Source organism: Sarcophilus harrisii, chromosome 4 (genome assembly GCF_902635505.1).
Source record: "Sarcophilus harrisii chromosome 4, mSarHar1.11, whole genome shotgun sequence".
In the NCBI taxonomy this organism is placed as follows: Eukaryota; Metazoa; Chordata; class Mammalia; order Dasyuromorphia; family Dasyuridae; genus Sarcophilus; species Sarcophilus harrisii.
The window spans coordinates 392433897-392505985 of NC_045429.1; the positions used below are offsets into that span (position 1 = coordinate 392433897).

Below are 72089 nucleotides of genomic sequence, written 5' to 3' on the forward strand. Positions count from 1 at the left end.
ACTTTGGAAAGGGGTCTTCAGCCAAAATCATTAGAAAAGAATCCTATCCATGCTGGGGTAGTCCAAATGTCCTGAAGGGGAAAATATGCCTTTGCTCCAGAAATCCAACCTACTGTTACACAAAGTAAGTAAAAGGTCTCAATTCATTAACCATCTTCTTTGTCCTTCCTTTAGAAGAAATGTTCATCAGAGTAAAAGTATGAGATTTGACTTGGTTTGACCATTTTTCACTTATGCACACTGATCAATAACTTCACCACAAGCCAAAATTTTCTCTTCTTGGGTTCCAAATATAAGTTCATACTTTCTAGATCTGAAAGAGCCATTAGTGATCTTATCTAACACTATCAATTTACAAATGAAGAGCCTACTACCTATAGCTCCTAAGGTAGAACTAGGATTTGTCTAGAATTTGTTTTTTGATTCCCAACCCAATATGACTTCAACTGCATTGAACTGTCTTCCACATTCTTCCCTCCCTTACCTAAGCTCAAGTGACTAGTAAGTCATTTAATCTGTCTGAGCCAGCCAGCACAGTGGCTCGCACATTAAAATAAAGCAAAAACATTGAGCAAATGCCTACAACATGTAAGCAAATACAATAAGTAAGCAAATGCTTAGTTAGATGTAGAGCTAGAGAGGCTTTAGAGGAATTCTACTCTCCTAATGCTACTTGTAGATGAAGAAACTGAGGTCCATAAAGATCTAATAACTTCCCCAAGATCATGCAAGTAGAAAGTGGCAGGTGTGGGATATGAATCCATGTCCTCTGGCTCCAGATCTAGCACTCTTTCTACTTCGAAATGCTGTCAATCTGTTTAGCGTTTGATTGAGCCTCAGTTTCCTCATCAATGAAATATCTCCCACACAGGATCATTGTGAGGAGAGCACTTGGTGAACTCTAAATCACTCTATGAATTAGAAGCATCGTAGCAAAGAAGACCAGGCTTGGAGTTAGGAAAACCTACTTTGGGACCAGGTCAATCTCTCACTGCCCCAGGTAACTTTCTGATACTAAATTCCCGCTGAGTTGCCAATCTGGATCAGGGGAGGGAGATTGCACATTGCAAGTTCTCTACACTCCAGCTTCTTAAACTGTGGTTCATGACCCCATATGGGGTCTCATAACTGAATGTAGGAATGAAATTATGATTCATTATCAGTAAATGTTTGATTTGTATACCTAGTTTGTATAGCTCTATTGAGATCACAGAAAAATTTCTAGAGTGAAAAGGGGTCGAGTGGGAAAAATTTAAGAAGCCCTGCTACTTCGATGAAATTTCATGTTTCTATGAAAATAAAATAAATTTAATATGAACTACTATGAATACAAATCCATTAGCATTAAAGACTAGGTACTCTCAGAGGAGTGAATAATTAGAGGCACCTTCCCATGTGGAAATTACTATTTCCTTTTCAATCTTTTTTTCACACACTAAAGAAAGCATTAAAATGAATGTGGAATAGGAAGCACCTTCAAAAACAAAGAATAAACAAAAATCTTGATGAGACTCCTGTCAAGGGACAAAGCCAAATTGATTAGAAAGTTAGAGAGGAGAATCAGATTAAGCTTCTGCCATCTGCTGGTTTAATTCTTTCTCCGTGCATTTGCTTCCCAAAGTTTCTAGTTTTCACTGTTTATGCCACTGTTGCTGCTCATGAAGCTTAGAAACAAGGAGGCCATGAATTATGTCTCTATTTGTACTAATCCCACAGGGTCATCTAAGTCATAGTGTTGAGCCACAAAAGCTCCCCTGTTTGAACAAAAGTGCCAAGAAAAAATGTCCAGAAAAGGAGAATAAAATCTTTTTTGTCCCTCAAGAAGACAGGAATTCATAACCTCAACCCCAACCCCCAAAGGTAACATAATAAATAACACGGCTTTTTCTTCCTTCCTTCCTTTCTTGTTTGTCTTTCTTTTCCAATGATCACTTTTGATTTAGAAATGGCACAGGGGTCAATGGGTAGACTGGCCAATGAAGGCATGCTTCGTAGGAGCATGTGGAATATGCTCTGCTTAATGAATATCCATCAAATGGTTGGGGAGGGGCTCCCTTCTGGAAATGTGTGATAATGTTTAATAAAAGGACCTATTCCCTGCTTCAATTTAGGATTTGTTTGTACTTCAGTCATTCATTGCTATATTTTCTCAGTAAACACTCGTTTATAAAAGCTAAGTGGTTATTAATGATATTATGAAGATAACAACTGGTCAAAATTATATTGAGTGTGGAACTGTTAGATAGTGTAATGAATGGAGTACCAGCCCTGGAGTCGGGAAGACCTGAGTTCAAATCCTGCCTCAGACACTTAACACTTACTAGCTATGTGATCCCGGACAAGTCGCTTAACCCAATTGCCACTCAAAAAAAAAATTGGCTGTTAATCACTGGTTAGATGATATTGATGAGATAACTGATATTAATAAACCTTATGGGGACTCATGAGATACTACACTGGAGAAAACTCTACTAAGAATACTTTGAAGGAAAGTAAAAAAGGATTAACCTCTCTCTTGGACCTAATTAGCTAATGAGAGCAGGTTTGGGGACAATAGTTTCATTGATTTCCTTCTAAACAAAATTTTACTGATAAATTCTGGTTTTAAATCACTTTGATTTTAAAATAATCCTTCTTTTCTCCCCTTTCTAGAGAACCATACATTGTAACAAACAGGAAAAAAAAAAAAAAAGAAAGAAAACAACAGTCCAGAAAGACCTCCCTGCACATTAACTGAATCTAGCAATGTATGCATTATTCTACAGTCACAATCCTTCACCCCTGCAAAGAAGAAACATATATTTTCTCACATTTTATTTGGAGTCATAAATGGCCATTAAAATTACATGACATTCAGTTTCTTCCTTTTTTCTCTCTTCCCATTTACATTGTGGCATCCATTATGTATATTATCCTGGATCTGCTTACTTTATTTTGTACCAGTTCATATAAGTTCACATTCTTCTCTGTATTCTTCATATTAACATAGTATTTTTTAAAAGCTTAATATATCTCAAATAAATGTTGTTCAAGCCTATCTTTATATCAGGACCTCTAAATAATAGTGCATGATGAAAAGTATGTCATTATAAATTAGGATACAATAAAATTCAACTCAACACTTATTAAGTACATACAAGGTACCAAACACTGTTCTGGGTGCTAGGGATAAAAAGACAAAATCCAAACAACTGCTACCCTAGAGGAATTTATACCCTGTTGGGGGCAGGAGTAATAACATTTAGACAGATTAGTAAACATTATGTTTCAGGACAGAAAGATGCAACACATACACACACACCCAAAAAATACACAAATGTGAAGTCTTAACAGTTTTTCCTGAGACATTCCTAACTATCTGACTCAAAACCAGAAAGACAAGAGTCGTTTTTCTCCGCCCTTCAATAAAAAGCACACAACATTTCTCAGCTCTACAAAAAGCTCTGAGCTTATTATCCAGGATGTCAACTGATTTAAAATATCATCTTGCATTTGTCTTGGCCACATTAATGAGATCTGTTTTACCAATACATTTATATTTATTATGACTCGGGGCAGATTATAGTTGTTAAAGTTTGTCCTGAGGACATGAAAACACTCCTTTGTCATTAATACATTTTGTAATATAAACCATGATGTCAGGTCAATGTAAAGGGTAAAAACTTTCCTAAAGTATGCACACATCATTTTTTAAAGCAATTGAGCCTAATGGAATAACAAAGGTCATCATAACAAACCATTACAGCCTTGGTCTTGGCAACTCTGACCACAGAAGAACCTCCAAGAAGCGGTCATCATTTCTCCCATGTTATGGCATCCAGACGACAGGCATGGCTTGCAAATGAGTCATATGGGCTCAGGAGCGCAGTAGCGATGGGAAGGCTGGATGATCAACCATCGGATTGTTTACCGAGAGCTTTCCCAGCTGATGTTAACCAGAGCTGCTAGAAAAGAAGAGCACTCCAGCTGTCCCAGGCTCACAGACTAACAAGCTTACTTAATTGCTGGGTCAGTAATCTGGAACACCCCCACCACCATCCAATTAGACTCTATCTCAAGCTTTATCAGGTGTAAAAATATTCATCAGAAATGACATTGACAATGATTATTTGGCACTGGCCTCTGGTCTTTTACTTAAAACAGCAATTCTTAGAGGAAAGGAGGAGCTGGGAATTGGGGAAATTGACTTGGAAGCTTATCAAAACCTGAAATTATTCATGCCGACACAAGGACTGGGATAGAAGAAGGAAGGGAGGACTGACGGGAAAAGAGTATGAACTGTTTGATTTTCATAGGAGATTTTTAAAAAATGAATAACAGGCTCAGAGATGTTGTAAAGACAAATAAATATTGACTATGGAAGGCAAAGGATAGGAAGACTTTGCAGTCAGAATAATTGAAAGTGAGGAAAATTGGGTAAGAATATCTCGTCCTTCAAAAGGGTGAAAGCAAAAGAAGTTGAGGATCCATTTCCTTATTGAGAAACCACTCACCCCTCCTTGAGCCAAGCCAGTAGGCTAAATTGCAACTTTCCAAAAGGATTTATCCCAAAGGCAGGTCCCCAACCTTGGTTTCAGTAGAACAAATCAGTGGCTGAGTTTGGCAGAACATCCAAAATTCTTGGCATTCCAGTGTCTGCGGCTCTAACCACTTCGTTATCTTATAGGTCTACCATCTAGAATGATGAAATACAATGCTATAATCCTAAAAGATTCACTGATATTGTTCAGTCGTTTTTCAATTATATCCAACTTTTCATGACCCCATTTGGGGTTTTCTCATCAGACATTGGAACTGCTTTTATTTTATAGATGAGGAACCTGAGGTCAACAGGGTTAAGTGACTAGACCAGGGTCACATAGCTAATAAGTATCTGAGACAGGATTTAAATTTAGGATGTTGAGTCTTCCTGACTCCAGACCTGATATTTTATCCACTTCATCCCCTAGCTTCTCTGAAAGGTACATATTTTTTTATCATATTATTCTCAAAGGAATCTTTGGTGTTGAGTCAGATTTTTACCTTCATTCTACCTTAGATACCTTGGAAGCTGACTGATGTCATTTAAGTCATTACTTGGGAAAAGTTTCAATGTCATATCATGAGATGCAGATCAAGTGCTAAGGCACTGTTCTCAACACTCTAAGATTACAATGAAAAGAAAACCTGTATATAATCATTGTAGATTTTTTTTATATTTTATATTGAATTTTAAAATATTCAAAGCAAGTCACATGCAGCATCTTATCTAATCCTTTGAAAATATCCTATGAGATAACTCCTATATGCTCTCCATTTTACATTTGAGAAGACTGAAGTTTAGAGAGATGGGATAACTAGGTGATATGGGATACTTAAACTTCCCTCAACTTCAGCTTCTCCATATGTATAAAGGGGGATAATCATATCACTTACCTCACAGGATTATTGTGAGGATTAAATGAGAGAACTCATATGGAGGAATTCCTTAAAACATTATATGAACGCTAGCTGTACATATTAAGTGACTTGCTTATGATCACAAAATTTATGTATCAGAGGTAGAATTCAAATCCATGTCTCACCTGATTTTAAGTCCACATTTCTTTCCATTGTACCTTAATGCTTCATTTGTGTTGACATTAATATCTCCCCTGTTAAATTGTAAGTTCCTTGAGGGCAGGGACTAATTTTTGCTCTTTTTGTATCCCTAGAATTTAGCACAGTTCATGGCACATGGTAATTACTTAATACATAATTATTGAATTTCTGGATTCTACTTAATCAAGGACAGTTTAGGAGATAAGGAGGCAGGCAAGTTTGAAAGAGGATTTCATGAACTAGATGAATCTAGCAACCTGAAAGAATGAGCATGGAAAGTTGTTTTGATATTGATGGAATATTGGTCCTTTAAAACCAAATCACCCAATCTGAATGGCTCTCCAGCATTTATCTAAATTAAGTATTTCATAAAATATGTGCCAAGAGATCTTCTCATGTATTATTTCGAGGCAAAGTTTGGGGAATAGGAAGGAATAAGGATAGGACCTGGAATAATGACTTTCATCTATCACTAATGTGATTCAGGGGAAAGAAGGATGAATTGAATTAGAGGACCTTGGTTGAAATACTTGTTTTACCATGTATTGCTTAGGAAAGTCTTTTCACACATACACACACACACGTACTTGATGCTGCTTCTTAAATTGTGGGTCTCGATTCCATATAGGATCTCATAACTGAATGTGTCACAAAATAATGATTTTTCATCAGTAAATATTTGATTTGCATATCTGTCTTATATACCAATATACCAAGCGTCAAGTAAAAATTTCTTGGGCAAAAAGGGATCACAAGTGGAAAAAGTTTAAGAAGTCCTGTTTTGGGACTTAGTTTCTTTCTCAATAACCTCCAAGGACCCTCATAGCTCTAAATCTACAAATTCCACAAATTCTTACCAATCCTGACCACCATTCTTTGTCCCTGAAGAAAAGATTAATAGATAGATAAGCAAAATAGGAGAAGAAATGAAAAAGAAGAAGCTGAGGAAAGATAGGCCCTTTGAATTAGAAGGAGAAAGAAAAAGTTCATGAAAGAGAGTATACCAAAATACAAAGAAAAGTTGAAGAATCTGGATGGTACTTTGCACATAGTAGGTACTCAAATATTTGTTAAATAAACAACAGAACAGGAATAAAATTCTGTCTTACTCCCAGACCCATTTATGGGTTTAATTTTGTAGTGATCTGTAAAATCTCTAAATTTGTTTCTTCCCTATTATTACTAGATCAGTTCTGTTGGAGAAGATTCATGAGAGACAAAAAAGATCTGGAAACTTTCAATGACCTAATGAGACAAGATCCCAGACTTCTGGCCCATGATCTAGTTTTTTTTTTTTTCTTTTTTCCCCTAACTCCCCTAACTTTAATAAGTATTTGCAGAACAAAAATAAAAAAAAAAAAAAAACTTTAAAATTAGAGAGTGAGAAGAAGGAAAGTTGAGACTAGGGTTGATTTCTAACTTTCTTTTTTAAAAAAACTCTTGTTCTGAATATATCATTATATTTCTCTAACATTCTTTATGTTTTGCTTCTGGGCATATATTTTCCCTTTTCTACAACTTCTGACCATTCTTCATGTGTACTTGTACAGTTGTGCTTTATCTACTGTTCAGAGGGGTCTTGTAAAAAATAAATATATTTTGTTATTCTGAACTTGATGAATACAAACAAGTACAGACTTTTCTAAATACAAAGAGATAAAGAGGACTTTATACGAAACAGTGAGTCTCTATTATACACAAGTTGATGTTTTAAAGTATATAATAAATTCAATATATTAGTTCCAAAGCTGTCATGCTTATCTGTATCTCCTTATTATACACAATTTAATGTTTTAAAGTATATAATAAATTCAATATATTAGTTCCAAAGTTGTCCTGCTTATCTGTATTTCCTTCTAAATTTCTTTCTATTCTTTTCTGTATATTTTCAAAAATAATACTTTTAAATTTTTAATTAATTTTTTAAATTATTTAAAAGTAAAAAAGAGCATCCATTTTTATTTTAATTAATTATAATTGATTTTTTCTCCTTTTCCTTTTGTAACTTATTAAACTTTTTTTTTTTTTTACTTTTGGTCCTCCTCTCTCATAATTCTCCCTTCCTAAATTAAAAAATTCTTCCAAAGGGACTTTGAAACTTCCAAAACTCCTTCTGAAAGCAGAAAAATGTGGGGATTTTTTTCCCCTGTGAAACTATTGCAGTTTTTATCTGGTGAAGAAGATGAAGAGGATTCTGTTAAGAGACTTTATTTGGTTCCCTAAATAAACTAAATCATTTGGGACTATGTTTTCAGAAGTGAAGTTACATGCCGTTACAATGAGTGAGATAACTCTGGTTGTGACCTTTCTCACAGATAAAATAACAAATAATGTCTGTTTAAATATTTTTCAATATTATCAATTCCAGTCAATAATAAATTTGTCATTGTCATTTGTTAATAAACTGTAATTTCAGTAAAAAACAATCCTTCCTAATACAGAAACTCTATCATCTCTAAATTGAAATTTACAACATATACTTCCCAAAGTAGCAATCATTAGATGTGGTCTGTTATTGAATTTAGTTGCCCCATCAATATATAAACAGCATGAGGTAACTAGACAGTGTAGTGAGCAGAACATGGAACCTGGAGTCAGAAAGTCCTGAATTCAAATGTAGACTCAGATATTTATTAACTATGTGACCCTGTGCAAGCCACTTAGCCTCTATCTTCCTCAGTTTCCTCATTTGTAAAATAGAGGTAATAATAGCAGCTACCTCCCAGTGTTGTTATGAGGAGGAAATAATTTAATAGTTGCAAAAACATATCACAAATCTTAAAATGCTACATATATGCCAATAAAACAGAATATTCTATTTACACTGGTAATCCCTTCAAACACAGACTAAGGGCTTCATTAAATATTGCCATATCTCTTCCCCACTTGTCAGAATATTCAATCCAATTACTTCTCCTGCTCTTCATTTTGCCATTGAGACACTGACCCTTCATCAGTGTTATTCTTTCTACCAATGCTCATTAAAAGTGGGTTCTATATAAATGTTAGAACAAAATTTAGAACAAAAATAATTACTCCACTTGATATTTTTAAGCAAAATGTTCATTTGGAGCAAGTTTTTGAGACACCACACTCATCATATTGAGTATACTATCAGGCCGAATTGATGTATTGATTAGTTTTGCTGAATTGTTTTTCTCTCTTCTTTTTATTTTATATTATTTGTTACTAGATCTCTGAATAGAAAAAAAAAAGGAAGGATCTAGTTGAAATATAGGCAGAAGGAACATTTATTTAGAACTGGAAGGGACATAGGTCAAATAGGCTAAGTCCCTCATTTGAATAATGTGGAACCCAAGGCCCAGGGAGATGATGATAGAGGTAGAAGTGGCAAGAACCAGGATTTGAACCAGTATTCCCTTCATCCAAATCCAGCCTTCCTTCCACTACATTAAGCTATTCCACCTTGATAAACAAAATAAATCAAAAAAATCAGTTTTTTTTTAAAAGAAGGAAGTTTCTATGACATAACCTTGTAAATAATTTTTACGTGTCATTTGACTCCCCGTGATTTTTATTAGTTTGTCACCAACACTACTCTTGCCACAACTACTCCGACTTTCTCATGGTTCTTTGACCATGTTTGCTTTCAGTTCATGTCTCTGTATGTATGTGTGTGAGCTACCAGTTGTATATATTTTTTCTTACTGGTCTAGTCTATGATTCATAGCCAATGGAATTGGGGTAATGATTTATTCCCTCTGGCTAGCTCCCTCCTTCCTACCCTCACTTTTCCCTCTTGTCCTCACTTCTAACCCTCATTTCTTCCCCTCCCTGTCTTCCTTTCTCCCTCACCTCTTGCCATCTCTTTTTAGCCCTTCTTTCCCTTTAGTAAAGACACTAGGGTTTGGCTTCTCAAAGTACTCCTAAGCCTAGAGGGTCCAAAAGCTTGGTAGCTTCACTGCCAAACTTCCCAATTCCTGACTGATGGCTATGGAGGGGATGAGAACATTTGTTTCAACAGTCATGAAGACAATAAAACAGGTATTCTGTAGTGCTTAGAGCTTGGTCTTGTACTGAATATTCCAGGGTCATTCATTGCATCCCTGGCCATTACCATTGTCTTGATTTTTATCTTGACACTGACTCAGGAAGAGAGAATGGGGCTGATGACTTCCTGCCACTCTGCATCTCTTAAATCCAAATTACTGGCAAGACAACCCTTCACTCCCTGATTTCCTTGGTCCTTTTTGGAAAGGAAAGATGAGCAACAAAAACAGCCCTAAAGGGTATGATAGATTCTTTTCAATCTCATAAAAATATTTTCTGTCATGCGCTTTCATCCATTGATCAAATCAATCTACACTTCCCAAATTGATCAAGGATTTGCATCTTTGATTTAAGTCTGAACCTACTATGTTAAAGTGGAGTCAGATAATATTGTCCCCCAACCTTCACACCAGACACTCCTGTGCTGTGGTGGATGGGTAGAAAAGTAGATGGAGGCACTACCTGGCAGAGACTGAAATCTCATAAGTGTTCAAAAACCAAATGCCCCACTTGCCTCAATACCTCCAACATCTTTCTCGAAACATAAACACCTAACATCTCACCCACTCCAATCACATCTCAATGAGACTTGTAAGTCTTGTCCTCTTGAGCAAATAAATGGTAAAAATATCTCTTTAAGGTATATTTCCTTATGAGTTAATGAATCAAAAACAATGATTTGAGCTGGCTTCATCTCATTTTCAGTCATCAAAGCAGAACTCTTTTTGGATTTTTCTTTTCCAAAATTTTAATTATAGATCTGTAGTTGACATGACTACTCTAGGGAACATCCATATGAAAGGGACTCCAAGGATGTGAATGCTTTGCTTTGGTGTGTTGTATTAATCTATTCCCTGCTATAAGAACATCTGAGAAATCTCTTTACTACTTTTTCCTGATGCTATATTTCAAATAGAATTGGGAGGGAGGGTGGCATTCAATACCTGGAACAAATAGCACATCAACACTGCCTCTGGAATTAAACAATTCATTAGAAATGAAAAATAGGGGCAGCTAGGTGGTGCAGTGGATAGAGAACCAGCCCTGAAGTCAGGAAGACCTGAGTTCAAATCTGACCTCAGACGCTTAACACTTTCTAGTTGTGTGACCCTGGGAAAGTCACTTAATCCCAACTGAAAAAAAAGAAATGAAAAATAAATGTTATGGGTTTTAAATAGTTTATGGGCTAAAAAACAAATTGGCAGAAATTCTGAGATTCTGGGGGCAATTGGAGAATCATTCTTCACATAGCATCTAAATACGAGCATCAAGGGAAGGAGGCTTATAGAACATGTATTGCTGAAGAGAACTAGGGTCCCCAACTTAGTAGAACCAGGGTGACAAGGAATATAAATAAGAATATAGGACACAATGATTCCTGAAGTTCCTCTCAGCATATGGATAGCAGAGGGAGGATGGTATTAGGATAGGGCTACAAGAACCTTGCCCCCAGGTAAAAATTTAAAAGGTACCAACAATACTTATATTCCTCTAAGGAAGAAAGGGATAACCTTATGGCAGATTGGAACTGTAGTAAGGTGATATCATAGTATTCGCAGAACTTTTTGGAAGTAGGATCCCACTAGAAATCAGAAGAGTGACTCTGTCATCCTCTGGCTCATTTTCAGTGGGTTCTCTTGGCAGTAGAACAGAATGTGGAAGTCTTCATTGGGAGAACCAAACTCTCATCAGATTTAGGGGAGAGGAGGCTCACTGTAGCCTCTGTTCATGATAACTCATGCCTTCAAGAATGACCATAATGGGATGAGGAAAGGGAGACAGGGATCATGGATATGCAGACCATCTGCCAGTTGTCTTACTGTTATCATACTCCTCCCCACACACGACAGGGCTGGGGGTAGGCCCAGATCCCTGTTCTCCCTAAGGGAGGCTGATGGATTGAATAAATGAGTTTGGAGGCTAGTGAGCATCATGGAAGGATTGAGAGGAAACTCTTCTAACTTGATTGTTTTTCCCAAGTCATGAGACTAATTCTGATCCTTGGGAAGCATCAGTGTGCCCAAGTGAGACTTGGCCAAATTTCAACAACCTGACTAAAATATCACTAAAAGACTTGGAAAAACTGGATTCTAGTCTCTATTCTAACATTAACTATGGGTGTCTGTTTCATTTTCTATGAAATTGAAGGAATTGCACAAAGTAGTCTCTCAGACTTGTTTCAATTCTAACAGTCTGAAATTTGGGCTTCATTTGACTCCACCTCAGCTTAGCCTCAATTTCAGAAAGAAGTTGTCTTGTGACCATAGGAAAATAAGTTCCCTTATGTGGTATGTCAGTTCCCTTGTCTGTAAAACCAGAGGAAATAGTATGGTGTAAAAGATAGAATACTGACTTGGAGTAAAGAAAAACTATTTGAATCCCTCCCTCTCTCACTTGCCAACTATATCATCCTGAGAAAGTTTCAATTACCTATCTATAAAACCAGGAGGTTGGAATATATGGCCTCTGATAGATGGCACTGAATTCTAAATCTATGATCCTATGTTTTAGGGAGTTGGATTAAATGATCCAATTATCTAATTATCAAGTAAAATAATTATAAGCCTAATATTGTCATGATATTTTGAGGATTTGGGGTTTGGTTCCAAGTTTTTTAGAACCCTCCTCAGAAGCATCTCGTGAGTTTTTTGCAGGGGTTATCACTCTATCCCTTGGATGTCAAGAGTGGGGGGAAGAAACCTAGTTATCAATAATAATTAGTTAAAATTGGATTCTATCAGAAACTGTGCTTCTTCCCCAAGGAAGGTCTTTTGGCATGTTGGGTTCTCCCTTCTTCCTTTGGGTGGTATTTGCTCTTCTTCCCTAGTGAAGACCCCTTTCACACCAATGGCTCACGTATAAAATTCCTAGCTATGACTCTGCCATTCAACCCTAATGTCAAGGATAGAGAATTACAAAACGCAATCACAATCTATCACTTGGATATTAGCTGGTTGACATGGTGTTATTACTACTTCCCCAACTTCTGTAATGCAATACATATATCCCACTCAGAAAATAGGAGGCTCTTTATGATAAGACCTCATAGCAGGGGTAAAAATATTAACTCTGGTTTCAGTAGGTCCTGTGATGTGACAGAGAAGAGCATAAATGGTATGTATGTATACACACATACATACACACACATACACAATTTGTATATGAGGCTAGATTCCCATAATTAATGTTCATAATTGACATTGACATTAATGTCATAGGCTAATTGATTGATCCAGGAGAGCATTATGATGAGGTAAAGGAGAATCTGAGCTTATGTTTACTTCAACAAATTCACTAAATGTATAGAAACTGTTTGAGGGGTTCTAGAAGGAGGAGATAATTCTTTTATAATAGACTTTTAAGGATTGCTTAATTTAAATAAGAACATCACATATACATTTGCTAAAATTAGGGGAGGAACAAATTAAAATGAAAAATTAGAAATGCTTAGAGAATTGTGTAATAATACTTATTAAAAATATATTCAATTGACCTAATATTTTAAGTCATAAATATATGCAACAATTGTTTTTTAAAAAGTTTATTTTCCTGAATAAGGGAAATATTTGACTACAGTCACTTCCCCTCCCCTTTTCCTTTTATTTTTCTGATGTTCAGGACTTTTCTTTTGCTGCATTGGTTTAAGGGCTGCTTCTTTCACCTCTAGTTGCTGACTCTCCTCTTCTAGAAACCAATCCCTGCATTCTTCCCAAGGCAATAGAACCATTTCCTGTGTCTCATGTAAAGATGTGCAGATATGTATAGATAAAAATAATTTTTAAAAAGTTTTCCCAAGCCCCAGGCTTCCACCTCCAAACTTCATGCTTTCTAGTTTTTCAGTCCACAGCATATCTTTGTAGGTACCAGCAATATATCTAAATATTCATTTATACACCACACACACACACACACACACACACACACTCTCTCTCTCTCTCTCTCTAAGAAACTGAGATGGAAAGAGGCTATGACTGACCAAGGATCCCTCAGTCAATAATTGTCTGAAGTGGATTGAAATTCAGCTCCTTTTGACTGCAAGTCTGTCACTCTATTTACTACACTAGCTAGATGCCCTGAGACAAATCATCTTGTGTTCAAGTAAACTATCACAAGAACAATCTCAGCAGTGCCTCCCTATAAGCATTGTCCCTGTGTCTAAGGACACATATCCTTAGATCAAAAAATGGGGCAAGTGGGGATAGGGAATGTAGTTAGGATAAGCACGGTAGAGCAAAGGTAGAGCCTTTGAAATAGCATATCAAGGAAATAATGGTGAAGGCAAACAAATCTGAATGTCAAATGGTACCAGGTGCAAAGACTTAGCACGCTCTATCATGCTCTGGAAGAACCAGAGCTGAACTAAGGAGACACCTTTGGGCATCCCTACTTTAAAAAATTTAGAAATATCAGCTTTTTATCTACTTTTATCAAGAGAAGAATAAAAAGAGCTTCATCTGCCTTCTGCCAAAAAAGGGATCCTTTCCAAAGGGGGATGCATAGGATAGATGCAAACTCCATTCCAGCTACTCAGCTCTGGATATTGATGTAAATTACTTTTAGAAATAAGAAAAAGTCATAGTCACTGCTCTTGAAAAATCCTAGGTTCTAGAAGAAAACTTTTAGAGATATACTTGGTAAAATTGCTTTTGTGGAATACATTGGGGATCATGAGTTAATGTACATAAAGAGCTTTGAGATCTTTAAGTCAGTATGTGAAAACTGGCTATGATCATTCCTATATCATTTTTATCATAAGGAGAAAGATACTGGGAGTATTGTCTATGCATCTAAATCCAATAGGAAATGGAGATCACTTTTCAGATAAACAAAACATTTGTTTTAATTATTTAGGCATTTCAAGCAAAATTAAAAGTCTGAATTAAAGTTATCATGATAATTGCCTCAATTTTCCATTTAACTATCAATGTATAGAAACCCAATAGCAACAAATGTAGCATAGAGGACCTTTGTACTTCTCTCATACCCTCCTATACCTTCACTTAAGAAGTCCATTCTTTTTACTGTCACTTTTTATTGGGCACATTTTTTATTGTAGCCACAATAAAGTGACTAACAGCTAATACTCTATGTATGTGGCACCTACTTTTAAAAAAATAACTTTTGTGCCCACTTTCTATGAGATAAAATATATAATTATGTGTCAGACTCTAATAGTGGTGATGATATTTGACATTTTTTCTCTTTTGTAATAATTTACAAAATAAGTGCTTTGCTTCTATGATCTCATTTGGGCCCGGAATTTGAGGGCAGAGACTGTCTTATTGTTGTCTTTTTTATTACCAACCATTTGTCTAGTATTAATGTTCTGCACATAGCAAATATTTAATAAATAATTGGTGAATTGAGTCAAATTGTTATTTAAACTGTACACAACTCTTTTCAACAATGAGGTGATTCAGGCCAATTTCAATAGATTTGTGATGGAGAGAGTCATCTTCATCCACAGAGAGGGCTATGGGGACTGAACGTGGATCACAACATAGTATTTTCACCTTTTTTGTTGTTGTTTCCTTGTGCTTTTTTTATTTCTCTTTTTTTTCCTTTTTGATCTGATTTTTCTTATGCAGCATGATAAAGATAGAAATATGGATAGAAGAATTGCACATGTTGAACATATATTGGATTAATTGTCTAGTGGAGAGGGTGGAAAGAAGAGAGGGAGAAAAATTTGGAACACAAGGTTTTACAAGGGTGAATGTTTTTTTAATTAATATATTTTTAATACATACTACTTTATGTATCATGTTGGGAGAGAAAAATCAGAGCAATAGGAAAAAACCTTGGGAGAAATTTTTTAAAAAACAGAAAAAAGGAGCATAGCATGTGTTGATTTACATTCAGTCTCCATAGTTCTTTTTCTGGATGCAAATGGCATTTTCTATCCAAAGTCTATAGGAATTTTTTTGGATCACTGAACCATTGAGAAGAGTCAAGTCTTTCATCATTGCACATTCTTGCTGTTAAGCTGTATACAATATATTCCTGGTTCTTCTTGTTCCACTCAGCACCAGTTCATGTAAATCTTTTCATAACTTGTTCAGCCATTTACCAATTGATGGGCATCTACTCGTTTTCCACTTCTTTGCTACCATAAAAAGAATTGCTATAAACATTTTTGCACATATGGGTCTTTTTCTCTCCTTTATGATCTCTTTGACACACAGACCCAGTAATGGCACTGCTGCATCAAAGAGTATGCACAATTTTATAGTCCTTTAGGAATAGTTCCATATTGCTCACCAGAATGGTTGGATCATTTCACAACTCCACCAACAATGCATTAGTGTCCCAGTTTTCCCACATCCCCTCCGTATTTTCATTACCTTTTCCTGTCATTTTAGCCAATTTGAGAGGTATAAGGTGGTACCTCAAAGTTGTTTTAATTTGCATTTCTCTAATTAATAGTGATTTAGAGCATTTTTTCATATGCATATCAATGGCTTTAATTTCATCATTTGAAAACTGTCTGTTCATATCATTTGACTATTTGGGGAATGACTTTTATTCTTATAAATTTGACACAGTTCTTTATATATTTTAGAAATGAGATCTTTATCAGAAACACTGGCTATAAAGAATTTTTTCCAGCTTTGTACTTCCCTTTTAATTTTGTTTCTGTTGGTTTTGCTTGTGCAAAAAATTTTTAATTTAATGTAATCAAAGCTGTCCATTTTGCCTTTTATAATGTTCTCTAGTTCTTCTTTGGTCACAAATTCTTCTCTTCTCCAAAGATCTGATAGGTAAATTATTCCTTGCTCTCCTAATTTCTTTATAGTATCATCCTTAATGCCCAAATTATGTACTCATTTTGGCTTCATTTTGATATGGAGTGTTAGATGTAGGTCTATGCCGAGTTTCTGACATTATTTTCCAGTTTTCCCAGGAATTTTTGTCAAATAATGAGTTCTTATTCCAGAAGCTGGAGTTTGAGGGTTTATCAAATACTTGCTTACTATAGGGCTTTTGATTAATGTGTCATGTGTATCTATTCCACTGATCTATCACTCTATTTCTTAGCCAGTACCAAATGGTTTTGATGACTGCTGCTTTATAATATAGTTTTAGGTTTGGTACTGCTAAGCCACTATCCTTTGTATTTTTTTTCATTAATTCTAAAAAGGTGAATGTTGAAAATTATCTTTGCATGTTATTTTAAAAATAAAAATCTATTATTAAAATTTTTTAATTAAAATTTGTCATGCAATTGGAAAAATATAAATTATTTAAAAAGAAAAAAAAATCAACCGTGTTCACAAGATTAGACTTCTTGCCAGGAAGTGGAAGGAGAATAGGAGGACAAAGTTTTAACAAGGAAAGTAATTTCCGTTTATTCATGGTTTTAAAATTTTAATCAAATTCCTGCTACAAAGAAAGAAAATGAGATATACAGGATACAAAATGACATATAAAGATATACAATTTAAGAATTATAAATCAATCAGTAGAAAAATTAGACATTTCTCTTTATAAACAAAGTAACAAGGTCTCTTCTTGCTGCCTTTAAAAGTTTCTTCAGTAGTTGCTCACTTTAAAATCACATTACCATATTCTATTTCTGTCCCCCAAACTCCAGAGCAGACTGATGACAAGACCTCCCATAGCTGCACAACTAGCTTAAGGAAAGAGCTTGTGAAATTTGCTTACAAACAATCCATACTTTTATGACATTGGTTTAGATCGACTTTAACAGGTTAGACCAATATTCAACCTTCCCATTCTAAAGTAACATTCTAAATTAAGATTCTGAGTTATCACTCCTCTTTTTTCAATTCCTCAGGGACAAAATGACCAAAATCACACATGGACAATCTTCTAGTTCCTTAGACATCCCAAGCTCACCTACCATCCCCTAAAAGGTTCACCATTTATCAGGTCCACAAAAATCTGAGGACATCCTCATTTCTCTGGGCACTGACCAATCAAGTGATGAAGCTTAAAAGCAGTTAAAGCCTTAAAATTACACATCAAAATGTACTTTTAAGTTTATCCTAAATCCTGGGAAAATTTAATAGCTAGTGGTTTTATTTAATTGTCATGTGGTTATCATATAGTCCAGAGATAGCAGAATCCAAGGCAAGGATACATCATTTTAATCCTAACCAACTCTATCTAAAAAGGCAATTATGCCAGGCTCATGTAGGGGTAGCCAATTTGTATCTTTTTAAAAGCTCCAAGTCATCATCATCATCATCATCATCCTCATCATCATCTAGTCACATGGCACCTTAAATTTTCCAAAGTACTTCACATATATTATCTCATTTAAGCTTCAGATTCTATGAGGTAGGTACTCTAGACATTATTATCCCCATTTTACAAAAGGGAAATTAAAGTTCACAATAGTTCACTGACTTACCCATGGTCACACAAGTAAATAAGTAAATGTAAAGGCAGGATATGAACTCAGGTTTTCCTGAGTATGAGAGTTACTCTATTATGTCTCATTGTCTTTCTAAAGAAGATAAGAATTTTAGTGTCCCTTTGGGGAATGTTTTAATTGTTACTCAACTTTTCTGAAATAGAGATTTAAACCAGGTGTTACAGTGAATAGAGAGCTGGGCCTGGAGTCAGGAAGACATCTTCCTAAATTCAAATATGGCCTCAGATACTTACTAACCATGTGACCCTGGGCAAGTCATTTAGCCTTACCTGTTTCCTCATCTGTAAAATGAGTTGGAGAAGGAAACGACAAACCACTCCAGTATCTTTACCAAGAAAACCCCAAATAAAGTCATGAAGAACTGGACATGTTTGAACAACAACAAAATTCACCCTCCAAAGTATTTTTTGTTCTTTTTATCTTGCTATCTTTTTTCTTTCCTTTGTTTCTCTATTTAGTCTCTAGGTTCTCTCATAGTTAGTGGTGATATGAGAGTAGACTGAGGATTGCTGCAGCTCATTCTCCTCTCCTCAATACAAAGACCTAAGAGAGTGCTTTGTTCTTTTTTATTACCCATCTCCATACACCCACCCAGATACTCCCATTTAAAAGAGAATAATTATCAGAAAAGCCCATCTTATCCATTGAGTGACTCTCAGAAATTCTAGCTGCATTAAGAACTTATATCTTCTTTTAGTTCTCTGGGACACTGGAAGTCATACATGGATAAAAGATAACAACTAAAAGATAACAACTGGAGGACACATATCAGAAGAGATTGTGAGTATGTTAATTTCTAAAAACTGTTCTTAAAGGGATTGTTTCCCAGAAAATATGCAAAAAAGGATTTGTCACACAAAGAGATGATACTGTCACTGGTCTAAGAGGTACACTGGATCTCCCACTTTGATTGTTCCTGGATCTTCCAGGACATAATACTGTCCAAAGAGAGGTGACTTGCCATATATCTTTTGGTCAGAGGGATCACATTGTCGATAACTGCAAAAAAAAAAAAAAAAAAAAAAAAAAAAAAAAAAGATTATTTTGAATCACAAATGAAGTGGACATTCCTGAAATCAGTTCACTTAGATAGGTACCATGGATCCTCTTGGCATTCTGGAATGACTGTTTTCTTTGTGGTTAAGTGTAGCTTTTGAATAATACACAATTTTATACAATATTTGTTGAGAAATTACCAAAAAGTTACATGTATATTTATTATGCTATATATTACTATAATAACATATACATTACATATGTTTGTATACATAGACATATATTGCTATTATTATTATCATTATTACCAGTGTTACACTGGGGGAATTCCCCATCATTAAATGATATTATTATTACTCTATCTAAGGGAACAGAGTATTGGGGAGAAAAATTTTAATTGTCATCTGGAAAAATTTAACTATCATGGCTAAGAGAGAAAGGACTAAGAGAATTTCTTTACTGAGAAGCTGACTGAGTTAACTGTCATCTTTGAGAAAGATTGAAGAAATATTTTGAAATAAATGAGTTGATTTTTTATCCTGTGATAAAGATATTCTGAAAAGAAATCTGGAGAGCTTTTAATTTTCATCCTGAGAGCCCTGAATAATAAACTTCTAGTTCTGATGTCTGTTGAGAAGGTAGTAGTTGAAGTTTATGCTTGGAGATATCTCTAGCTATGATTTTTCTCAGTTAATACATTGCTGAAATATTTAAATATTATCTTTCTATTATTTGTTACACTGTTAATAAATTGCTTAGCTAGTACCATCAATGTTTGTCAGAGTCTATAAGAATAAGGTTTTATGTTGAGATGAATAAAAACTTAGGAGAAAAAAAAAGATTTCTTTGATTTGTTTATAAATTGGGTAGATAACTGATTAATTAACAAGAGAAATTGTGCATCTCTATGGGGAAATTTGTGAATTGCCTTACGACTTTAATATTTATAAGAAAATGAGTCAATGGGAGAGAAATTGGTGATTGATTTGGTTGTTGACTAGAATAGTTCACCACACCCCACACAGTCTACGTGAACATTGTTATCTCTAACCCTATTATACACATACTGTTACAATGTCCAAATGTATTGTGTTTTGTATATATTTTTGACAGCCAAGGAAGTAGTCTATCAACTGGTATTCCCCATTGTGTTACATTTACTATTCATATGAATTTGATGTTTACAGAATGTTTTGTTACAGAGACATAAACATTGACTATGGGTAGAAATGTTATACCATCTTCAGCAGTCCTTTCTGCAGAAACTATGACTTTTATTATTGTGTCTTTCAGAGGAAGGGTATATATATATTTGCTGAGGCAATTGGGATTAAGTGACTTCCCAGAGTCACACAGCCAGGAAGTGTTAAGTGTCTGAAGTCAAATTTGAACTCAGGTCCTCCTGATTTTATGGCTGGTGCTCTATCCACTACACTAACTAGCTGCCCTCAGGTAGAAAAATATTAAAGAAATTAACAAATAGCAGGAAGAGATGGGTAAGAATTGGTGAGGTTGTGTTCTAATGAATATATTGTCCATCTAACAGGTGAAATCTCATTGTCTCTAAACCCATTCAAGAGGGTTTAGCAGTCAAATCTTCCCCAATTTGACTCCACTTTACTTTAATAGACCTATCTTTTAGAACTTCCATTCCCTTACACAATGGGTACTTCCAAGCAAAGTAGGCTATTCGTTTTGCTTTGCCCTAATATACTTTACATGTTCTCGATGCTGCAACTTCAAATTATTCCCATGATAGCCGATCTCCATCCAGTCTCCAACTATTTTATTCATTCAATCTTTCCAGTCAATTTCCATCTAAACTACCCATCTTTAAAAACCTATATTAAATATCACTGCCTGCATAAAGCCTTTCACTTCAACTGGAAGCAAATTCTGCCTTCTCTGAATTTCCATATCACTTTACATCAATCAGATGGCACTTATCACTAGTTCCCTTGTATTGTTGTTCCCCAAATTTATCTTCCCTAATGAACTATAAACTGCTTAAATACAGACAGTGCCTTGAACATCTTCGTATCCCCCATAGTTTCTCTTGTACAGTGCCATATGTTTAACAAATAGCCATTGAATGAATAAATTAATGAAATTTAACATTACAAAAACCTAAAGTAGAGAAAGAGAGAGAATGAGAAGGCTCCAGTAAAACTGATATAATAAGAGAAAGGGAAAGAAAGATTGAAAAAGAGATAGCCAGACAGATAAAGATGGAGAGGGATAAGGAGGGAGGTAAACATAAAGAAAGGCAGAGAAAGAAACAGTAAAGGGAGGGGTGAGAAACAAAAAGGGTGAAATTCTTTCCTTCAGTTTTTACTCCAACTCAAACCCAAATCCACTTTCCTAAAGGAAATTGTTTATACATAGCAATAACTCTATTTCACCATAGAGGTTGGGTCAGCAAACCAAACATTCAAACCCTATGACTAAACCTTTTGAGATAGTGGATAGGGAGGGGGAATGAAGAGAGGAAGGAGTGTTACAACAGCTTATTCCTAATTTTTGTCTTCAAATTTAAAAACTTGAATGAGAAGACGAATTAACTATACCCAAAAGCTACCTTATGTGAATAAATTCCATATGCCATGATCAATTAACTCAGCCTACCTAATCTGTTTCATGATAATATCACAGCCTGACAATATTTTTCTGTTATGATCCTGAAGAGTCTATGAGGCTGGGAGCCCTTCTGGTCTGCATCACCTGTCAGTAAGATGGCTAAGCCAGGATATTCTAGGCATCTATCACTTTGGGGCCCACTCCCAGAGATAGAGTCCCTTTTGCTTAAAAGTTTCTGTTTTAGGATTATCACAACAGTCAAATTCTGCTGACTTTGAGATCTCCTTATTGAAGTTTTTTTTAAGAGAATACTACTAGTAGTTAGGAGATCTGAGTTCTAATTCTGACATTTCCACTATATGAATAACAAGAAAAATCACTTCACTAACTAGTTAGCAGAGTGCTGGACCTAGAAACAGTAATGTTTGAATTCAAATCCAGCCTCAGCCCCTTCCTAATTGTATGATTCTAGATAAGTTACATCACCAATGTTGTCCTCAGATTCTTCATTTATAAAATGGGAATAATATACAATAGTATCTACTTCCCAGGGTTGCTGTGAGGATCAAATGAAATGATATTTTAGAAAATGTTTTGCAACCCTTAAAAAACTCTAAATGCTCACTATTCTTTTGGTTTCTACATCTGTGTGATAAGGAGAGTACTCCTTCTAGTCTTGTCCTTTCTGTTGTATAGTTACAAATGAACAAACCAGCAACTTCTCTCCAGTTTGTCATGCTTTACATAGCTTCTTCTAAGGCCTCAGTGGAGAATACTTGCTAGGAAATAGCTTGGCTTTTTAATAAAGTCAGTCATTCATTTAAAAAAAGTTTGGCTTCTTAGAATCTTCAACTCTCCCTTCTCACTGCCAAAAAGTCAATCTGGATTCACCAACTCAACCCCTAATGTCTCCAGCCAACATACTATTAGTCCTATTCTGTATTTTTTTGATTGGCTCTGTAATTTCATTGGTAGAGCACTATACTCAAGAAACTCCTTTTTTCCAGTTCAGATTAGCAAATATTCTGTAACTTAGAACCAAAGAGAATTGGCTATTCTGTATTACTAATGAGAATTGCTGTTCCTGCTGCCTCATCCTCCCAGAAAGCCCTAGTAAATGCTGCTTAGAGCTCTCAGTTTTTCCCATAGAACCTAGTGTACTACAATAAAGGTACTAATTCTGGAAGAAGGATAGTACAGTTTGAAAAAGCACACAGTTGAGAAAAGCTGAGGGATGGTGGGAAAGCTCTACCCAGCTGATCTTTCAGGGCAGCTGAAGCCTTTGCACTCTTTCCCACTGCTTCTACAGAAGTAGCTTAGCTAGGAAGAGGATGGGATCATGTGGGCTTGGGTATCTGCTTCACTGAAGTGGGGAAGGAGCTGAAACTCAACCCATCATGTGCTAGTGTTTACTTTCTCCTGGTCATCCTAGGATCTTCACTAATTCTGCTATTACCTCACCCACAGTCATTCAGCTCCCCTAATCCAGTTTTAGCCTCACTGATGATTTTGCAGCAGAATGACAAAGTGAATAAGAGTAGTAGGCTTAGAGTTAGGAAGACATCTTTCTGAGTTCAAATTTGGCCAGCTGTGTGACCCTGGACAAATCACTTCCTCATCTATAAAATGAACTAGAGAAGGAAAGCAAACCTTTCCAATGTCTTTGCTAAGAAAACCCTAAATGGAGTCACAAAAAGTCAGACATAATTAGAAAATAACAACAAAAAAAATGATCTTTTAGGATTATAGGATTTTATTTCATGACTCTAGATTCTAGATTACATGTTGCTTTTACCTACATTCTCCCATAACAGCACATCTTCATAGCACATCTGTGTAGTAGGAAGAACAAGTAATATTATTATGTCCATTATACAGATGAAAAAATGAAGACTCAGGGAGTTTTTCAATTGCCCAAAGTCACATGACTACTAAAAAGCTAGAACTTAGCCAGATTTTCTGACTCCTGATTCAGAATTCTTCTCACTACATCATGCTATTTCATAAACCAGTAGTCTTACTGGGTATGTGGGTACTGAGAAAGTGTTTCTAAGGCTAGCTTATTATTAAATCATTCATTCATCAACCAGCATCTATTAGGTGCTTACTGTATGCACTCCACTGTAGTGTGTGCTCTAACTCTCCTTTTATACCTGCTAATTCATTAATCCAACATCACCCATTCTTACACATATATTGCTTTATATGATCTTATATATACTATTTATATATGTTATATAGCTCCCATATCAGAACTTGAGAAGAGCTATATCATGTCTTCTCATCCAGGATTTTATTGCTATTAGGTAATTCCCACAACATCAAAGACGCATTGTGGCCTAGTACAAAGCTTCTTAAACTGTGGGTTGTGACCCCATATAGGATTGCATAACTACATATGAGGGTTGTGAAAAGTCTGGCAGCTATAAAAGATCTCTGAACACCAAATGACCAAAAAATTAATTAATAATCAAACACGTGATGCTTGCCCATGTTACATGGAATGACTTTCCTGCAGCCTTGGTTCTGGATACACAACATGAACAATTTTGCACCATGTATACGTGAATGCTGCCAGAAACACTTCAGCTCAGACTTGAGATGGGGTCCAATCGCATGAAAATTCCTGGGCAAAAAGGAGTCTTGAACAGAAAAAAATTTAAGAATCTCTAGCCTAGTAGAAAGTTCATTCAGCGTAGGGTCAGATAAGATTTGTGTTCCATTCTCTCTTCTGACAATTACTAGCTTCGTCACTGTGGACAATTGTGAAACTCTTCTCAGTCTTTTTTCCTGTCTATATGATATTATCTGCATGCATCTATAACACAAGGTGATTGAGATTCAAGTAAGAAAGTTGCACTTTGGAAACCTAAAATCCCTATATAAAAACAGCTAGCCATGGCTATTTCTTACATTCTAATACTTTGCCCACAAGACATCACTTGCTAGCAAACCCCAATTCCTGTTGTCAAGAAGAGAGGCTAGCCAGCTCAGATAGGGGAGTCTGAAAGCATCATTTCCTAAATAACTCAGACATAAAGGGCTCAAGCAAATGGCTCCCTGCTGCAAAAACAGAGAGTCTATTTTCTAACTCTAATGTTGACTTAGCTTCTCCATAATTTATGTGTGCCTACAGGGCCCTTTTCCCCCCCCAATTTATGACCACCTGTCTTAAGGGAGTATATAAATTACACTTATGACAATTTAAATCTCAGGAAGAGATAAGAGCGAGACACCTAGCTTGACTATGCTGTCTCAAGGAGCATTACAGGCAATTAGGCCCAAATTGTTGGAATATATGAACTCTTGTAACAGATCAGCACAAGGGCATCAGCTCCTGGTTGCACATTCTTATTGCATTTACCTTTGTGCCTGGAGTCAATTATCTCCCTCCAACACAAATGGAGGAAGAGCAGAAAATATAGGGAGATTTCACAGAGGGCTCTAGGAGCCATAGAGCTACGAGAATCAAAGTGAACTTTCTCACTCTAGTGAGTGAAGGTGACTGAGTGAAAGTACAAGATCATGCACCATCTGAGAAGAGGAAAGGAGGTAACATTTAAATGGTACAACAGTGAGTCTCCAAAGTGACTTCAGTGATTCATCCATTCCATCAGGAAGAACAATGTGAAGAAGCCAGGCTTTTCTGTTTAAAGGACCCTTGTTGCTAAGACCCTTTAAGAGAGTCACATAATAGAGACATCTAGGTAGTACAATGGATAAAGATTTAGAGAAGGAGAAAGACAAGGATGAAAAGGAGGAGAATGAAGAGAAGAATGTCAAGAAGGATGAAGAGGAGGAGGAGGAAAAGGAGAAGGAGAAGGAAGAGAAGTAGTAGTAGTAGTAGTCAGTGGTGGCAGTAGTAGTAATAGGAGGAAGAGGGAAGAAAAGGAAGAGGAGAAAAAGGAGGAAGAGGAGGAAAAAGAGGAAGAAGAGGAGGGAAAAAGTAACAGTAGTAGTGGTGGTAGTAGTGGTAGTAGTTGTAATGGGAGAAGGAGGAAGTGGAGAAGAAGAAAGAGGAGGAGGACAGAAGAAAGAGGAAAAAAAGGAAGAAGAGGAGAAAGAAGAGAAAGAGGAAGAAGAGAAAAAGAAGGAGGAAAAGAAGAAAGAGGAAAATGAGGGGAGAAGGAAGAGGAGAAAAAGGAAGAGAAGGAGGAGGAGGAGGAGGAAGAAGAGATTGGTTCGATGTTATCCTTTGTTCTTGAAGAAAATCGAAATGACATCAGCATGTTAGAATCAAGCTAATCTGTCTGACTATGACTGATCAGACCAATATGAGTGTGGAATGCTCTGCAACAGATAGGACATAAATAGTCCCTAGGAACATTTGAGGTAACTTCTCTAACTTTGCTTATCTCACTTTTTTTTCTGAGTTATTTCAATTCTGCTGTGCTCATAGAGCACAGCAACTCTCTTAATGAAGGCACACCATGCTGAGTGGTCCTGTGATAGTGTCTCCTATGTCATACAATGGATACTAAAGTTCTTAAGAGAGATTTTGAGAGTGTTCGTGTATCACTTTTTCTGACCACCTTATGAGTGCTTGCCCTGTGTGAGATCTTCTAAGATAATTCAAATGGAAGCAATACAGTTTTCTATGAAGGAAAGGAGAAGGGAGGAGAAGAGAAGAGAGGTGAGACAAGGAGAGGAAAAGAGAGATTTGGAGTCTGAAAACCTGGGCTTAAAATCTGGCTCCACTACTGTATATGTAACCCTGGCCAATTCACTTCTTGTGAGGTACTGTATCTAAAGCTTTTTGTAAACTATAATGTAATATATAAAAGTAGGTTATTGTTATTATTATTATGATTATCTTCAGGTCTGGTTTTCTCATCTAAAAAATTAAAGGATAACCCTAGTTAGTCCCTAGGATCCATTTAAAATCAAAACTCTTGTGATTGTAAGCATTAGGTATTATCTGTCCTGGATACATAGATCTAATATTTATAATATTAATAATATATATGTATGTAATATATAATAATATATAATATTATAATAATAATAATAAATCAGTTTTGTCATACCTTCGTAGGGTTTCCAAAGGTTCTTTCCTATTCATAATGCCAGTGTCTGGATCTACAGTTGTTAAAATGCATCTAAACAAAAGACAGCACACATTAGATTATAGCTGGAAATAAGAGACAGTATCATTTTTTTTCCAATGGATGTATAACACTTACCGGCCACAAGCCATTATTCTCTTCATCTCCACATCACCAATGAGTATTTCATTCCAAGAATCCTAAAAATTAAGCAAAATTCCCATTTATGGCATTATTCCTGAAGTATTTGTCTTGAAAACCCAGTACAAAAATTGCTTCTAAATTATTTAGCACAAAGTCACACAACAAAAATATAATGCAAACACCAGCTACAACTTACTTCTGTATAGTACAATTACATAATTTTTATAATTACAAAGCATTTTCATATACAGTATCTTCATTTATTTTTTGTTTTTTGTTTTTTATTTAATAGCCTTTTATTTACAGTTTATATGCATGGGTAACTTTACAGCATTAACAATTGCCAAACCTCTTGTTCCAATTTTTCACCTCTTACCCCCCACCCCTTCCTCCAGATGGCAGGATGACCAGTAGATGTTAAATATATTAAAATATAAATTAGACAGTATCTTCATTTGATCCTTGAAGCAACTCTATGGGTGCAAATATTATTATGCCCCTTTTACAGACGAGAAAATTGAGGATCAAAAAGGGTAACTAGATGGTGCAGTGGATAGAGCACCAGCCCTGATGTCAGGAGGACTTGGGTTGAAATCTGGCCTCTGACACTTAGCACATTCTAGCTGTGTAACCCTGGACAAGTCACTGAATCCCAATTACCTCAGGAAAAAAAGGGTAACAAATTTTTTAAAAGAATAACAGATTTGTCCATGATTATAGACATAATAAGCAGAGAATTCAGTACTTAGATAATACTTAGAATTTGGGGTTCTTGATTCTTAATTCAAAATTCTTTTCAGAATTAACAAACTGCCTTTCCTGAGAGAATAGAATATATCGATAGTTTTATTGTCCTTGTCCTGCCTTTGTTATATGCACTCTTCCCTACCTAACTGGAATGTCTTCTCCCTCCTTTTACTTCATCTCCTGTATGTCCAAAACCTGACAAAACTCATCTCCTTAGAACTGACTATGCCTATATGGCATAGGTGCTTAATAAATGCTTGTTTCCTATGTGAACGTTGGCAAATCATTTACTTTTTCTGAGCCTCAGTTTTCTCATCTTGGACTAAATGATCTCCTAAAGTTAATTGTAGTATTTTTGTGATAATAAAGAACTGGAAAAAGTTAGATGCCCATCAGTTGGGAAATGATTGAACAAACTGTGCCTCAAAAATTTAATAAAATATTACTGCACTAAAAAATATCATAATGAAGAATTCAAAGAAGAAAGACATACAAACTGATGCAAACTAAAGTGCAAAATAAAAAGAGGTAGGAAAACAATCACTACATAGATGTAAGTAGAAGGAATGACAAAATGAAAATTAAAGCTATGCAATTACAATAATAAAATTTGGACCTGGAGGAGATGTGAAAATTAACCTTCCTCTCTCCATTCTAGATACTATAGGTATGGAATCTTACATCCAATTTCAGATATAGTCTATGTTGTCAATAGTTCTGCTGAACTGCTTTTTTTTCTTTTTAAAAAATTTTTATTACAAGGGAAGGCTTTCTAGGAAAGGAAAAAGAAAGCATAAAAGGAATATTTCAAAAGTAAGATATGTAACATTTTTGTAAGCCTTAAAATGCTGGCTATTATTATAATTATATTCAAACAAAAGACTTCAAAAAATTAAATAAAAAAGAAAAATAGGTATGACGTGAACATGCTGAAAGAATAAAGAAGATAGAAATCAGAAATATAATGGGGAGAAAAAGGACAGCTACATACTACAAAGTCCATTAGCAATGAGTGCTGTATGCACATAGTATGATAGGGAGAGAGCTAGGTGGCTCAGTGCATAAGAGTACCAGGGTCTGAAGTCAAGAAGACTCATCATCCTGAGTTCAAATCTGGTCTCAGACACTTCATAGTGGTATGATGCTAAGCAAGTCACTTAATTCCGTTTGTCTCAATTCCCTCATCTGTAAAATGAACTAGAGTAGGAAATGGCAAACCACTCCAGTATCTTTGCCAAGAAAACTCCAAATGTGGTAACAAAGAGTTGGACATAACTGAAACAAGTGATCCTCAAGTATGATGGGGCAAAGACCATATTCTACAAGTGATTTAAATGTTCACCTGGATTTTTGGCTTTTTATAGATCTTTCTGTTAACAATTTGAAAGCCATGGCTTATTACCATGAGAAAGAATATTTTCTCAAAACATGGCCTTAATTGAGCTAATGTGCATGCTATATATACACTGATGTGTATATTGCTATACTGGGGATGAGGTGGGGTGGGGGGGAGAGGAATCAGAAAAATTATTCCTTTTTTTTACTTCTTATACCAGAATTATGAGAGCAACCATTTAGTAAAGATCTGCCCTATATAGGATTTTACCACATGAGGGCGATGTGTTCACATAAAATCTGAAAGCTGAAGCAAGAAACTAATAAAAATCATAGGCATAGGGACTGGATCTGTTTTTATTCATATAAGAAATATCTGGTAGAGAAAATCCTAACAACTCAAGAAACTATTTTCTTAGCAATTCACTATGTTAAAGGGTTGACTAAAACATTTAATCTACTTACCTGTGGACCTAGCCAGTATAAGTCACATATGGGACTTGAACTGGGTACTCTTGGCTCCATGGCCAGCTTTCAATCTACTGGGCCTGAACTCAAGAAAACCTGAGTTTAAATATGGCCTCAGACACTTACTATCTGTGTGACCCTGGGAAAGTCATTTAACCTTGTTTGTCTCAATTTCCTCACCTGGAGCATGCAATGGCAAACCATTCCAGTTCATTGCCCCAAAACCCCAAATGGGGTCAGGAACACTCAGATATGACTCAATCAGTTGAACAACAAAAATCTATCACCTTAATCTGAATTACTTCCCTTCATTTCTGTGTTATCGCTTGCTATGATAAATATATTTTTTCTGTTATCTGTGATTATCTTTTCTATAACAAGCATTTAGCTGGAGAGGAGCTAATATGATTAAGATCAAGCTGTTATCTTCCCAGACTGGGATAAGATTGCTTCCTATCCAGAGCAACCAGATAAAACCGAAAGCATCATATCACTAGATTTGAAATATCTGATAACTGATAGATAAAATTCTAGTCTCATATTCCTCTCAAAGAAAGGAAAGCAAAGGAATGACCATCTAGTTAGAATAATCTTCCTTTTTTCCATAAAGGCAAAAGAACTAGCCTTTCTTGGGGGAATATTAACCATTTCAGATCTCTATAAATCTGTCACATGTACCCTCAGTCCCTGTGTTCCAACACAACTGTTACACCCAGGTAGAGAAGTTCAACTATTTATAATATAAATTTTTATTTATTATAATTATTATTTTTATATAAATATAATCCAATAAATATATATTAAGTATTTATGATTGAGGCAGCTAGGTGGCTCAGTGGATAGAGCACCAGCCCTGAAGTCAGGAGGATCTGAGTTCAAATGTGACCTCAGATACTTAACACTTCCTAGCTTTGTGACCCTGGGCAAGTCACTTGACCCCAATTGCTTCAGAAAAAAAAGTATTTATGATTTATAAAAACTTAGTTTCTAAGTACAAAAATAACTAGAATATAAGCTAAACTATAAGTGCCATAACGGAGGTGCAGAGAGTAATCATTTTCACTTCTGGCTAGAGTAATCAGCTCCCTCAAAAGAGGGAACAAATAAGAACTAAGCCTAGAAGAACTTCAACTGGGAAAGTCAGGTGGGTGGGGTGGTATATTAAGGTAGCAATAGCAAAAACAAAAAATATAAATAAACACAGTTTTGCTGCACAGTATGGCTTATATAAAAAACAATAAGGTAGATGAACCAAGAAGATAAAATTGAGATCTGAGGGCCATTTTGCAGAAAGTCTTGAAAACTCAGAGAACAAGTACTAATTGCATTCTTACACAAGCAACAAATAAGCCCTGCTATATAAATGTGACCACACGGGGGCAAAGTTGCTATAGAAACTGAATTGAAGAAGCTGATGAGAAGACAGGTGATTTGTTAGGCTAAAGATTCTGGATTAAATTTTTTTTTTCTTCCTGCTGAGGTAAGTGGAGTTAAGTGACTTGCCCAGGGTCATACACTTAGAAAGTGTTAAGTGTCAAATTTGAACTCAGGTTCTCCTGACTCCAGGGTGGGTGCTCTATCCACTGTGACATCTAGCTACCCCTTGGGTTTTATCTTTTTTTTTCAATATATTTTATTTATTTTTGGTGGGATTTTTTGTTTGTTTTATTTTGTTTTTAATGGCTTTTTATTTACAAGTTATATGCATGGGTAATTTTACAGCACTGACAATTGCCAAACCTTTGGTTCCAATTTTTCCCCTCCTTTCCCCCATCCCCTCCCCGCCGGTGGCAGGCTAACCAATACATGTTAAATATGTTAAAGTATAAATTAAATACAATATAAGAATACATGTCCTAACAGTTATTTTGCTATACAAAAAGAATCAAACTTTGAAATAGTGTACAATTAGCCTGTGAAGGAAATCAAAAATGCAGGCACACAAAAATAGAGGGATTGGGGATTCTATGTAATGGTTCATAGTCATCTCCCAGAGTTCTTTCCCTGGGTGTATCTGGTTAAATTCATTACTGCTCTGTGGGAGCTGATTTGGTTCATCTCATTGTTGAAGATGGCCATGTCCATCAGAATTGATCATCATATAGTATTGTTGTTGAAGTGTATAATGATCTCCTGGTCCTGCTCATTTCACTTAGCATCAGTTCATGTAAGTCTCTCCAGGCCTTTCTGAAATCATCCCTTAGGTTTTATCTTGAAGATCATGGGGAATGGATGCAAGATACAATGAAAAGAGCAATAAACTTGAAGTGCTGAATTTGGAGTCATTGGTCCTGAGTTTTAATCTCAGCCCAAGCCAATGAGCTCTATATTTTACTACCTGTGTGAGCTCAGGCAAATTACAGAACTGTTCTAATGCTCAAAAGTAAAATGAAGTAGTTGGACAAGATTGCTTCTATGGTTCCTTCTAGTTCTATAATCTTATAATAGTTCTCCAAAAATTATATTGTCAGTTTTCATTTAAGATTACAAGTTTAGTGACTCCGAAACATAGTTTTGAAGCTAGAAAGAACTTCTGAGTCTACAAAGTCTAATACTCCCAAAGTAGTTAAGTGACTTTTCCAAGATCACACAGGATATAAGTAATTAAAGGCAGAATTTGAAACCAACTCCTCTGACTCTAAATTCACTATTCTTTCTCCTCCAGCATATTGCTTATCCCTATATTCTTAGATTCGACACATCTAAATCTCAGTGAAATTCAGGTTTCGAGAGCAAACAAATATTCAGGTATGAAGTCTGATAGATTAAGCAGAACACTGTGATAGGGAAAAGATGCCATTGGGGAAGACAGCACTAGAAAAGAGGAGTTCTTCTAGATTTCAGATACCATACCTAGAATGAGATTAGATTGTGTCTCCCTAATTCCATGCAGAACTAAGATATTTGTGACCAGATCATTATCCTTTGGCCCCATGGCCCAGACTTTAGTTGGAAGTCTATAACAGGGAAGGGAAGGGAAGTAGGAAACAAAAATTTCTATAAGTGACTAAGCACTGCACTAAATTTTTTACATGTTACATCATTTACAAAACTCTAGGAGGTATTATTGTTATTTCCATCATACAGTTGAGAAAACTGAGAGATTAAATGATTTATCCATGGTTACATACCTAGTAAATGTTTGAAGCTAAATAACTCAAGACATTCTGATTCTAGGTCATCATTCTATCCAATGAGACACCTAGTTGTCACCAGCACCAAGGGAAATGAGTATAAAACCATAGGGTTTTTCCTGGCAAGGTGTGCATAGAACCTAGGATGTTGCACCCAATAGATGATTCAGCTTTTATTATTCATTTGTCTAATTAAGTATATCGTTTTAAATCATTTTCTGAGTGAAGGTGACTAAATAAAACAAGAAAAAGAAAGCTAAAGGGGGTGGGGAAGGGGAGGGCAAGAGGAGTTCATCGTATAAATAGGTGAGAGTATGAGCCAGAGATTAAGTAATTGTATATTGGATAGAAACAGAGGGAAGGGAAGAGGTGGCTGGGTAGTAATAATAAGAAAGAAAAACAAAAATCAGCTATGAAGGAGAAACTGATATTACCTGACAAGCTATCAAACCCAGATGACTCCGAGTATAATGGTGTCACAAACAAAAATATAAAAATAAGCAGAGAAAACTACTCTGAGTTAAGGAAATGTGCATTAACTATAAGCCATATGTTATAAGAATACATCAAAATGATTCTCTTAACTGCATTCTAATACAAAGCAACAAGTATGCATTTAAATGATGCTCTACTGCATAAATTACACCTCAAGGGAGCAAACTTGACATGAAAATCAATGAATTCAGTTTAATCAGGTTGTATTTCAGGTGCTGATAGGACATCAGATGAGATGGCTAGCAGGCAGATGCTACAAATAAAGATTTTGGAGTTAATGTGCATTGAAGGAACAGTAGAGAACTTAGAAGGAAAGACCAAGGGTAAAACCTTGAACAATACCTACACTAGAGCAGTATAAGGAAAAAATAAGCAATTTAAAGTATAATGGATTTTTAACTAAAACTGGGTTTGAATTTTGGCTCTGCCTCTCCCTACCTGAGTGAGCTCATTTAACATCTCCAGGCCTCCTCGGTTTCTCATTTGTAAAATGAGGTGTTAGATAACATGGCCTCTTGCTCTAGATTCATGAGTTCCAAATCACTTAATCTCTCTTGTCTCCAGTTTACTTACCACTAAAAACAGGAAGATGGACTAGATGATCAGTAAGGTCTTTCCCAAATTCCTTCTGATGCTTTATTCCTCCTGAACCTTTTCTTCATTCTCACTGGGACCTCCAACCCATCCACCTTTCAGTATTCTCCTGTCCCCAGTTTACTTTCCCTCTTTTTCATTTTCACCTTTATGGTTAACCAGTTTAACGTGAACTTATCTTTTATTCTTGGATCCCTTGAATTCCTAGTCTTATTATATTCCTGTGTGACCAAACCCCAATCCTATCTTATCTATCTGCCCATTAGATTCTGCTCCTACTCTTGTGCAACTAAGTGGAAATAGGAAAAATTCCACAACTGATCTAACTGGTTCCACTACACATTTATATTATTAATCTCAATTTGGATCTCATGGCAACAAAGCAATCTTTTGCTCCTATCCAAATAATTCTGAATATCAATCCTCATAGGCAAATATAAACATTCTTTTCTCTCTGCAAGCTTTCCATATCACTCCTTGCCCCTAGTCTCATTTCATACTTTAGCAAGAAAATAGAGAGGATGCTATGTAGCAGAGTGGATAGAAGGCTTGGAATGAGGAGGACCTGAGTTCAAAGCTGATCTCAGACATTTGGCTCTAGCTGTGTGATCCTGAGTAAGTCATTTAAGTTGCCATTGTCATCCCCCCCAAAAAAGAAAATAAAGCTGTGAGCACCATCTTACCCCTTTTCTACATAAAAAGCCCACCTTTAAACTATCTCTTATTTTCTTCTTTATTCCAGGCTCTGATAAAGAGATGAAACTTCTTCTTCCTAAGGACAACATCCTTTGCATGTAGTCTTAATTCCATCTCTTCTATTCCTCCCCAGTAGAATGTTTTATAATTACTCCCTCAGAGGCTTGCTCTAGTTGGCTCAAAAAGACTTGTAAAGAAACCAATGTCAAATTTGTAGATGGCACTTACCTCAGAAACTGGGCAATTATTATAAATCAGGGCTAGGTTTGTTATTTTGTTGATTATCTAGACTTCAAAAACTTAATAATGTAGATTAAACTTCAAATTGTGGGTATATATTTTTTCCAGTAAACATTTCCTAAAACACCCTTAAATTGCTCTATCAACATTGCTTGAGCTCAGGGAAAGGATTCATCAATAGAATGAAGGCCTAGTGACAGGAACAACAACAATAATAATTGGTATTTATATAATGCTTTAAGTTTTGTAAAGTCTTATATCCATTATCTCAGTTGAGTATTGCAACCTCTGCATCCTTCCTTCTCTAATGGTTAATTCTCCTTATCTGCCGGTTCCTTCCTTCATGCCTACAAACATGTACTTTGACTCTTCCATTCTTAAAAAATCTTCACTATCCCTGATCATTTTCTCAACCTATTATTCTATATCTATACTTCCCTTCAGAGCCTTCTCCTTACAAAAAAAAAATGTCTATACATTTTGCCTCTATTTCTCAACTCTTGGTTCTCAACATTTTGCAATATGGTGTCTATCTCATCATTCAGCTGAAATTGCTCTCCAAAATTACCAATGATTTCTTTATTTTGAGTTTCCAGAGACCTTTGCTTAATATCTTTCAAAAACTTTATGCAGCATCTGATATTGCCTACCACCCTCTCCTTCTAGATACTTTTTCATTTCTGGGTTTTCATGACACTGTTCTATTTTGACTTTGCTCCTAACTTCCTGACCCCTTCATCTCAATCTCTTTTATTGACTCATCATCGATACCACATTCCTAGCTATAGGTCTACCCTGAGATTATGCCCTGGATTCTCTTGTCTTCTTTCTCTAATTTTCCATTTGGTGACTTTATTTGTTCCCATGAGTTTAATTATCATCTCTTTAGATTTCTTCAAAATCTATGTATCTAGCACTAATCTTTTTCCTGAGATCTAATCACACATGTTCATGTGCTCACTGGACATTTCAAATAATTTATCCTATAGGCATCTCAAGCTCAACATATCCAAAGGTGAATTAATTATATTTCTTCAAAAACATATGCCCTTCTGAACTTTCTCATTTCTGTCAATGGAACCACTATCCTTCACTCACCTGTTATTGTCAAATGTCATTCCAGTTTCTTCCCTGTATCTATTGCAATGGTTATTTTATATGTCTGGAATGCACTAATTCTTCAATTCTGCCTCTTTGATATCTTTACTTCCTTCAAAACTGCTCATGTCATCTACCTGAAGTTTTTCCTGATCTCTCCCAGCTGACAATGTCATTCTCTCCATATACACACTCACATAAAAACTTTGTATTTATGTTGTATATACTTTGTACACATTTTATATAAGAAATCCAGAACTTAGCACAATGTTTGGCACTTAAAAAATGCTTATGAGTTGACCAACTTGCTATCTACCTTGATAGAATGTAAGTCTCTTACAGGCAAGGACTATTTAATTTTGGTCATTCTATCACTAGCACATAATAGGCACTTAATAAATGTTTTTTGATTGATTGATCAATTCTATCCCTAAAGCTTAAAATCCCTTACAAGAAGAACTAGCAAAGGTGACAAAGAAGGAAGAGACAGAGAACAGAAAGAAAAGGGGGAGTTTCAGTGAGGAAGGAGAGGAAGGAAAAGCCAGTGTCAAATACTTTGTTTTTGTTTGTCTTTTGTATTTGAAAAGAACCAATCAAGTTAATAGTCAATCAAGTAAAATCAAATACTATAGGTAAGACAAATAGATGAGTATTGAGGGCCTTTGGACTTATTAAAAGGGTGTAGTAGACAGAATGCTAGATTTGAAGTCAGAGTTGAATTTAAATCCCTGTCTCTAACACTTATTAGCTTTGCGGGCCACAAGCAGGCCACTTCTCTTCGTCTCATTTTCCTCATATATAAAATAGATATAAAAATACCATAAAACTTAAATAAGAAAATGTATGTTAAAATCTTTGATGGAACAATGATAAATTTGAACCCAAATGCACATATATACACATATACAAACACACACACACACACACATACACACTATTGATTTATAAACATAAAACCAGAATGAATCAATCACCGTGTTGTATTAATGCCCAACATGAAACAGAAAACTCCAAATTAGTGTTCTACAAGAGTGCTTAATTCCCATTCATATATCTATCTAATTTAGACAAAATGTGATTGAATGAGAAATGTTATTATCTAATATTTACAGAAAAGGATTTCTAATAGGCCAAGATATGGGGTGAGAGAGAATGTACAAAAGTAAAGAAGAAATTTTGTTTTGGCGAGAAAATAATAGAAGTAACATTACTGTGAACTTTCAACTATCCATGGGCTACCTACACTTTTATTTGACCAGTAAGGATGTGGGAAGAAAACCCACAAAAGTAGTCTCTACATATTATGGAGATAACCATAGAATTATGACATGATTTAGTCAAGGGGGTTGGAGGTTGAGAGGAAATAGAATTATCTTTTTTGAAATTGAATTATCACTGTATTACCTAAGTCACTTAATCCCAATTGCCTTACAAAAAAAAAGAAAGAAAGAAAGAAAGAAAGAAATTGAAATGAAAGCCTCATCTTCTTCTGTTAGTATGGATAGCTAGGAATTGATGGCATGACTAAATGAAGATGAGAAAGAGAGACAAAAACAGGAGGAGGGGGCAAAAATTGGAAATTGAGGGGATGCTCATCAATTGGTGAATGGCTGAATAAATTTTTGTATGTGATTATGATGGAATGCTATTGTTCCATAAGAAATGATGAACAGGATGCTCTCAGAAAAACCTGAAAAGTCCTCCCTGAGCTCATGCAAAGTGAAATGTACTATGTACACAGTAGCAACAATATTATAAAATGATCAGCTACTATGCCAAAAACGAGAAATCTGTGGATATTGAATGTAGATCAAAGCCTAGTATTTTCACCTTTTTGTTGCTGTTGTTTGTTTGCTTGGCTTTTTTTTCTCATTTTTTTTCACTTTTAATCTGATTTTTCTTGCACAGCATGACAAATATGGAAATATGTTTAGAAGAACTGCACATGTTTAACCTACATCAGATTGCTTGCTGTCTTGGGGAGGGAGTGGGGAAAGAGAGGGAGAAAAATTTGGAACACAAGGTTTTGCAAAGATGAATGCTGAAAACTATCTTTGCATGTATTTAGAAAAATAAAACAGTATAATAAAATAAATAAATAAATAAGATGATTAGCTGTGAATGACTGAGCTATTCTCAGCAATACAAGAATCCAAGGCAATTCTGAAGGACTTAATGATAAAAATGCTTTCCACACCCATAGAAAGAACTGATTTTGTCTGAATGCAGATTAAAACATACTTCTTTTTTTTTACTTTATTTTTCTTGAGGAGAGAATCTATATTTTCTTCTGCAACATGGATTTTTTAAAAGATTTTCTGTTTGCTTTTTGCTTTGATTTTTTGTTGTTGTTTTGTTTTGTTTTTTGGTGAGGCAATTGGAGTTAAATAACTTGCTCAGGGTTACACAGATAGTAAATGTTAAGTGTCTAAAGCCGGATTTTAACTAAAATCTTACTGACTTCAGGGCTGGTGTTCTATCTACTATGCCATCTACTGCCCCAACAACATGACTTTTATTGAAATGTTTTGCATAATTTCACATGAGCCTTTCTCAATGCAAGGGTTGGGGAGGGAGGAAGAGAGAGAATCTGGAACTTAAAGTTTTAAAAAACAAATGTAAAAAATTATTTTACATGTAACTGGAGAAAATAAAATATTAAAAGAGAGTCTATATAAATTGTATATGACATATGTATAAGTGTATATATATGTATGTGTGATTATTTAGACTGTATATATAAACAGATAGACTCAATGTAATCACTGTATAATATTTGACTTCCGACCTAATCTGGTTTCTTTATTTCTATACCTATTGCTATCTTGACTAGGCTAAGAATGTAGAGAAAACTGGCTTGGGATTCTTAGTATGTGGCCATAGAGAGGTCACCCCCCCCAACCTCATTTTCTTTTTCTATAATACTTTTATGCCCTACTTCAAATTGTAGTTGTGAAAATCAAAGGAGGTAATATATACAAAGTGTTGCATAAATGTTAAATCACTGTATAAAGGTTAGTCAGTGTTATTATTACTCTTGAATAAAGATAGAGGAAATACAAAAAACAGACACAAACCAATTGTTTCCTGAGACACTAATCCAGAAAGTGGGGGTGGCCAAGTGGGAATGAACAAAGACTAGAGAAGTGGGCACTGTTAGTGAGAACTTTATTTTCATAATCTACTAACACTTAGCAAAACATTCTCCTGGGAATAGACAAAAGATATTCTGTTATACCAATTTTACAAATGAGGGAACTGGGATTTGAGAAACTTGATACTAAAATTTCAGTCTCACTTTCTACTCATAAGAGCTCTCCAGGGAAGAAGCAAGAGGCTATATTACCAGCAAAAGCTTATAAAAGGTTGAGTTTAAGATAGGATCATAGCATCAGATTTCATACTGGAAGAGACTTTAGAAGTCATCTAGTTCAACGTTCTCATTTTACTGATGAGGAAATTGAGACCCAGGTAGGTAATTAAAATCACAGGGGCAATAAGTGGCAAAACCAGGATTCAAATCTAATTCTTCCCCCAAATCCATTCCTTTTTCTACTCCCCCCTATATACCCACAATGTCTACTTAATCTGCTTACAAATTACAACGTCCAAAAACACAGAAGACAGAGAAACTAAACAAATTGGAAAATGGATGTGGTACTGATTGAATTCCCAGGCAGTATCTGACAGCCAAAATCATCAAATACTCTTCCCTCTCATCCATTTATCTTGGGGTACCTATGGTGTGACATGCCACGGAAGAAGAGATCAGAATCCACCATGGTACCAGGCAGAGTTAAAGATACATCATCACCAGGATGAAAAATCCTGAGTCATCCCAGCTCAGGGTATTTATAGTGTAATGCAGTAAAGGGGCTGAAAAAAGAGCTTATCATAGTTGGAAAAACACTGAAATGTACATACCTGGCCCACCACACATTAAGCTATCAAGCTACTTTTGGAAGACACTGCTTTCTTTGACAGCTAGCTCAGAATAAGAGTTCCTATTAACAACAGCTCACATTGTTACATAGCTACATATATATATATATATATATATATATATATATATATATATATATGTTCATTCTATGTATATGTTCTATATTCTATAATACATGTTATATATATGTAACATATATGTTATATAGTTATACAAATATATGCATTCTATATACACAGCTATGTTATATAGCTATACATATATGCATTCTATATATAGCTATATGTTAAATAGTTATATAAATATATATGTACATTCTATGTATAATTTATATAGCTATATAAAAATGTATGCATTCTATGTTTAGCTATATGTTATATAGCTATATAAATATATGTGTGCATTCTACATATAGCTACATATATTGATATATAAAATATGCAAAGATATTACAAGAAGTTCTTCCACAGAGGCAGCGCAATTTTAAATATCCTCATTTTAAAAAGAAAGAAATTTGGGCTCAGAGAGGTTTAAGAGCCTAATAGAGCTTAAAGGTACTTCAAGCTATTTCCAATTGCCTTATTGTACAGATGAAGAAACTAAGGCTCCAAAAAAAAAGTGTCTTGGATATTGTTAATCAACTAGTAAGTGTCAGAGGCAAGATTAGACCCCAGGTGTTTCTAACTTTAGATACCATACTTTCTAATATGACACAATGACTCTTATCTTGCCCATGGCCACATAGATACTAAGTGGAGAAAGCAATACTTCAGACCATACACTCTCACTACAATATGTATTCTTTCTATACAATACTGACTTTCTGTAAAAATGAGAGGTTGAATTACATGACTTCTGAGATCTCTTCCACATGATCTTACAAAGTTAGGAGACTTAACAAGGCAAAACATCATAGTATGGCAGAAAAGCATTTTCCCAACAAGACACCACCTTTGTCCTGGCTTTCCTAGAGGCTACTTTCAGGTTATTTTCTCTTGAACTACTAATTCTGTTACTGTTACAAATTACAACGTCCAAAAACACAGAAGACAGAGAAACTAAACAAATTGGAAAATGTTCAGACTTATAGTGTAGAACCATATATGATACAGCTAGGCATGAGTAGACTGGACTTGGAGTCAGATGAATTTTATTTTAAATACTGCCTCTGAGATTTACTGATTGTGAAACCAAAAGGAAGTCCGAAAATCACTCAGTTTTTGATTCTTCACCCATAAAATGAGTAATACTTGTAATATTATTAGGGAGGTGTCACAATGGAGTCATTGGGCCTGGAATCAGCAAGAACTGAATTCCCATTTGACTGCAAACACTTATTGGCTATATTACCCTGGGCAAACCACTTGACTCCTGTCTGCCTTGGTTTCCTCAGCAGTAAAAATGAGAATCATAGCATTCACCTCCCAGGAGATTTGTGAGAACTGTATGAGATAATATTTATAAAAAGCACTTAACACAGTACTTGCTCCTCCTGCCATACCTATTTCACCAGGTTTTTGTTTGGCTCAAATTATTTAATATACCCCCAAAAAAATTTAAAACCACTATTTAAGATATATCATTCAGAATGATATAGTCAAACACTTGGAAAATGTGAAACAAAAACTAGAAGATACAAGCAAAAGAGTAAATAAGAGATAAGTTATTCTTTACCTCCTCATGAATCCCGCATCCAGAAATCACTATATTGGGCCGGAAGTTATTTGCTTTAACCTTCTTCTCAAGTCGGGAATTGAGATCTGCCAGTGAAGCCTCAGAGAGAATCAAGAAAGGACTAGCATCAGGGTAAGCAACCTGCACAAGGAGGAGGATAAAAAAGATTAGTTGGAAGTGCATAAACAAGCGCTGCCCCAAATTTGATTACAATTATTCCAAAAGTCCTCTTGTGTTTTTGTAAAGATGCATATTTATTTATTTCATTCCTATAGTTCCTATAAGAGAATGAGAATAGTCAGCTAGAAGCCAATCTGTCACTAACAAGTTATGTGACTATAGGTAAGTTAGCTAACCTCTCTGAGCTGCCATTTCTTCATCTTTAAATTAAGAGTTGTATTAATTGGCAATTCTTAACCTATTTTTGTTTCATGGACTCCTACAGCAGTCTGATGAATCTTACAGACTGATCAGAATAATGTTTTCTAAATAATTTAAGGAAATGCTCACTTTCAGTTAGAGATTAGTGAAAATAAAAACATACTTATTTTTTCACCCATGTTCATAAAACCCCTAAAATCTGTGCACAGGTACCAAATCTTTTAGATTAAGATATGTTTAAGGTCCCCTCCAGCTTCATTATTCTCAAGATTTATCAGAGAAGAATATCAATAACTTTCAAATTGTCTGGCATCCTTTCCACCAATCAAAACATTACTCAGATGATTCATTGGTCATTAATAAGAACATGCTATTTCCCCAGTTCAGTTTTATGTATTACAATTCTTATTTGTCATCAGTCTAATTTCTTTGAAGGTCAATCTGATTTTTTTCAGCTTCTGAGTCAACAACTATTTAAAACACATGTTGTAATTCAACACAACTGCAATGATTAGGATTTTGTAATCAAAGTGATATTGTAGTATGAGGTGAAAGGAAGACAGCTGAAGAACAAATAAGATAATATTTGTAGAGCTTTTAGAACAATATCTGGTAAACAGTAAATGCCATATAATTGCTTCCTTCTTTTCCCATCTTCTTTTCCTCCAACCTTTCACCCTTGGATGAAACCACTAATAGCTAAAGAACAGAAGTATTCACAGATCAAATATTACCAGTTTCTTTGTCTTCAGATCATATCATTACCACAATCCTAACAGTAATAAGAAGACAGAAGCTTAAGGAAGATAAAATTTCAGGCATTCAAAATACAAAAGAGCAATCAGTGCTAATATGACCTAAAAAACATTTTTTAACTTATTTCCTGTGCTAGTAGAGGCAATTTGACTACTCTGGCAAAATTTTGTCATGGATATATTACTGGTTTAATGACCAATGGAAATTATCCATCATTCATCTCAGTAACTTAGAAGAAAATAATTTACAAATTTATATATCAAAGGAAAATCATTCTCATCTAACCTTATCTGTAATCCTGAAAGCATCCTGTATTTGTTTGGAATTTCTTGGCCGCATATGAGGCTCAAAGTATACCAGCCGATAGGACTGAGTCTTCAGAAAATTGGTAATCCATTGGGCTGCCTCATCACCACAATCTCTTCCCTCAATCCCAAGGCCATGAACTCTGCAGGAGGCAATAGAAGGGAAGAGTTAGAATTTAGAACTCAGAACACATACTTTTAAAAATGTAAATGTGACATATTGAACAAAAATGTATTCTTTATTTCGACTATCATTTACTTTCTCTGCCTCCAAAATAGTAACTTTGTAATCCAAAGCAAGGTCAAGTGGAGATTCAGTGTCTGAGAAGTTTTGTCTGCTAGAAGTTAGAGATTTAATTGTTGAATTAAGTTGAATTACATTAAAGAGATAGGGAGATTCCCTCCTGGGAATTAGCTACACCAAACATGCAGGCATATGGCTACATGAAGCCCACAGCCTGAACCAGATTAGAATATAATTGGAAAAAAATAACAAAATAAACAAACATACAATAAAACCAGATAATGTTAATCTGTGGTTCTCTAAATCAATATATGATTCAAAGGATTCCTTATGTGTGGTTTATTGACACATACATATGCCCCTTTCTATTTGAATTTGACATCACGTGTATAAAATTGCAAATTCAGATCAAAATAAAAATGTCACTCAAGACATTTGAGGTACAAAAATTTTTAAAAATGAATAATATACACCCTCAAGGAGCTAGCCTCTGCATAGGGAGAGAGGGATGTGAAATGTCTAAATACAGGATTTTGTTATCCTCTTTTCTCAGGACTCAACTCTCTGTTTGTGAATAGCCCTCTCTGATTATTCCTATTAAGTTGTTTTCAGTCATGTCTGGTTTCTTTTGGGGTTTTCTTGACAGAGATCCTGGAATAGTTTCCATTTCCTTCTGTAGCTCATTTTACAGATGAGGAAACTGAGGCAAAAGTGGTTAAATGACTCCAGGTTTGCAGCTGTATTTGCTGTGTCACCTAGCTACCCTATAGCCTTCCCGAATCCACCCAATTAAAAATATTCTCTCTCCCCTCAATTTTCCCTAGGGCCCTTTATCTAGATCAGTCTTCTTTCCTTTCCCCATCACACTCTACATTGCATCATCGTATACCGCTTACTAGTTGTATGACTCTGGGTAAGTCATTTAACTTTGTTTGCCTCAGTTTTCTCATCCGTAAAATGAGCTAGAAAAGGGAATGACAAACCAGGATCCCTGTCAAGAAAACCCAAATTGGGGGGGGGGGTCATAAAAATTCAGATACAATTAAAAAATGGCCCAACAATGGTATCACAAAATAAACAATCATCAATACTGTAAATATTCCAAAGAATGAACTATAAGCCATTCCTAAAGGAAAAGTTCCCAGAGTGTCTGTGATAATCACAGTGTCACTGGAATCATTTCATGTCTCCTAAGGGAACTAATTTAAAAGATACTCATCTGAAGGTACAAGATCCAGTGGGTTCAATCTAATATCCAATTACCGTATGGTCATGCTTTCTACAATTCACCCCATTCCTTTCCCCTGGATTCTACCATGGCAATCTTTAAAAACTAGCTATTACTATCTTATGCAATGAAATACCAACTTATTAATGAGTGTTAAAGGACAGTTTCATTTTCAAGAGAAAGAAGATTTGAGAGAATGGGGAAGAAATCAAAATAGTTTGAGTAAAGGGGTGATTAAGCCATGTAGAAATGATAGTTGATAATTGCCTTAGCTGGATTTACACTTATCTTAAGTAAATGGGGGAAAGGAAAGATAAGAGTTTCTAGTCTTTCCACTTGCCAACAGTTTCCACAGAAACCACTCTATAGGCACTTGCTATTTTTTACCCTCATACTGAGCAAAGTTTGATATACAAAAATGGTTCTTCTTACCCCACCCCAAAAATAGAATGAATCAAAAGTAGATTCAATCAGGGAATCATAGAATCTCAGAATTAAAAAGGAAACTTCAGAGACCATCTAGTAGAATCCATTCCAGAACAGGACTACAAACATCCCTGATAAATGGTCAGCTCATTTTTTTCTTGAATATTCATCATTTGGGGGAAATCACTACCTCTGATCATTAGGAAGCTTTTCAACAAATCGAACTTCCCCAAACATAAGGAACATATGCCACTAAGTTTGCAAATATGGCAAAGAGCACAAAAAATATTGGGCCTATTTCAACTGTAACACAGATAATGGACACAGATTCTATCACCTCAATTATGACCATTATCTCTACTGTCTTCTGCCCTAGCCTGGTGAGTTGTTGAAGATCAATACATTACTGACAAAAAAAATATCAACAACATGATATATGTAAAATATAACAAAAATAATTAACGATAGTGATGATAATCATAATAATAATAGCAGCTAATCTTTATATAATGTTTTTACTATTTGATCATCAGGGGAAGCCATGGTTAGAAAGAAGTTTGTTTTTTAAAAATTTGAAAGGTTTATGGACTGCAAACTCAATATGAGTCAGCAATGTTATGTGGCAGCCACCCAATAAAGCTAATGCAATCTTGGGGTGTGTTAAGAAAGGCATAGTGTCAAGAATAAAGAGGCTATATTATCTCTGTACTTAGCTCTAGATAGACTACATAAACTGGAATAGAGTAAACCAGGATGGCAAAGAATCTGAATTTGTGTCCTCTGAGGAACATGAATTTGGGGAACTAGGTATATGTAGGCTAGAGAAGAGATACTCACAGGAAATATAACCAATGTGTTCATGTATGTGGAGGACTGTCATGTAGAAGAGGGGTTACACTTGTTTTGTTTGAGACTAGAAGACAATATACAGACCCATGGGTAAAAGTTGCAAAGAAGAAACATAGGGAAAAAATTCTAAATCAATTAGGGTTGCTCCATAATAGAATAAGGAAATGGCAGAACATTCCAGTACCTTTGCCAAGGAAACCCCAAAATGGAGTCATGAAGAGTTGGACATAATTAAACAACAACATAATACAATAAATGAAATTGAGAGGTGGTGGACCCCTCTTCACTAGAGATCTTCAAGGAAAGGCTGGCTGATCATTTGTCAGGAATTTTATAATAGGGATTCCCTTTGGGGTATTATTTGGAACAGATGGCCACTAAAGTCATTTCCAACATTCAAATTCAGTGATTTTATGATCCTCACAATAAACTTATGAGGTTTATACTATTTTACAAATGAAGGAACTGAAGCTGAGAAAGATTAAATAACTTAGGTTCACAATGTTAATACATATCTGAAGCAGAATGAAAAACCAAGTTTTCCTGCCTGCAAGCTAAGAATTCAATCAGTTGTGCCCAAGATCCTAAACCCAGCATAGTTTCTTCCACCACCACCACCAAAAGAAAGAAAACATTATGACTGAAAAAATCAAATTGTAATATGGGACTGAGGCCTCTACTTCTTTTTGATAGTAAAAACATGATTGCGGGGCAAAAATAACTAGAAAGCAATAATTCCTTTGGAATTCTTAAGGAGGGATACAAAGAACAATGCAGCAAAGCCAGAAGTGACTCTGATCTCATGAGAATACCCAGAAGCTTTATGAATTAACTAGAAATCTTTAGGAAATATCTTTAGGCTCTAGTTACAAATCGTTTACAAGAGAATGGTTTTACCCATTGAAAGCAAACTCAACCTTTGTCCAAAGCAGTTGTGTGCTGACAGAGATTCTTAGTCTTAACATTTGCCTGTTTACAAATGTTTAACCTTTTCAGGCCAAAACATTTACATGAGACCATGTAGAACCAGGAAAATTTCCTGTACAAAGGGATTATTGGAGGTTTAATTTCATTAAAACAACTCCAAAGAAACTTCTGTGACTAAATTAAGATTTTTTTTTTGGGGGGGGGGGGCGGGAATAGAGGGAGAAGGGGAGTAAGTGTTTCAACAAGCTAGTAACCTTTGCTTTCCAAATCTTTAGACTATAGAAATTGTTTTATGGCATGTGGTATTTATATATTTTTTATCTGGCAATCATTTTGTGTTTCTTCTCCATACAGTAGATGTTCCAACTTCAGTGAGGTTTCTTTCCTAAAGTTTCTAATTTATTAAACACACACAAAATAAATTCCCCAAAGAAAGAATATTAAAATTATCTCCCACCTCACCTGCACTTCCTTACTACATTTGCAGTGGGTGCTTTGATGGGCAGAATCAAGTCCTGGGTGTAGGCTGCACTGAGAATCAGGGAGTCATTTTCACAGGTTAGAGAAATTAATACCAGGCGGGGTTCCTGTCGAGCGGTGACCATGTTTCCTTCTTCATTGATGATGAGCCAAAACCTACCATTATCAGAGCACAGCAAGAGAAAGAACAGTGTTACAATCAGAGCACAACAGCGCAGAGTGCTAGGACTATATTTCATCAGAGAGGAAGAGGAGAAAGGGAAAAACAAGGGGGAGGAAAAGAGAATATAGTGCCATACAAGCAATGCTGAATTTATCCCTTAGGTTTCAAGGTCCAATGACTACTTAATAAATGGATATATAGCTATAAAGCCCTAAGGTTATGGAAATTCAAAAATAGTATTGAGAGATAGCATATTAATAGTAGGGGAGAGTGCCACTCTTTGGAAGTTAGAAAGACTTACTAGCTATGTAATGTGGACAAGTTACTTAACCCCAATTGCTTCACTAAAAAAAATTAAAAATAAAGACTTGTGTTCATGTCCTGTTTGGGGCATATACTAGATGTACAACCATAGGGAAAGGACTTAAGCCCTCAGTTTCCACTAGAGTGATTTCTAAAATTACAAGTGATCTGTGTGTAACCTTCCTGAAGACCAGAAGACTCATCTTCCTAAATTCAAATCAGTCTCAGACATGTACTAGTTGTTTTACCCTGGGCAAGTCACTTAACACAGTTTGCCTCAGTTCTTCATCTATAAAATGAACTGGAGAAAGAAATGGCAAATCACTCCAGTGGCTTTGCCAAGAAAACCTCAAATGGGGGTCACAAAGAGTTGAAACAACTAAAATCATTGAATAACAATGTGATCTGTATTGGTAGAAGGAGATTTCACACTGGAAGTTCCTTCTAGTGCTGGGATTAGCTCTGGATCTCAGTCACCCAACAATGGTATGATAGAAATGTTGAGACAAAATTTCAAGCATGGATCAATTTATTAAGTAGGCTGTTGTTCAGTCATTTCTGATTCTTCCTGACCCCATGGACCATAGCACATCAACAATGTTCATTGGGATTTTCTGACAAAAATATTGGAGTGTTTTTCCATTTCCTTAAGATTAAGGTAAACAGAATTTAAGTGACTTGTTTAGGGGGGCGTAGCTAGTAGGTGTTTGAAGCACTATTTAAACTCAGGTCTTCCTGACTCCACATACAGCACTCTATCCCCCAGGCTATCTGCATTAACTTTGTTAGCAATAACCAATAAATTAAATATGTGGAATAATCACAGACCTCAAGTGAGGGAGAATAGGGTATTTTATGGAGATAAATAGGATGACAGAGCAAAATCTGAGAACATAGGTGTGTTTTCTTCTGATTGGCCAAAAAAATAAAGACCCTCTGATATGAGCTTGACATTACAATTGTTTGGGCCTCTCCATTTGAAATCCTTTCTTAATTACAAACAACATCTATCATTCAAATCACAAGACAAAGGCAACATAATCTCAGTTGGAAAACATTTCAATGAGGAAATGGAATAAGTGCCATTTCAGCTCCTTCTCAGTATATCATTGGTAGCAGAGATCGATACTCGGGTGATGGGAATAGTTCTCATGCAGTGGGCTTAGTCTGCAGATAGTAGAATTTGCTAAATTGTTTAAATTAAATATTAGGTTTATCAAGTTGGTCTAGAATATAGGTCGCAGGTGAAGTTATAGATGTAAAAAATTATAAAGGGAAATATTAAAGCTTGTTTGATTAAGTCTTAACAAAATAGAAGCAAAAATCAATATTTGAAGATAATTATTAAATGTGGGAAAGGAAAACTGGGACATTAATGCATTGTTGATGGAGTTGTGAAATGATCCAACCATTCTGTAGAGAAATTTGGAACTATGTCCAAAGGTATACCCTTTGATCCAGCGGTGTTTCTAATGGATCTGTAACCCAAAGAGATCATAAAAGAAGGAAAAGGATTCACATGTGCAAAAATGTTCATAGAAGCCCTTTTTCATAGTAGCAAGGAACTGGAATTTGAGTGGCTGTCCATCAATTGAAGCATGGCTAAATAAGTTATGAATGTAATGGATATAATGGAATATTAAATGAATGTAATGCAATGTTATTATTCTATAAGAAATGATGAACAGGCTGACTTCAGAAAAGCCTGAAAACACTTAAATGAACTGATGCTAAGTGAAGTAAGCAGAACCAAGAGAACATTGTACACAGCAACAACAAAATTATGTGATGATCAACTGTGACAGACTTGGCTCTTTTCAACAATGAGGTGATCCAAGACAATTCCAATAGACTTGTGTTGGAAAGTGACATCCACAACCAGAAAAAGGACTATGGAGTCTAAAAGAACGTAGTTAAGATCCTTTCTCAGAGGATCTCTAGTCATTTGACTATGGGTCCATTTATTTGATATCTTGGAGCATAAGCAATTGTTTATGATTTATTTACTACATAAATAGTTTCTAGCCAAGATAGTGGAAACAAACTGAAGTCTTCCCAGTTGCCCTTTGAAACAATGTTAACTCAAACCTCTGAACAGATTCTGAACTGATAGAATTTATAAAGAGATGGAGTAAAACAGTTTTCCAGCTTAAGATAGATTGAAAGAACTTCAGGAAAGACTGGTCTTACTTGAGTGAAGGGGGAATGAAGCCCAGCACAGCAGGTATCCAGGAAACCAGGGAGAAACCCTCAGCCACAGCACAGATTGTCTTAACTCAATAGAATGATGGCACAGCATGCCAGTAGTAGAATTCTAGCCCCAGCACAGAAGACAAACTGCCAGTCCCAGAAACCAGGCAGCAACAGACATGATGGAGTGGGACTATCCCAGTGCAATAAGCAAGTCACCAAGCATGTGAGGCCCCAGCACTCAAAGCCAGTGACATCACTCTTGGCGCTCAGAACAAGAAGTTTGGCTCCATGTCCTATGTGCCCCAGGAGCAGAGTTCAACTTTAAAAGCCATGAAATATACCAAAAAGTGAGCAAGAAATAAAAAGAACAAAATTACATGTAATAAAGGACCATAGAAAGATATACAAAAAACTAATTGGAAATTAAAATCTGAGCTTGAAGAATGAGTGGGTCAAACAACAAATCAAAGAAACAATCAATAATTTCATCAGAGAATGAGAATAATGAGACAACATAGGGATACAGCCAAAGCAGTTCTTAAGGAAAATTTTGTATTTTTAAATGTCTAAATAGATTAGGCAAAGAGGAAATAGATGAATTAAGCATACAATTAAAAAAACTGGGAAAAAAACAAATTTTAAAAAGCTACCATGGTGACAGGAAAGAGCAAAACACCAATTCAAAAGAGGACAAAATGTCTACAGGCAAGTGGCCTCAAGCCCAAAAAGCCTTGTTGGAAAAATTGAAGAAGGATTTTAAAAGATGTAGAAGAAAAATTAGAGAAAGAAATGAGAGCTATTCAAGAGACTAATCAACAGCTTGAAAAAGGAAAAGCAACAAATGACTGAAGAAACAATTCTTCTGCTGAAGAAAACAATTCATTTAAAAGTAGAATTAGCCAAATGGAAAAGGAGGTACAAAAGCTAACTGAAGAAAACCTTCCTTAAAAATTAGAATTGGGCAAATGGAAACTAATAACTCTATGAGACATCAAGAATCACTTAAATAAAGTCAAAAGAATGATTTTAAAAAAGAAGAAAATGTAAAATACTTCATTGGGGAAACAACCAACTTGAAAAATAGAACCAGGAAAGGTAATTTATTTTGGACTACCTGAAAGTCATGATCAAAAAAAGAGAGAAAGCCTGGACAGCATCTTTCAAGAAATTATCAAGGAAAACTTCTCTGATATCCTAGAACAAAAAAGTAAAATAGTCATTGAAAGAATCTACCAATCCCTACCTGAAAGGGATCCCAAAATGAAAACTCCAAGGAATATTGTAGCAAAATTCAAAAAATATCAAGTCAAAGAGAAAATACTGCCAACATCCAGAAAAAAAAATAATTCGAATATCAAGTAGCCATTGTCAAGATTACCTAGGCTTAGAAGTTTCTACATTAAAGAATCAGAGAGCTTAGAATATATTACAAAAGGCACAGGAGCTCAAACTACAACCAAGAATTAACTACCCAGAAAAATTGAGCATACTCTTTCAGGGGGAAAGATGGACATTCAATGAAAAAGGGAATTTCCAATTATTTCTGATGAAAAGATCAGAACTAAACAGAAAATTCAATCTTCAAATACAAACTCAAGAAGAACATAGAAAGATAAACAGAAAAGAAAAATATTTATTCAAAAGTTAAACTGTTTCCATTCATATACAGGAAGATGATACTTGTAATTCCTGAGAATTGTATCTTTATTAGGACAGTTAGAAGGGCATGTGACACAGGGTGTGAGTATAAATTGACTTTGATGTGACATTATAAAAAAGAAATTAAGTAGTAGAAAAAGAATTGTAATGGGAGAAAAGGAAAGGGGAGGCAAAATGAGATAAATTACATCATATGAAGAACTATTATAGTAGAGGGAATCTCATTAGATTTGGTTCAAAGAGGTAATAACATACACACTCATTTGGGCATAGAAATTTATCTTACCTAAGGAAAGTAGGAGGAGAAAGAGGAAAGAAAAAGGATAGGGTAGATAGAAGGGAAGACAGAAATAGTAGGGAAAAGAGCAAAGAAAAGGAAGGAAGCAAGAAGAGAGAACAGATTGAAAGAGGTAATGGTCAGAAGCAAAACCCTGGTGAGTAGGGACAAGGTGAAAAGAGAAAAAAATGTAAAAGGGAGATAAAATAGAGTGCAGGGAAATATATAATTGGTAATCATAACTGTGAATGTGAATGGGATGAATAATAAAACAGAGTGGACTAAAAAACAGAATCCTACGATATATTGTTTACAAGAAACACATATGAAGCAAAGAAAGTAAAGGTAAAAGGCTGGAGCAGACTATATTATACTTCAGTTGAAGTTTAAAAAAAAAAAAGCAGGGTTAGCAATCCTGATCTCAGACTAAGAAAAAGCAAAAAAAAAAAAAAAAAAAAAAAGACCTAATTTAAAAAAATAAGAAAGGAAACTACAAATTACTAAAAGATATGATAGACAATGAAATAATAGCAATATTAATGCATATATATATATGCACCAAGTAACATAGCATCCAAATTCTTAGAGAAGTTAAATGAGTAATAGGAAGAAATAGACAGCAAAATGGTATTAGTGAGGATCTAACCACAAAATAAACAAGAAAAAAGTTAAAGAGATGACTAGAATTGTAGAAAAGTTAGATATGATAGACCTCTGGAGAAAATTGAATTGGGATAGGAAAAATGGACCTTTTCTCAACAGTACATGGCACTTACACAAAAACTGATCATACAATAGGACATAAAAATCTCACAGTCAAATGAAGAAAGGCAAAAACATTAAACACATCCTTTTCAGATCATGACGCACTAAAAGTTACACGTAATAAAGGACTATGGAAAGATAGACTAAAAACTAATTGGAAATTAAAATCTGATCTTGAAGAATGAGTGGGTCAAATAACAAAACAAAGAAACAATCAATAATTTCATCAAAGAGAATGACAAAAATGAGACAACAGATGGGATAGAGCCAAAGCAGTTCTTAAGGAAAATTTTATATCTCTAAATGTTTATGTAAATGAAACAAGGAAAGAGGAAATTGATGAGTTGGGCATGCAACTAAAAAAAAGGTAAGGAAAAAGAATTTTAAATCCCCAATCAAACACTAACTTAGAAATTCCAAAAATCAAAGGAAATATTAATAAAATTGAAAGTAATATAACAATTGAACTAATAAATAAAATAATTTTTTTTAAAAAGTAATAAAAGAGGGGCAGCTAGGTGATGCAGTGAATAGAGCACAAGCCCTGAAGTCAGGATGACCTGAGTTCAAATATGATCTCAGACACTTAACACTTCCTAGCTGTGTGACCCTGGTTAACTCCAATTGCCTGAGCAAAAAAAAAAAAAAAAAGTAACAAAATAGATAAATTTTTGATTAACTTGATTTTTAAAAAGAAAGAAGAAAACCAAATTACCAGTATCACAAATAAAAAGGGTAAATTCACCATCAATAAAGAGGAATTTTTTTTCAAAATTAGGAGCTAATTTGACCAACCATATGCCAATACATCTGACAATCTAAGTGACATGGATTAATATTTACAAAAACGAATTTCCAGATTAACATAAAAGGAAATAAAAATATGTAAATAACCCCTTTGGAAAAAATTGAACAAACCATCTATGAATTTCTTAAATAAATGATTAGGGTCAAATGGATTTACAAATGAATTGTACCAAATATTTAAATAACAATTAGTTCCAATATTATATAAACTATTTTAAAAAATGGGTGAAGGAATTCTAGCATATTTTTATGACATAAATATAGTGCTGATATCTAAACCGAGAAGAAATAAAATGGAGAAAGAAAATTATAGACTAATTTCTCTAATCAGTATTGATGCAAAAATTTTAGCTAAAAATATTGGCAAAGAGATTACAGGAACAAAAAAAATATACTATGACCAGGTGGGATTTATACCAGGAATTTAGGGCTAGTTCAATATCAGTAAAATTATCAGCGGAATGGACTATATCAATAACAAAACCAACATAAACCATGTGATTATCTCAATAGATGCAGAAAATACTTTTGATATAATACAGCACCCATTCTTATTAAAAAACATTAGAGAAGATAGGAATAAATGGAGTTTTTCTTAAAAATAATAAGCAATACTTATCTAAAATCATGAGCAAGCAATAGATGTAATGGAGATAAGCTAGAAGCTTTCCCAATAAGCTCAGAAGTGAAGCAAGTATGTTCATTATTACCACTATTATTCAAGATAGGACTAAAGATAGCTTTAGCAATAAAAGAAAAAAATTGAAGGAATTAGAATAGGCAATGAGGAAATAAAACAATCACTATGCTGATCACATGATGGTATAATTAGAGAATCCTAGAGAATCAACTAAAACCTAGTTGAAACAATTAACAATTTTAGCAAAGTTGCAGGATATAAAATAAACCCTCACAAGTCGGCATTTTTTCCATATTACTAACAAAGGCCCAGCAGCAAGAGATAAAGAAATTCCATTTAAAAATAATTGTTTAGCTAGAAACTGGAAACTGAATGGATATCCATCAGTTGGAGAATGGCTGAATAAATTGTGTTATATGAATATTATGGAATATTACTGTTCTGTAAGAAATGACCAACAGGATGATTTCAGAAAGGCCTGGAGAGACTTACACAAACTGATGCTGAGTGAAATAAGCAGGACCAGGAGATCGTTATATATTTCAACAACAATACTATATGATGACCAGTTCTGATGGACCTGGCCATCCTCAGCAACGAGATCAACCAAATCATTTCCAATGGAGCAATAATGAACTGAACCAGCTATGCCCAGAGAAAGAACTCTGGGAGGTGACTAAAAACCAATACATTGAATTCCCAATCCCTATATTTATGCCCACATGCATTTTTGATTTCCTTTACAAGCTAATTGTACAATATTTCGAGTCTGATTCTTTTTGTACAGCAAAATAACGCTTTGGTCATGTATACTTATTGTGTATCTAATTTATATTTTAATGTACTTAACATCTACTGGTCATCCTGCCATCTGGGGGAGGGGGTGGAGGGTAAGAGGTGAAAAATTGGAACAAGAGGTTTGGCAATTGTTAATGCAGTAAAGTTACCCATCATATATCCTGTAAATAAAAGGCTATTAAATTTTTTTAAAAAGCTATTAAAAAAATAATTGTTTAAAAAAGTAAAATAAAAGAAAATAACTGAAGACAATATAAAATGTTTGGTAATCTATCTGCCATTACAAACCTAGGAATTATATAAACCCAATTGCAAACACTTTTGACACAAATAAAGATCTAAACAATTAGAAAAAAAACACAAAAAATTAGACTGAGCTAATATAATAAAAATAACAATTCCACCTAAATTAATCTATTTGTTCAATGCCTTGCCAATCAAACTATCAAAAAATTATTTGATGGGACAATAAAAAATAATAATAAAACTTAACTGGAAGAACAGAAGATCAAGAATATCAAAGGAATTAATGAGAAAAATGCAAAAGAATGTGGTCTAGCTGTAAAAGACCTAAAACCACTTTATAAAGCAGCAATCATCAAAACCATTTGGCTAAAAAGTAGAGTGTGGGATCAGTGGATAGATTAGGGACCCAACAGGCAATGATTATACTATTGTTTAATAAATCCGAAGGCTAAAGCTTTTAGGATAAGAATCTAGCATTTGACAAAAATCCCTGGGAAAATTGAAAAATAGTTTGGTGCAAATTAGGCATAGATTAATATCTCATATCCTATACCAAGATAAGGTCAAAATGTTTTCTTGATTTAGACATAAAGGGTAATTCTATAAGCAAATTAGGAGAGCAAGGGACAGTTTACCTGTCAGACCTTTGGAAAAGGGAGGAATTTATGATCAAACAAGAAATAGAGAATATTATGAAATGTAAAATGGATAATTTTGATTACATTAAATTAAAAAGGGGTTGCAGAAATGAAACCAATACAGCCACGATTAGAAGAGAAACGAAAAACTGGAGCAATAATTTCATAGCCAATGTTTCTGATAAAAGGCCTCATTTCTAAAATATACAGAGAACTGAGTCAGTTTATGATAATACAAGTCATTCTCCAATTAATAAAAGATCAAAGGACATGAACAGATGAAAAAATTATAGCCTTTTGGGAAAAAAAATGCTCTAAATCACTATTATTAGAGAAATGCAAATGAAAACAACTCTGAGGTACAACCTCATATCTATCAGATTGGCTAAGATGACAGAAAAGGAAAAGGATAAATGTTGAAGAGAATGTGGGAAAACTTTAACTAGTATTAAGGCATTGTTGGTGTGGTTATGAACTGATCCAATCATTCTGGAGAACAATTGGGAACCATGCCCAAAGAGTTATCAAACTGTGCATACCCTTTGATCCAGCAATACCACAACTAGATGTATTTGAAAGAGATCATAAAAAAGGGAAATGTACCCACATGTACAAAAATGTGTGTAGCAGTTCTTTTTGTGGTGGCAAAGAATTGGAAATCAAGGGGCCCATCAATTGGGGAATGGTTAAACAAATGGTGGTTTGTGAATATAATAGAATTCTACTGTTCCATAAGAAAGGATGAGAAGGCAGATTTCAGAAAAACCTGGAAACACTTACATGAATTGATGTTGAATAAAGTGAGCAAAACCAAGAGAACATTGTACACAGTTACAATGATGTCTTATGATGATCATTTTCAAGAGAACTTTCTCTTCCCAGCAATACAATGATCTAAGACTCAAATTCTAATCAAATATACTAAGAAGAAAAAAATTTTAAAGTTACTTTAAAAAAAGTAAAGAGAATTTCCACCTGGAAGTAATATACAAAGCCCTTTCTCTAACTAACTATAGTTAACTATATAACTATATAACTAACTAACTTTCTCTAACTAAACACTATAGAAGAAGGCGTATTAGTCTATGTAAAAAAATTTTTTCAATTTACAGATATGAGAAATTAATGAGTTTAGTTCAGAATTCAATACAAATTCCTTATCCCGCTTACCTATTTTGTATTGCAAGCTCAGGGAAATTATTAAATAAAGAGGCACTGCTATTCTTGGGGGGAAGCTAAGTGGCACAGGAAATAAGTACCAGACATGAAATCAAGAAAACCTGGGTTCAAATCTGGCCTCAGACATTTACTAGTTGTGTGACTCTGAGCAAGTCATGTAACTATTTGCCTCAGTCTGTAAAATGAACTAGAGAAGAAAATGGCACAGCATTCCGATATCTCTGCCAAGAAAACCCCAAATGGGGTCATGAAGAGTCATACACAACTGAAATGACTCTACAACAATTATTTTTGATCAGCATTTAAGGCCAAAGACTCGTATCTTTGCAGAAAGGAGAACAGAAAGCAGAAAGTGAGAAAGGGCATTTTCAACGAAGATATAAATTGCACTTTTGGAATTTGTACAGACTCACTCCTGATAAATATATGAGGAAGTAATTTGGATGAAAATAACCATTTTTGTGCTATTGATGCAGCACTACTGTTTATACCATGCTCATGTGACAGAAACATGACCAATATTTTCAGAACTCTAAAAGATATCATTTATATTCCCAGAAAGTTCAAAGGATATAATCCTGTCCCTGACTCTTTCCATTTTAACTCTCCTTCTCCCAACAAAATATTTACAGTTTCTTACTAATGTTTCTTACTAATGATGATAACTAACTCCCTTTGGTTATTATTATATATAACCAAAATACACAAATATAATGAAAGAAACCCTAAATATCACTTAAACCAATCTCCTAATTTTACAGATGAGGAAACTAAAATCCAATGAACTAAATTACCTGAGATCATACAAGCAGTAAAATTATAATATCATGGTTGGAAACCAAGTCCTCTGATTTGAAATTCAAAACACCTTTTCCATTCCATCATATCAGCCTCTTGGAATCAATCATTATTCAAGTTCTACAATCTCATTTTCCAGAACAGATTATCCTTTCTTCTTCCCCTTGCTGCTCACCTTTCAGGTCTCTCACTCCTCCACTGGTCAAAGGAATGGGCAGGGGGAAGAGAGCAGAACCCAACTTCTCCATTTTCCTATTTCTTCCAAAGATGTGAGGGAGATTGAAAATAACGGTTAAAAGAAGCTGGATCTATAAACTTGTCATTATCCCAAGTTTCATGAAATGCAGAAGCCTGGAAGTTAATTATGGATTAAACTAAGCAGAATGGGCTCTTTCCATTCTTCCACCATAGAATCTCCATTCAAGAATAATTGGATTTTAAAATGCAGTATCCAAAACAGAACCCCTGGAGAACTCCTAAAGGGCAGGAATTATTTTTATTTTTTAAAAATTGTTGTTACTTTTCATCCCTGGCAGATGGCTCTTGGGAGCCAAATCCAACTTCTTTATTTTACAGATGAAGAAAAATGAAGCCCAAAAAAAGGTAAATGACTTAGTCAAATTAAGTATCTGAGTTAGCATTCCTAACTTCCTTTCAATATTCTGTATACTATGGCACTAAATAAATGCTTGTTGACTGCTTGATTACAGCAGCTAGGTGGTGCAGTGGATAGAGCAATGACTCTGGAGTCAGAAGGATCTGAGTTCAAATTTGACCTCAGACATTAGGTATGTAACCCTGGGCAAGTCATAAACCCCTTTGCTTCAGTTTCCTCATCTGTAAAATGAGCTGCAAAAGGAAATGACAAAACATTTCAGTTTACCGAGAAAACCCCAAACAGGATCACAGTCAGGCACAAATGAACAACAGAATGATTCACTGGTTTCATTGAGCTGGGGGTATGGCGTAGGGACAATGGCTGCTTTCACAAAGTCCCCTAGTGCTCACTTTTGCCTCGATTTAGTTTTATTTATCCTTGCAAGAAAATCTCATAAGGCGGCTCCCTCCACCAAAGTAGATCCCATACGCAACTGAAAGGAGATCCTTTTGAGAGTTGCTTAGGACAATGAGGGGGAAATGACTTGCCCACCATCATCCCTCTCTCTAATGAGTGTGAAAGACTTAAGAAGCCAGGTTTTCTGAGCTCCAAGGCTGACTGGTCCTCTACCAGTGTACCACAGCATACAGAGAGTGCTTTGAGGGCTGAGATGATTTTTCAATTTCCAAGTGCTCACTAAGCATTTAACAAAATTAATTTTTCCATCATTCTGAAATCCGAAGTATTGTAGGGTCTTGCAGCAGTTGTGAACCACAATCTCTCAGCAACTGACAATTGCTGACTGAAAACAGCCAGCGACTGAAGAGCAGGTCAAAATGTATTTTTGCACTTTGAATATTCATGTAGCAGCCTAGCCACCCCCGCCCAGTCTCGATCCCAAGCACTGGAGCTGTCCCCAATTAAGGACATGATGGTACCTGTCCCTCAGGTGACCGCTGCGCAGCCCCATCGCCGTGCATTCAGCCTCGTTCACGGGCACTCCCTTGCAGGATTTGATGGGGTAGATCCAGAGCTGCGCCACGGTGCCCACCTGTCGCAGCCGCCTCTGGAGCCGCCGCCGCCGCCGCCGCCACCGCGGACCTCTGCTGCTCCAAGCGGCGGCCCCCAGAGCGGCCGCGGCGGCCAGTCCCAACGCGGCCGCCCCGAGCCACGCAGCCCTGGGCTGCGCCAAGCCCGGGAGCACAAGGCTGAGGCGGAGCTGGGGGAGGCTGAGCCCAGTGAGAGCAGACGAGGCTGCGGCGCCCATGACTGCGCAGGGAAAGGCCAAGGCTGCGCGATAAGTAAAATGCGGACCGCTCGCGGGGCCTGCACTGACGGAGCACGCAGCAGCGGGAGCCTTAGGCTCGGCCACCGGCCTGGGCCTTGGTGGGAGGCGCGGGCCCTGGCCTTACGCCCCGAGTGGGAGGGAAGAACCTTGCACCCTTTGCACTCCGTCCCCGAACAGCAGAGCTCTGCTCCCGGGGCAGAAATATCTGGCATTCTCCGGAGAGGAGGAGGCTGGGGTAGGAAGGCCCCCACTGGTCCTGAGCTAGAATGCCTTCCTTTCCCCACCTTTAGCTAACAAATGATCCCTGTCTCATCTTGACTTTAAGTTTCTTTTTAAAAATTGATTTTCATTCCATTCTGAACATCAAAGAAAACGGATAGATAGATAATGTGTGTATGTGTATATATATATATATATATATATATTTTAGAGAAAAAATTTTGTATGTAAAACTATTAGTCTCTATCATGTTCACCAATGGTATCAAACTCAAATAGAAACAGGGGGTCACTGACACATTCATAAGAGTCTCTGTGGGGGACTTTTAAGGCATAATATTATCTATGTCTTATTATACCTTCTTATTTATTTTGTTAAGGTTTTCTCAGTTACATTTTAATTCCCTTGGAGCAGCATTCAGAAATGTTGCCGGCTGTTTGATACCACTGATGTACATCAGACATTAGAGACCTGAAGTTTTATGTAAAATCCTTATATAATTATATAGTCTATGTATGTATATGTAAAATCCTATATACATTGTATAGTTAGCTTGTCTCCTGAAGTATATAAGTATACTCCCAAAGTACATAAGGACAGTCTGAAATTTTCAAAGATGTTCTGCTTGTCCAGCCTTCTTTGTATTCCCTTTGCTTGGATGAGATCATACTAATGACCATCTTTGTTCCTTTTTCTTTTTGTTATCCTATCCCTAAACCCTCTTGCCCTTCCATCGATCCCCATTAAAAAAATGCTAATAAAAGCAAAAAGCCCTGTAACTAGTATACATTTCTCAAGCAAGACAAATCCCCCCATTTGCTGTTTCTGAAAATGTATTTCTTTTTACACCTTGATCCATTTACTACTCTCTGTCAAGAGATGAATAGCATTTTTTCATATTATATATTGAGGGAGTTAATGGTTGATCTTTTCATCATCCATCTGAAATCCCACTGACTTTGTTTCAACTCAGAAAGATATTTATTTATTGCTTAAAAATGCAAAAGTTTAGAGAGGGACAAGCAAGAATTGTCATTTTAAAACCAGGCATGAGACACTTCTACTTAAGAAATGTACTCATCTGTGGGTAATATTGCAAATCCTGGAGGCCCTACTGAGCTTAATTTAAAGGAAAAGAAAGGATTACAGGAGAAAGGGAGGTAGAAAAGGAGGAAATCCCAGAGGCAAAGAAATGGCAACAATAGTACACACACACACACACACACACACACACACACACACACACATCTTCTCTGCTCTGCTTCCATCATTGAATATAGCATAGAATATTGGAATATAAGTATTTCTGTTCTGGCCAGAAACTCTGAAGCTCTTCCCCTCCCAGACTGATTCTTCTGTGAGGGCAAATTAGGTCATCTTTTGCTTCAATTCTTATCCATCCTTTAATCACTGAATGGATGTTATTTCAGACAACCTGAGATTGGGGAAAGAACTTAGCTTCCACAGGCCAAGGTCTTCCATTGCATCTGGGTGCATCTCCAGTGGTTTTGGCCGATATTACTACTCGACTCAGAAGACTCTGGAGGAGAGAATGAGACTGGTGACTTTGCACAGACCTATTTCACTTAAGTACAATTCACTTGCAAGTCAAGACATCACCCTTCTGATGTCATTGGTCCTCTTCGAGAATGAGGGACAAATAACAAGTACAATAGTATTCTACCACATCTATATAAGATATTCAGCCAGTATCCCTCTCAAATTCTCAGACTTTATTGTTTCAAAAAAAGTTTTACTTGTGTGTATCTTTAGGTTTTTATTTAATTATAATCCCTCCTTTATCTATTATTATTATTATTATTTAGTAATCTTTGATTCCTCATGAACCCATTTGGATTTTTCTTAGCAAAAACAGTGGAGTGGTTAGTCATTTTCTTCTCCAACTCATTTTACAGATGATAAAACTGAAGCAAACAGACTTAAATGACTTACCCAGGGTCACAAAAATAGCAAGTTATACCCTTTGATCCAGCAGTGTTACTACTGGGATTATATCCCAAAGAGATTATAAAGAAGGGAAAGGGACCTGTATGTGCACGAATGTTTGTGGCAGCCCTTTTTGTAGTGGCTAGAAACTGGAAACTGAATGGATGTCCATCAGTTGGAGAATGGCTGAATAAATTGTGGTATATGAAAATTATGGAATATTACTGTTCTGTAAGAAATGACCAACAGGATGATTTCAGAAAGGCCTGGAGAGACTTACACGAACTGATGCTGAGTGAAATGAGCAGGACCAGGAGATCATTATATACTTCAACAACAATACTAGATGATGACCAGTTCTGATGGATCAGGCCATCCTCAGCAACGAGATCAACCAAATCATTTCTAATGGAGCAGTAATGAACTGAACTAGCTATACCCAGAAAAAGAACTCTGGGAGATGACTAAAAACCATTACATTGAATTCCCAATCCCTATATTTATGCACACATGCATTTTTGATTTCCTTCACAAGCTAATTGTACAATAATTCAGAGTCTGATTCTTTTTGTACAGCAAAATAATGTTTTGGTCATGTATACTTATTGTGTATCTAAGTTATATTTTAATATATTTAACATCTACTGGTCATCCTGCCATTTAGGGGTGGGGGTGGGGGGGGTAAGAGGTGAAAAATTGGAACAAGAGGTTTGGCAATTGTTAATGCTGTAAAGTTACCCATATATATATCCTGTAAATAAAAGGCTATTAAATAAAAAAAAAAAAATAAATTAAAAAAAAAATAGCAAGTTTCTGAGGTCACATTTGAACTCAGGTCTTCCTGCCTCCTGGTACATCTTCCTTCTAATCTCCTCTTTCCCTTCTCCTATTTCTCTCCTCTTTCTGTGTTGAATGGAATTTGTTTTCTTCTCTTTCTCAACCAATTAAGAATAAGTTTGAGTGTTATCAGCTCCCACCACCATCTCATCCTTGTTTGTATATCCTGATTATATGAGATAATTTCCCCTAATTTTCCCCCTTCTCCTCCTCTTCCTCTCCCTTTCTATTCTATTTCTAGCATCAAAACAAAATAATTACTTCTAGACTTTCTGTCTAATTAACTACTATTTAATCATGTCTGACATATTCTAATTATGACTCCATATGATGTGGGACTCAAAGGGAACCGATGTATCATTTTCCAGTACTAGAATGTAAGCTGTTTATCCTTGTTTAGTCCTTTATCATGTTCATTTGTGTTTACATTTTTATTTTCTCTTAATTGCTGTGTTTGAACTTCAAAATTTCTATAAAGTTCTGGTATTTTCATCAAGAATGTTTGAAAGACTTCTATTTCATTAAAGATGCCCTTTTTTCTCCTAGAGTATTATATTAAATTTTGCTAAGAAAATAATTCCCCCCAAAAGATAAAGCAATGGGTATTTTTAACTTAAATTTCTGCATTAAAAAATAAAACATTTTTAAAAGTTTTTTGTCAATGAAATGAGACTGCTAAAGGAAAAAAATCAGAAAAGAAACAAAAACTATGGAAGAAAGAACTGGAAAAGGAATTAGCAGTTTGGCAAAAAGAAGTACAAAACTTTGCCCAAACAATAAACTCTAAGAAATAGAACGGACAAAATAGCAGATGACTTTATGCAACAAGCAATATTAAAGACAAATTCAAATATCTGGAGTGGGGAAAGAAAATTGAAGATGTCTCATAGCAAAAACAGCTGTGCCCAAGCTATATTTATCTTTGAGACTTTTCTTATAGATGTTTGGGGGTCATTCTCTTCTAGATTTGCATTTTGCGTGTCCTTGTCACCATGGTGGTAGGATTTTTTATGATTGAATTCTTTTTTGCATTTGCTCATCCTTCAGCCTACTACTCAACTTTGGACTATTAGAATCAGATCTTGTACTTCTGCACTATTGTGCTATTGCTGTTTTCTTGGTATATTGAGTGTTGTGTCCTTCCAGGAGCTGAGGGACAGCTCATACTCTAGAACTGAAAACTTTGCAGAGCTCCCAAAGTGATCTGATCCAGGACTGAATCTGACTACTAGCTTCTTGGTCTAAGATCTACAAGTTCTTGACCTGGGTTTGAACCTGAGGAACAGGTTTTGTGATGTAGCCACTGTCATTCAGCTGGGAATCTCTACTAGTTCAGAGTTAAAGAACTGCAGACTCCCCTTGGCTTGGGTATCCTGCTTAAGTTGGACTGGAGAGTGGAACACATATCCCATTCTGCTCCTGCTATCTGAATCAGATTTCAGCTGCTGGCTCCTCAACTCGCTCTTCTCTAAGTATTCCACTTAGGGCCTGAAACTTTTGAAGGAATTGGAGGAGATAAAGGTTCTTCTCCACCCTCATCCCCATTAGTTCAATCTGGTTCTGTGACCTAGCACTAGACAGTAGGAAGCAAAGATACCAGTTCACATTTGTCTCTGTCCAAGTATGAACTTGAGGGTGCCTAGGATGAATCCTTTCATTCTCACTCTGAATTCTGACACGCTCTGCTCCTAGTGTTCCACACTAGATTTAGTCTCTGGTATCTGTAGTCTTCTCAATATCCTTGTGCCAACCTTGACTGGAAAATGACTCACTATGAATTTCCCAACAAGATTCAGTCATATGCTGGTCTGTTTGAAGGAATTTTGGCATCGAGTTCCTCCCTGTATTGCTCCTCATCATTCCAAGATCCTGGTTCCTTCCGTCTTTTATATTGTTATTAACCACTACTCTTGTTCTTTTTCCTCCCTACTTTCTTCCATTTCCCTTCCAACTCCTGGAATCCAAACTATATAGCAATGCTCTTCCTCTGGATCTTATAAAAGTGACAATTTGTTTTCTTCAATAAATATTTCAGAGAACATAAAGTATCCAATCAGATCAATTTTCATTTATTTAGTACTAGATAAGTGTTTGGAATACAAAGAAAGGCAAAAACAGTCCCTGCCCTTAAGAAGCTCACAATCTAAAATTCAGGAAGAAAAGTGATCATTGTAGACTAGCATGGTCAGAAGCAGGTGAGACTTGAGGATCTGTATTAGACAAGTGGAGATGAGAGAATTGTCTCATTTAGCTCCTCCAGATAACCACTAAGTCCTATCTCTTTCCAAAGATTAGCTCAAGTGCCACTTCCCACAAAAGCCCTTGACATATAATACCATTGTTTCTCTTGGTTTTATTTTTTTCTGATCTTAGTTGAATGAATATCTGGATTTAGAATTGACTAGGTAATGACTTTGAAAGGTCAGGAAAGCTATACAAGAGCTTTGCATCAAATGGTATTTGCAGCAGAATCCATCAGGCTTTATTCCAGCTCTGGGTAAAAGTTTAAAGGCTCTCCTGAGCCCTATACCCTCAGTAGCTCATCCTCCTTCTTTAATCAATAAACATTTATTAAGCTTCTACTAGATGCTTGGCACTTGTGTTAGCCAGTCTAGAAAGATCAAGAGGCAAGAGAATTGGCTCTGGTTAACTAATACTTTCTTTGGATGTATCCCAGTTTCAGTTGCATAACCAATCAATCGTCAACCTCTTCATCCTATGGTTAGCACACTGGAACCAATTACAGAACATCTGTGCATGATCCAACACAGGGAACAAAGTGTATCTATTGACTATTACCATGCCTTTCCAGAAAGACTCTTCAGCCTCTTTCACATGAATGTTTTATTTCTTCCCATTCTCTACCCCTTACACTCTGATCCCAAATGTTCCTTATCCAAACCATTCCAACAAGCATTTATACAATTCTTACAATGTTCAAGGCAGTGTTTGCAGAACTGAGAAGACAAAGACAAAATTTAAAATAGTAAAAACAACTCCGTGCAAAGCCCATATGTTACTGGAGGAATACAACATATTAGTTGGTTGGTTGGTTGGTTAGTTGTCCTTTGTTCTTAAAGAATATCAAAAATGACCTCAACATCTTGAAGTAAAATGGTATGGGTGATGTCTTTTGACTCACAGATAAATTGTATTTAAGTGAGGCAGAATTATACAAAGTCTTCAGCCTTATTTTCTCTTCCAGAGTCATCACAGTCCAGTGGCAAGACAAAAGTCTTGACGGCTCAGAATACAGTGGATGACCATGCATCTTCAAGCTGATCAAGTCCTGAGGGCTTCACAGCTCTTGCTTCAATTTCTTTCATAGCTGTAGGAAGAAAATGTTCTCATCTGTCTATTCTGCCAGAGAAAATCTTCACATGTTAACTCTAATTCACCAAGTATGAGATCCTTCAATCATTTTCAACCTGGTTTAGAAAGCCCATCTGCCAAAACAATTTATCAGGGTGTACCTGCTGAGCATGCTATAGCTTCTTGCGCCACAAGTGAGAATTGGATGAATCAAGTGTACATCAGATGTGGAAAGTGGCCCTGAAAAGGTCTCAATAGGCCTCATAAAAAGGGTACTACTACTTTTCCTTGAATACTCCTATACCCCAACGTGTAAAATAAGTACATGTATGATCATTTGAAATGAAAGCGAATATTCAGACTTAGGAGCATTAGGAAAGGTTTCCATTAGTAGGTGGCACATGAACTGAGTCTTTGAGCTTCTAAGAGGGGAGGAAGGACAGTCATGAAATTAAGGGATGAAATACAGAGTTTAGGCAATATCAGGTTCCATTTTGGTTGGAATGGAGAGAATGTGAGGGCTAGTTCTTTTTTTAACCATGTTATTTGGTGCCCAGTACTGAATAGGCTGGTTGTGATGCTTGCATCTGATTAAAATCTAGAAAGAATCATCTGCCCACCAAGATATACCGATGCAAGATTTGGGGTTTTTGTCCAAAGCAAGAGAAATGTTTAGCTGTTTCTCATTAACACCACCTTAGTGTTTGCTCTAACTTCTCAGCACCTAGAGAAAGGGCAGTGATAGAGCATGTTAATATTTGCTGAATAATAATTGAGACATTCCTACAATGCTCCCCATTCTCTATTCTCACCCATGAGCTTTTAGGATTAAAATTAACACCTTTTTTGTCTCCCAGTTCTACTCTCCCTACTCTTTGCTGACTTCACACCACCTTCTTCCTTAGCCTGTAGGAAAAATCAATAGATGTGGACAAAAGGGAAGGGAGGAACAGGAAGGATGAGAGGAATTAATGGTATAATGTTTTCCATCAGCAGATAAGAGCAAACTGAGAAAATTTAACCCTAGTGGAAGAAACATTAATTAACAGTTCGAGATATGTCTGGAAATGGGATCATAGAGTTAGAGCTAGAAAAGGATTTTTGTGGTCTTCTGATCTCATTCTCCCACTTTAAAAATAAAAAAAATAAGGCCTGGAGAAGTTGTGATTTGTCAAAGTTCTACAAGTAGGAAGTAGCAGAACTAGGATTAATCCTATGTCCTCTGATTCCTAATCCAGTTTTGTTTCCATTCCATCATGATGTCTTTATGCCTTGGTACAACAGTGTACATGATTCCAAAACTAAAAGTTTCCTCACATATATCCATATCACTAATTATTATGTTTCTACTACTTCTCCTTCTCCTACCTCAACTTTTTAATTTGAAAATTCAAGTGTCATCATTTGTTTTGATAACTTCATCAAATTCTTCAATTTCACATGGAATACTAAAAATTTAGTTTTCAGATTTAATCATTTCTAAATATTATCCATGACACAGATGATCCTGCCCCACAAGACACTTAGACTTGGGAGAATTCAAGACTCAGGATTTTGTTTGATCATATATTTAGAGTTGGAAGGGACTTTAGGCTTCCAGCCCTTTTTATGAATTAAGAAAATGAAGCCTACAGGGGTTAAGTGACTTGCCCAAGATCCCATAAGTAGTCCCCTGACTCAAAATTTTGCACTATGCCATTAAGATGCATTAATAGAGCAATTTCCCAAAGTAGACTTTAACAAGGAAAAAGACCAATCCTTTCTCTTTGACTAGAGTAAAATAGTAGAAGTTGAGTGAAATGTCAAAGGAGAAAAGAGAAAAGATTACAGAATGGAATTCTCTTCAAATTGTCCCTGTACAAATTCATAAAACATTTATTAACTGCCTACTTTATAAAAGGTACCGTGTTAGTCACTGGAAAAATACTCAACTGTATCTATAATCTCATAAATGTGAATGTTCTCTCCAGTCATGCAGATTAAAACTGATCTGTATCTGCCTGTTCTGTTTGATTCTTGTCCATGTCTCCCATAAATTTGGCTTTGTCAGAGGACAGGGAGAGAACATAACATTTATTAAGATAAGACTACCAGGAAGGACAGAATTTTAGCTCAATCAGGGAAGACTTCATGCAGGAGGTGGTACTTGAACTGAACCTTCCATCGAAAGAAGTAGAAAGGAGTGCATTTCAGATATTGGATCAACTGGTACAAATGCATGAAGATGGGAGATAGAATATCTAGTCTGGGGAGCATCTGATAATTCATTTTTTTATAGAAAGTAGAATTCTGAAAACAGAATAATGTGAAATAAGGCTGTAAAATATAGCAAAATCATACTGTAGCAGGTCTGAAAAGGTAGGCTGAAGAATTTTGAAGCAATGGTTATTTACCCAAATCATTCCACTAAAAATTTCTGAATCAGCCTGGATGCAGGGAGGCAATTTAGAAGGGTTCTATGGAAGTCTAAGTGAGATATGATCAGGGTGGAACATGTTTAACCTATATTGAATTACTTGCTGTCTAGGGGAGAGGGAGAAAACTTTGGAATACAAGATTTTGCAAGGGTGATGTTGAAAATTATTTTTGCATGTATTTTGAAAAATGAAAAGAGTATTAAAATAAAATGCAAAAAAAGAAAAAAGAAATAGGGTGGTGATAGGATTAATAAACAGAAGCAGCTAGGTATCTCAGTGGATAGAGTGTTAAGCCTGAAGTCAGGAAAACCTGAGTTCAAATACAAATTCAAACACTTACTATGTGATCCTGGACAAGTCTCATAATTTCTGTTTGCCTTAATCATTAGAGAAGGAAAATGATCACCCCCTCTGATATCTTTGCCAAGAAATCCCAGCACAGTGTCACAAAAACTCTTTTTCACAAAGAATCAGAAATGACTGAATATAACATGTCAATGGATTCATGAGATGATGTTGATATGGAATTTTTAAGACTTGGCAATTGATTGGATGTTGAAAAAAGAAAAAAGGCAAGTAGAAGCAAGGATGATTTCCAATTATAAGCTTAAGTGATGCTTAAGGAGCTTAAGAAGATAATGGTGATATCCTCAGAAATACGGAAATCTGAGAGAGAGAAAGATACTGGGGGAGAGAGAATTTCAATTTTATTTCAAACATTGAGTTTGTTATGCCTATAGAATACCCAAGAGATATACAGTAGTCAGCTACTTGAGGTCAGGGCTTGATATAATAATAATAACAATAACTAGCATTTATATAGTACTTGAAGATTCTCCATTTTACACATGATGAAACTGCCTAATATTTAGATTTATGAATAAATGGATAGAATGCCAGGCCTGGAGTCAGAAAGTCCTAAATTCAAATCTGCACCCAGACACTTACTAGTGCCATTTAACCTTGAGCAAGGCACTTAACCCTATTTGCCTCAGTTTCTTCATCTGTAAAAGTAGCAAAAGAATAAAATGGCACTCCAGTATCTTTTCCACGTAAATCTCAAATGGGATTACAAAGAATTGGACAAAAATGAAATGACTAAATAACAACTTGAAGTGATATCATAAAGGGAGGAAATATAGAAAGAAAATATTTTTTTTAAATACTGAGAACAAGAGTTCTAAAGAACAGTCATATGAAGAGATGGGAGACTATTGATGACCCAATGTGGGAAATTGAGAAATAGTCAGATGTATTAGCAGGAGAACCTAGAGGGAGGAATAGCAGAGAGACCAAAGAAGGATAGAACATCCATGAAGGGGTAGGTGGCTAGAAAGTAAAGAGAGTAAAGATTGAGAGAAGACTGTTTTATCAACTAAAATATCTTTGGTAACTTGAGGGAGAACGGTTTCAGTCAAGTAGTGAGACAGAAGACAGATTATGAGATTTGAGAATGCGTGAATAGTGAGGAAATAAAGGAAATGAATTTAGATTCTTTTTTTCCAGGAGTATGGTAATAAAATGGAAAAGAGATATAGGATGATAAGAGAGGAGAGGATAATTGAGAGAACAGTAAGATTAAGTGAGGATTTTTTAAAAGATGAGGGATATTTGAATATGCTAATAGGCAGTGGGTAAGACTTCAAGAGAAACTTAAGAAAAAGCAGTATTGATTAGAACTTTCCAGTAGAGGCTTTGACTAAAAGATCAGTTCTTCCTCACTGAGTGGAGTAAAGCAGTTCAAGTTGGGTGGAATTTTATAGGACATGAGGGACCTTAAGATAGATCTCAATTCTGTTAATAAGTTAAATTGAAGATATCTGATGAGAGAAGGGTTTGGTATGGCAATTAAGGAAAGAATTAAAATTTTGTTATATAGTAATAAAGATTTGGTAGAGAGAGAAAAAAAAAGCTTGAATTTGTACTGGCACAGTTGGTATGGTGGCATTTCAGCATCATGGGAGATGGGAAATGGTGAAGATGATCCACATTTGAAGACTTCCCAGTATGAATTAGTGGAAAGGGAAGGAGTAGGAAGGTCAAAGTTAGGAAATGTGTATAGTAGGATTGGTTTAAGATTGAAGAAAAAGAAGTGAAGTCAGAGCAGTGATGAAAGATGAAGAATTATAGAAAGACGAAAGTTCTACATTGTAGACATTAAGGGAAGGGTAAGAGATTATGATAAGAAAAGGGAACTTCAAAACAGTGGAGGTTGCACAGTTACCCATGACAATAAGATCTAAAATACAACCACTTATTGTTGAGGTAAATATGTGGGTCAGAAAGTTGATAAGATTGATGAAATGGAAGTCTAGAATGAATACATATACTTTAAGTCCCAGCTTCTTAAACTATGGATCACCACACCATATGGAATCTCACAACTGAATGTGGGTAGATCATGAAATTATGATTTATTATCAGTAATGTTTGATTTGGATGCTTATTTTATATACGTATATACTCAGAGTCCTGTAAAAATTTCTTGGGGGAAAAGGAAACAAGTAGAAAAAGTTGAAAAAGCCCTGCTTTAAGTAACAGGATAAAATTGGAGCCTAGAGGAAGCTGTTTACCAAATACTAATTTTCTTGACTTCTGCCCTGACTTGGGTCTAGTATTGTTTCCTTTATATAAGCCATATATATAACATATATAGATACATATATATATATATATATAATCACCTCTATATTCCATATATATATCACATATATATCATATAATATATATACACCATATATATCATCTATATATATAACATATATATAATATAAGGCCTCTCAAGAAAAAAAATAAAAGCAATAACATTATATTTCAGGTTTGTCCTTCATACCACTTCTCTTAACGACTCTCTGGAATGCCTTATCTAAATCTTCTTCATTCCTCTAAAGAGACCAATTCTCTAGCTTCAAATTCATTTCACTGCCATTCAAAGATTTCATGATTCAAAGAGATTCAAAGATTCGTGATTTTCTGCCCCTAAGGAAAAATTCTCAAATTTTAAATTGCTTGCATTCAATTATGACCAGACTGTTGTTCAGTAGTTTTTCAGTAACTTGGAGGCCTGTAGATCTAAACTCAATGAAAGTGACCAACAGAGTGACCCTCAAAAAGAAAAGGGAAAGTAAGTTTTATGATTGTGGTATGAGAAAGTTCTGGAAATGACAGTAGAAAACAAGAAGTACTCTGCCTCCTTCTGGTACATGTATTTTAGAAGCTAAAAATGCAATATCTTCTGGGAAGAACTAAGTTTTTGTAAACACAAAAACAATGTAAAAGAAAATCTAGGAGGAAAAGAAGCTTGTCACTGTTAGGAGTTCCATGAAAAAGAAAATGGAAAGAAAGCAAAAAGAAAAGGGTAGAGGTGAGTTTAAAGAATTAAAGAGAGATAATTAGGGAGGGGGAGTTTAATCTCAAGAAGTGGAAATTCTAAATCATAGGGTTCAGGGGATAAAGAGGGCCAGATTTGATAGTCCTAGGATTAGGAGATCAGCAGTTGGTTGGGGCCCTCAACCTTCATGATCCTATGGTAGTGGAGACAATGATGTTGTGCTTATGTGTGTTCACTCTCCAAACATTAGGCATTGGAGTGGGGAGGAGAGGCAAGATATCATAAGAAGCCTGAGTCAATAAATAAGACCTACTGCCAAAAGACCCCAAACAGGATTTCAAATACCACACTTGATAACAGAGCTGTATGCATGCTCCTCCACCTACAGGAATAACTTCCACATGTACATCAATTTGGATGAAACTATACAACTGAAGTCAGATGTGAATTCTGTGCAGTTCTTGGAGGGACAGTTTCCAAGCATGGATTGTCCCAGGCCTCTTTTGCTATCTTTCGGCACATTTGAGAATTAAGAATTGCTCATGTTCAAAATCCCAAGGAATAATAGTTGCATTTAGGAAACTGTGCAGAGGGTTGATTCCTTTAGCTCAAGGAACAGATAAGGAAGATCCCACAGTCACTTTTAACACTGGAAGGAAAATAAGAATTAAGCATTTTTCTGCTTCTGTCCAGTTACTGTCTTGTGACCCATGACAGTTTTGTTTCTGAACAAAACGACCTGAGAAGAGTCATCATATCCAGCTAGGGGAGATAATATTTCTCCTAAATATAATTTAATGCTGGAAGCCTCCACCCATGAATTACTGCTTTTTTTCACAGATCTTCATCCCAGGATTCAATCACAATATTGGGAAGCACCAACTACAATCCAAAGACAAG

General features: G+C 35.6%; 1 protein-coding gene across 3 annotated transcripts; it reads right to left on the reverse strand.

Annotated features, from left to right (window-relative positions):
• Window positions 1-16937: 16937 nt before the first annotated feature.
• On the reverse strand, window positions 16938-59303 carry LOC116423382 (mitochondrial amidoxime-reducing component 1-like). 3 transcript variants are annotated; one of them, XM_031967086.1, is made up of 8 exons: window positions 58777-59105; window positions 46757-46930; window positions 42601-42763; window positions 41179-41319; window positions 26749-26810; window positions 26593-26664; window positions 18863-18991; window positions 16938-17213 (listed from the first exon to the last, which is right to left on the reverse strand). In XM_031967086.1, the coding sequence occupies exons 1-7, from the start codon at window positions 59103-59105 to the stop codon at window positions 18865-18867; spliced, it is 1068 nt and encodes a 355-aa protein (XP_031822946.1). In that variant the 3' UTR covers window positions 16938-17213; window positions 18863-18864. The 3 variants fall into 3 exon arrangements, with proteins under 3 accessions (XP_031822946.1, XP_031822945.1, XP_031822944.1); XM_031967085.1 differs by lacking the exon at window positions 16938-17213 and having other exon boundaries at window positions 18761-18991; XM_031967084.1 differs by lacking the exons at window positions 16938-17213; window positions 18863-18991 and adding an exon at window positions 23292-24383 and having other exon boundaries at window positions 58777-59303.
• Between the last annotated feature and the right edge of the window lie 12786 nt (window positions 59304-72089).

Bases quoted from the DNA above. Each gene is read 5' to 3' on its own strand.
- LOC116423382 (XM_031967084.1), bottom strand. From the start codon at position 59,105: ATGGGCGCCGCAGCCTCGTCTGCTCTCACTGGGCTCAGCCTCCCCCAG. The intron at 42,764-46,756 runs GTGAGGTGGGAG...TGCCTCCTGCAG, and splicing joins AATGTAGTAAGGAAGTGCAG to AGTTCATGGCCTTGGGATTG. The intron at 24,384-26,592 runs GTATGACAAAAC...CTTGTGTTATAG, and splicing joins CCTTTGGAAACCCTACGAAG to ATGCATGCAGATAATATCAT.